This window comes from Lissotriton vulgaris, chromosome 1_2 (assembly GCF_964263255.1).
Source record: "Lissotriton vulgaris chromosome 1_2, aLisVul1.2, whole genome shotgun sequence".
Classification (NCBI taxonomy): Eukaryota; Metazoa; Chordata; class Amphibia; order Caudata; family Salamandridae; genus Lissotriton; species Lissotriton vulgaris.
Genome location: NC_141686.1, coordinates 253,883,800 through 253,955,888, shown reverse-complemented (window position 1 = coordinate 253,955,888; position 72,089 = coordinate 253,883,800).

Here is a 72,089-nt window from a genome sequence, read left to right as displayed (position 1 = left end):
TTAATTAAATTAATTAAATAATATTAACGTTGTAATAGCATCTGCTATGTAATGTTATGCATTGTAAAGGCATGCGATGTAATGGATCCAGCGTTGTCAAAGTTGCGTTGTAATAGAAGTGCGTTGTAAAAGTTGCGATGTAACGGTGCAATACCGTATTTGTGAGCCACACTGACAATGCAAGTGACACTACATGACGATTAGCATGGCTGCAGTCCAATCATGAAAACATTTTGCACACCACGGGCCTGATTCACAGAATGAATTTAAGACTCAATCCTAACTTACTTTGATCGAGTCTTAAATTCATTCTGTGAATCGGGCCCCAGGACACTAGAGCTGTCTGAGTGTGGACCACATCCAGAAAGGAGCAGGCCACACACTGACACATCCACGTGCACAAACAACCCCTAACGTCAACAACACATCTGCAGACAAACCATGCCCTAGAGTCACAACACAACCAAGAGCCCAATTTACCCAAGTCTACAACATCGCATCACTATAGAAGCACAGAAGTCAAAGGCACACCGGCTGAGAGGGATATGGGGCAGCCAAATCAGAGCTGCAGGGGCGACTCACACACAAGGCAGCATACACACTTAAGAATAAGAGCACCTCAACAACGACAACAATGAATTAATTTATTAGCACATGCTGTGCCAGTGGTCATTTTGTCCTGTCCCATGGTTGCTAAGGACTGTCACAATGTGACGTGTTCATGTGAAGAAATTGTCAATTAGGTTGTTCATATGGACCATTCCTGCTGCAGCTGCAGTGGTGGGTGGTCCACCTGCCTCATCTTCCTCATCATCATCCGGTGCATCAGGCAGTTGTAGCCATGGGGTATTGGTGCATAGACAAATGTTGTGCAACACACAACATGCAACGATCACCTTGCACATGATGTCTGGGCTGTACAGGAGCCTTCCACCTGTGATGTGTCCAGGCACCTGGAACATGACACCATGGTGCGTTTGTGAGCCTAATTGTACTGCCTCTCGGCCAGTGTGTTCGGGGCTCGGAGGGGTGTCATCATCCAAGTGCAGAGTGCATATCCTTGATCACCTGTGACAATGCAGAGAGACATGAGTCAATTGTTGGTTCTACATGATGTATTGGCAGCCTCACTAGATCATTGGTTTGTGAGATGTGTGTATGACTCAGTGATTCCTGTATAACATGTACTGCTTTTAGCAAATGAGCACCATCAATGTGTATCTCTTAGCATCACTGCTGCTCCTACCTCCTACCTCCCCCGAGCCTATTTTCTAGTGGGCGCAGCGCTGTTGCTTCACTTGCACTACTGCGCCACAACATTGTCATGCCTATTTGCGCATGTCCGCAAGCCTGTCAACGATACTGTGATGTTGTGCGTTGAAGGTGGCTGGCAACATGTGTGTAGGTCTATGGTAAGGATAGGGTGGACACAGAGGTAAAGTTCATGTCTGTCTGAACCCACCAATGCAGTTGAGGGTGAACCTTTGGCTTATGCTGCAGTAATAGCGACTCACACAACTGTTGACATGTATCTCCTGATAGATTGTAATTTTCCTGTTACAGAATGTCATAATGATGTTGTGAATATGTTAGCCTAATGTGTCTAACCAATATGCAGTTACAGCTTATTATTCATGTGCTGCAACCCACTGAGCTATTTTTGTAATATGCAAGCTTCAGATGGATAGAATTGTTTCTGTAATGTGTAAGCTTTTGTCTTATTTTTGTCTTCTAAGTTAGGAGACCTGCTGTAGTACATTGCTTTCCCTTGGTTAGGTTCCCATTATTGATATTTCTGTATACTTTCCTGTAAGAGAGAGAAGCTTGTCAATGGCAGAGAGACTTCTGATGCTGACATTTGCTCTGCAGTTCCTATGTCTCATGGTACGGTTTTCCCCCCTCCTTTATGAGCAGAAATGTTTCCATGCTCTGGAGAAGCAGAGTCTCGGCTCTGTGGCCTTGGAGTAAAGATAATAATGTTGCCCTTGCATGTGCAGATGCCTGGTGTGTGAGGTCATTGTTCACCCTCTGCTGAGCCCAGTACTTTTCCAGTCTGGAAGTGGTTTTACTCTGCATTGCTATGTTATAATGTATTGTCGTGATGGGATGGGGCAGTCCTCTCGGTGCACTCCCTGGGGTGTAGACCTGACAGGGCCCATCTGCAGATGAATAATATGGCCAAATAAATATATTACTAATTCTTCTCCACTGTCCGGCTGGCTTATCGGATGGTAATGGTATATGAGTGAGGTAAGTCGCTCAGGTGGATTTGAGCCACGCTTATCATCTCCTGTACCCCAAGCGACCTTGCGTTCATTCATTTATCCCTTTGGCTGAGGGCGCATTCCGGGGGCATGCTACATTGCAATTTTGTCGATTGCGGGACGGTTGGTGCCAACACTACAACAGAAACACACAGGTTAGTGATCAGACATTCAGAAGTCCAAAATTCAAACAGCAAGGGTCCATGACTTGAGCTGCACAAAGTTAGTGGCCCCGGAGCAGAAAGGGGGTGCAGTCTGCGATGAGACTTGTTCAATGGTACGTACTCTGCCTTTACTAAATCAAGACTCCAAGTTCCAAATGTGTGACCTACTTGACCGCAGTGTAGGCCGGAGGCAGCGATGGAGTACATCAATGAGAAAGGAGTGCTTCGGTCGTGTGTCCCGGAGGCCGTGATGGTCTGAGGAGGCTGCCAAGGTCTCTGGCCTCAGGCTTGGAGCTTGCACCGGCACATCGTGGGCCTTCTTTGACACACACCAGTGTCTGCAGGGCAGCAGAGAGGCCTGGGTCGGCAGGGGAAGCCTAGACAAGTCTGAGGACCAGCGGCCTGGTTTGCAAAAGGCGCACAGGATTGTAGGCACCACCGCTCACGACGTCGGCCTCATGGCAGGGTGAGAGGAGCCGCCCTGGCAGACACGTCTGCAATTCCGGATGAGAAACACGCCCAGGGCAACAGGATTTTTATTCACACCGCTACGCTGGCTTGGCATACTAATGGCTAAGGTCACATGGTTGCGTCCACTTTCCACTACACTCTAAACCCCAGCAGAGTATGTCGACATGGTAATGTATGTGGTCTGCATACTGAATTCTGTACCAACACATCCTCACTGCACTTGCCTTGTGAACATTCTCTTTCATGGGTCACTTGCCCCCTTTGCACATGCATGGTTCCTACATTTCCCCATTATTCTGCTATTGTGAGGCTGAGGTGCCATGGCGTGGATGGCTTGTGTACATGGCTTGCCCAGGTTACCACAGTAAGTTGTGTTGTTGTGTCTGATAGGTGGACATGTTGTTTGGCATGTTGTATGTGAGTTTGTAATATGTGCATTCCCAGAGTTGTGATTTGCATGATTGTGGAGTTGAGGTGTGTGGTATGTTCATTTGGTACTTACCAACGAGCAGTGCATTCCCATAGGTGCCAGCCTCAAAGCTCTGGTTAATGATGGACTGTCGGAAGATGAAGGCATCATGCACCCTGCCTGGGTAGTTGGCGATGACATTAATGAAGAGTCCCCGGTGGTCGACTATTGCCTGCACATTGATAGAATGTGTGTGCTTCCTGTTGCAGTAATTGTGTGCAGTGGCGGCCGGGGGCCCGAGGAGTACATGTGTGCAGTTGATTGCCCCAACACGTGCGGGAAGCCAGGTATGGCATAGTAGTCTTGCTTGGTCTCCAACTGTTCCTGCTTAGTGTGTGGGAAGTAAAGGTGATGGGGTACCAAGCTGATGATGGCATCCAAGACAGGTGTGTGAATAGGGCTGGCTGTGAGACTCCTCCGACTTTAGCCATTGTTGGTTGGAAAGTCCCAGAGGCCAACAGGTGCAGCAGAGCCAGCAGTTTTTTCTGGGGAGGGATGTTGACTGTCCGCTGTGTTGGTACTGTCAGCTGGTGGGCAATGCGGAGGATGGTTGTCCTTTTGAGCCTGTAGTAGGTAATGACTTCCTCTGGCTTTAAGTCTGTGAAGCTGGTGCATTTTCTGAAGGTCTGCTGTCTTCGTCTGCGCTGCCTCTGTGATAGTCCGGGGGATTGCGGGGGTTGGTAGGGGAGGTATCCTGGGGTGGTGGGGGGTGGTGGTTGTGGTCCTCTTGGGACTCCCAGTTGCAAGATCAGTAGCTTCACGGCATCTCTTGTTCTTCAGGAGTGGCTGTGGGCTGGGCTCCCTTTTGTGGTGCAGGTTATCGTTCGACTTAACACCAGGTAAGAGCAGGTGTTAAATCGCTGCTGCTAACGCGCCTTATCGCATGTTTTGTGATCTTATCGCCGATCTGGCTGGTCATTTTGAATGTTGCGAAGTGGAGTTGTCGCAGCTGCTTGCACGGGAACACATACTCTGCATCTCATTAGCGTTAGCTGCCGGGGTCATCTTTGGTGATGTTTTTTGCGGCTGCTATCAAAGGATAACTGGCGATATCAGCTGTTATCACCAGCTTGTGAATGGTGCGATAAATCTATCTCCACTTTGGCTGCGATAAAGTGCCCTTAACTCGGCGATAAGTCCTTGAGAACATACATCTAAATTTTAAAGCATTACCGATTGTCACTGCTTTTATGACATAAATTTACAGAACAGGTGTTTTAATGCATCTAATTTAAAAGCAACATTTTAGTTTTGCAAGCACTCTGTGTGTGTTTTCAGGCCGTCTACCATATCCCGTCCATTTTGCTTCCTTTCACTCCCGCCCCTGTCTGTGTTAATCTCCCTCCTCTCTCTCAAATTTCTGTTTGTTCTTCCCCCCAATCACCCGTCCTTTTTATTCTCCCCTACCAAGCCCATGCCCCTTATGTTTATGGGCGTAGGAAGTGTTGGCGACGCGGGGATATATCCCCCCAGATTTTCAAGTGGGGGGAACACGGGGGACAAGGGTCGGGGGGACGAGGGGACATAAGAATTTCCCCTCCCCCTTCTGGTATTTGCAGGGCCATTTGTGCGTGAAAGCGCCACCTAATGGCCCTGCACTAGACCTGCCTGGAGTCAGAGACTACCCGCCCTCTGCCCTTTGCTATGCTGTAGGAAGGCTCTACGTTCTGGGAAGGGCAGGGAAGGAAAAAATCTCTGTTTCTTTTCCTTCATGCCCAGAGAAAGCCTCTGGCAGCTGCCCACCTCCCCTTTCTCTCTCTTTATTCCTCCATCTCTTTCTGTCTCTGTCTCACTCCTCCTTACGTCCTGATTTCAAGAGACGGCTCTTGTACTCTCTCTTATCTCTCCTTTTCTTCATTTGTTCCCCTGTGAAAGGGATCCAAAAAAGTTGGAACACTTTGACTAGAAATGTCATCGTTTTCTGACCGTTTTCTATTCAAAAGATAATTAAATACCTAAATAAAGCAATAGAGAGTGGTCAGCACAGAGAGAAAAAATAATTAAATACCTAAATAAGGCAATAAAGAGTGATCAGCAGACAGGCCAGATTGTTCGTTACACCCACTCACATTAGCGCCACTTTACAGAGTTTGCCAGTGAAAGCGCTACTTTCTTTTTATCTTCTTTCTTTGAACAACATTGTTTTCCCAGGGTGATGAAGAGCACCATTCCTAAATGGACGGCGATACCTGGTTGATGGGTGGAGTGGAAACGACTAATCTGATCGTTTTCAACAGTTTTAATTATTTTAGCTTATACAATGCGGCTCTGTGTTCGGGGATGTGGTCTTTTTAAAACCAAACTGCCTATTTTTTTAAAGTTTATAAGCAATGGGCATTCAAACGGGTCCCTTCCTGGTCCTGTAGCCATGTCCTGAACTTTCCATTCAAAATAACTTACTGATTTTGCTTTTTCCAGGGTGTTATTCATTTTTTTCAGGCAGCATATTACTGTTGTCTAGTGCATAATTTGAATTTAGTCCCATCACAATTGAGTTGTAGCCGAAGGTAATGCAAGTTTCTCTCAGTGGGGCAGTATGGTGATCAGTGGGGGACAGGATGTGGCACTCTGGCCAGAGATGCTGAATTTGGAACTGGAGAACCATGTTCAGCCTTCATGACCAGTCCACCAGATCACACTCCTGGCAGAGCTCATGCCGATGCTACACCTTAGAAGGCCCAACAGACCTTGGAAGCCCTAATGTCTTAGCACCCGCAGGTGGACCCTAATGGTGGCAAGTGTGAGTTAACCCTGAAGGCCTGTCCGCCACAATCCATACTGCAGTTCACCTCCAGTCTTGCGAGCAGGCATACGAAGAAGCACACGCTAGATTGAGAGTTACTCTGTCACGTCACAAGACCCTTGAGGCCAGTACACCTCACCCATTGGTACCTCCATTGGCCTTTTTCAGCAGAAGTAGTGCAACTCACCAGGCTTTGCCAATGTAGGATTTGCATGCACACCAAACTTAGAGGGTGATTATAATGGCGGTGAGACCGCCTTGTCGCCCCATCGGTGGCGGTCCCACCTCCATCGGTGGCTGCATCAGCGCCCGCCATATTACAATGGCGGGTGGTTCACTGGCGGTCGGAAAGACCAACTGCCACACACCCGATGGGCTCCTTGAGCCCACCAGTGCAGCCGAGGGGCTCGTTGTTCCTGCAATGCTGGTGGTGCCTACCAGGCACCGCACTAGGGATTATGATGTCCCTTACTCGCCATCCCAGCCATGGCGGTTCACCCGCCATGGAAAAGCTGGTGGAAAGGGACATTGGGGGCACATTGCAGGCCCCTTTCCCCCCAGACATGGGACCTGGGGGGCATCTATGATGCCTCCCTACAAATCACTGCACCAAGTGGCAGGCACCTCATTGGGCCTGCCACGTAGTGCAGTGATATGTGTAACATGTCCCTTTTTAGTTCTTGCCTGAGCCAGCGCATGCGCTGCCCTGGTGAGACTTTTAGTAAGGGCTTTAGAAAATAATATCACACGCATTTGGTGGTGACCTAGAGCTTGCGGTTACCCTTACGACCGCAATTACTTTCACTTTCGCGGCGCCGCCATCTGCCTTACATAGGCACCTACATGAAGCACGAGAGCTGCACGAAGCTATATACGAGCTTCTGAAGAATATACTCTGATTCCCATCTCCTTTACAGAAGTAGATACACACCCTTTGAGGGTGCGTTGCCGCACTTTAAACATTTATCATGATGAGAAATAAGTTACATTCTGTAAAACATTATATAGTTAAAACACTGTACCAGAAACCCTGCATGCACTTCATTCATTACATACTTTTGAATTGCCAAATATAGCCTCACTGAATGGCAAAAAACATAATTCCAACCCTAAAACGCCCATTATGTTCACATACTCGGCTGCCACTTAGAAAACCTAACCCTTTGCATGTTTGCACGTTCCAAAGAAAATAAATATTAACTTGTTGCGAAATTGCTTTGCCACCCAAAAAGAAAACAGCAGCTCCGCTAAATTCCATCATCTTTCTCAGCACATAAATCAGACATACGATGTTCGCTCTTGTATACCACATTCTTCCCTGCTCCATAACAGTGAGGTCAGTGCACGATGTGTTGAAAGGTGAACTCCAAACACAGCGCCTACTTCTCCAAGGACAGAAGTGAAATACGAAGGGATCGATAGACGTAGAGTATTTTCTGTTGTCTCCCATACTGTCCACAACCCAATACCAGGTCGTCTCCGAGGACTTTGGTTGTCTTGCAAATGTTTAAAAGATTGATTTTGAAAAACCGAATGAGTTGGACAGGGAGATGAGGGGTAATAACATCCTAATGAGTATCTTATAGGTGTGTCATTTTTTTGCCACACCTCCCACACCACAGAACGCGTCCCCATGATCGCGTTCACGGCCACACAGCCCCGTTTCTTTCATGGCTGTGTGGCCAATGCTTGTTTTATTACAGAGCGGTGGCCAGCAAATGAAATGCTGCTGGGACGCTTTTTAAAAAACGCATTAAAAGTATTATTTTTTTTGTTTCAGCTCCTTTCACAGGGAGAAGTGTGGCTCAATCGTTAGAGCGGCAGATGCTGATGCAGAGGTCTGGCCCAGGACCACGGTTCAATTCCCCCCTTGGCGGGTCTTGGGCTCAATTTCCTCAGACCTGATAATCCTCGCCTCAGTGCCTATTGTAATCATGGGTCCCACTCTGCAACTCTGGGCCATAGCTTGCTTAATCTCCACAACGGCCCCAACAGCGCTAGGATGCCTGGCTTCACCTTGGGGGTGCCCAGGAGTGGACATTTCACAGGGAAAAGCCAGGAAGGGTTCCACAGCGGTATGCGTACTGCGCCTTGAAACCCGGTTGGGGTGTAAGTGCGCGTTACAAGTACAAAATCATTTCAAATTCATTTAATTTCATAATTGAAAGATGAAATAACGTTGAGGAACTACCATTAACATGCTGATGATGTTCCCGTGGTTTTCAGTGTGAAGCGCATTATAAAACAAAACATTCCAACAGGCAGTGCGCATTGCCCTGATGGTGCTCTATGCTTTAAAACCTCTTTGCTGCACGTGACGTTGTATTGAAAATGCATTAAAGAACCCTCGTGAAGTGAGGCTCGAGCTCTCATAACGGTATTGATCATCGGCTGCTGTCTTTTTAAAAACAAAAGCGCCAGGTTATAAAGCCAGCCTTCCAAGCACATTCTTGGCTCAAGCTGGTTCTGTGTTACATGAACAACAGCGCCCCCTGCTTTTGGACTTCGAGTGAAACAAAGAGCAGCACCATGTGAAACGAAGAAGGATGGGCCCGATTCACAGAACCGCCTTCAGTTGGTGCTCTAGCATGCGCATCAATGGGATAGCTTTGCCCAAAGTACAGTCCTCCCTGCTGACTTCACGTGTGAAGACCTCAAACGGACGAAGCATGTCTGTCAGGCTTTTAACAAGGTCCCATTCCTCAACCTTTAGCCTCATGTCTTTCATAGAAGCACCCCGTGCGTTAAAGACATACTCATTGATTACCAAGTACTGCTCAAACAGAGGCTCAAGCATGTAGAAGGTTGAGTTCCAATGTGCTGCCACCTCCTGGATGAGTCCTCTGACTAGCACTCTAGGGACACGTTGAATGATCCTCAGCTGCTTCCAGGCCTTAAAAGAATGGCTGAAATGTGTGCAGATTCTTCGGCAGGTGGTCAGTAACTTGCTGACTTTGTTTTCTTTTTTCAAGAAATCTTGAACAACAGTGTTAATACTGTGCGCAAAACACGGCACTCTGAAATAGCCACCATCAGCCATGGCCCTAACTATATTACTGCCATTATCCGTGGAAACATAACCAATCATGCGCTTTCTTGGATGCAGCCATTTAAAGACCTTACTGTTAAACTCCTCCAAAATGTTTACTGCTGTATGAGATTTCTCCATGGCAAACATGGCTACTGTTGCATGTTTCCAAGTAGCTTGAAAAATTGTGGCACTGTCAACACCTGCAGCTATCTTGTCTCTAACCCCTGCAAAAGAGACCCAGTGTGCAGTGCTGCACATGTAATCAAAGGCTTGGCAACTGGTCCACATGTCTGTTGTCAGGTGGATAGTGTGAACAGCACTCTTCTGCAAAGCTGCCCCAATCACCTCCAGCACATCTTGATGTAGTGCTGGAACCGCAACTCTGGCAAAATAGGACCGGATAGGAACCTTCCATTTAAGGCCGACTGTTGCCACAATTCTAGAAAACTCACCCCTTCCAAGAAAGAAAAAGGGAGAAGGTCCGCGCTAACATTTTAGCCAGCATTACATTACATTGGGTGGTTGCGTTCAAATTGCGCCTCTGACCAAAATATACTTTTAATGGTGGTCTGGACCGTTTTCATATGTGATGAGGATCCAGACCTCTTCAACTCAGTTAGGCTCATTGATGTACTTTTTTGCATTACTTTCTTTACCAGACTACTGTGCCTCCTTGATGTTGCTGGGTTAGAGGAGGGTGTGGGCGCTACCAGTGCAGTGCTGCTGCCAGGGGTACTGTGTGTCCCAGAAAAAATATCTCTCGGTTCTTCACCTCCCCCCTGCACAATCAGCTCCTTCTCGTCATCAGATGCAATATCAATGTCTACATTTGGATTTCTACTTTTGGCTTTCCGGATGTTACTTTGGTGCGCCTCCCAACGGATAATGTGGTGTTTTTTGAGATGACCTCTCTGGCCTCCGGTACCACAGTTGGTACCAAGCTTTCCCCGACTAACTACTTGTTTACAAATCGAACAAATGACTAGGTTTTCCGCCTTTTTGCTAATACTAAAGAAGTCCCAAACTGGAGAGTTGAGATTTCTGGTGGTGGTGGAGGTGCTACTTTCAATGCCAGATGTAGTGGAGGATAGGCGTGGCGGAATTTGACTCTTTTGTGCACTTACAGCACCACTTACTTGAGGTAATGGAGGTCGAGCTGGATGGAGGTCTCTGCCGGCCCTTCTGATGAGAAAATATTGAAGCTGTAGGTCGTGTTGGTGTAGTAGTTACCTGTGTTGGTGGTGGTACCACCAGTGGTGCCACGCCACACACATCCTGCACAGCAGCATTTTTGGATAGGGTAAAAATGTCTGTCTGCTGCATGCCCGCTGGGGCTGGAGTGACGACTGTGATGACTGGGTCGTCAACGTCAGACTGTTCATCAGCAGCAGAATACACCACTTCTACTTCTTGTTCGTCATCACCCATAAGTGAAAGCCTTGCTGCAACCTTCCTTTTACCTAGCTTTGTTGGCTCATGGCCTGCCTCCCTCTCAGACTGCATTGGTGGGTGCCAATCAAGATCTAGATCATCAGAAGGAAGGGGGCTTGAAGAAGAACTTGTACTAGCCCTCCTTGACCTTTTCCTTGCTGGGGATCTGGAAGACAATGGATCATCAGGAGGAGTGGCTTGCTTGGATGATACCTCCGCTTGAATCTCGATTTCCTGATGTGCCCCTACTTCTGAAGGAACAAGCATTGTGGGCAGTTGTGCCTCTCCATGTGCCTGTAGAGGCGCCTCTACTTGTGCCTCTACTTGCGCCTCTACTTGTGCCTCTACTTGCGCCTCTACTTGTGCCACTCCTTGTGCCACTCCTTGTGCCACTCCTTGCACCACTCCTTGCACCACTCCTTGCGCCACTCCTTGCGCCTCTCCTTGCGCCTCTCCTTGCGCCTCTCCTTGCACCTCTCCTTGTTGCACCTGTGGTTGTCGTTGCGGCTGTGGTTGAACACTCATCAGATGAGTAACGCACCCTGCATTGATTGGATGCTACTTTGAGATGAGTCAACTCCAACATCACTGGTCGATGGTGAAAAAGCAATTAAAGTGGCTGCCTCTGCGACACTCATGGGCTTGGGCCTAACTTGGCGTTGTGGCACTAAGACCAATGAAGCGTAGCAGTCCGGTCCCCTTGGAATAGCCGCGAGCAGGGACCGGACTGCACGTTTCTCCAGCCTTCTGCACCTTGAGAAAGCCCCGGCGCAATTCGCCAATAGGGGGCGAAACACGTGTCGGCTGTCCATGTTTCACAATAAAGATGTCACACTGCAACCTGAAGTAGTCATGTCCTCTATATGAAATTTTGAAAGAACGGGCATTCATCCCAACAAGTACAATATTGACTCCTTATGGAACACACACTCTCCTTTCCCTAACCATGGTGCAAGGGTGCCTGCACCAGCACATGGCAGCAGTTTGTGCGCCAGTGCATGGGGAAGCACATAGATGCAACATATTCTTGTAAATATGTTGCATTCCTGTGCTATGAAAGTGACTCAGTGAGGCGCAGCCAAATGGCTTGCGGAAGGCACGGAGTCATTTTCTCTCAAATCTGCCCCAACAATTCTAAACCAGAAGCTGAGGCAATCGTAAAAGTAGTGCGCCGAAAGGCACATGAAGGAACCAATCACAAGCCGTGGGCGTGCTGCTACTCCATTCAGTAGAATCACCATGTCGAGAGACAGCGCATGCGCTGCCTAGGCTCCACCTAAAAAGACATTTGAAAGGGTGCTGTTCCACGGGTCATCACTAGGGGTCCCTTATCAAGCCTACCAGGCATGGCGCTGTGTATATACCAAGGACGACACTAGGAGCCAGCGGAATCATGTACAGAGTACTCTGGTCACTACAACCCATTTATATTTGTTTGTTATGATTATAAATCGCCGATGAGGCTGCTTGTGAGACCTAGTGAAATCGGACTTCCAGCGATACGAGAAAAGATTCCAACATTAGCTTCTTCCACGAGATGCATTTCACAACCAAACTAGGTTAGAAGTTAAACCTGTAGCGTCTGGCTCTAGTTGTCGCGCACCACGCAATGACCTGGCACGAGACGGCCACTTTTGGGTGGCACTAGAGAAAATTACACGGAGAGGTCCGTGCGCACCCAGCGCTCTCCTAAGATATATAGTATTGTACAAGTACTACATCACCAGCAGTGCGTCCATGGGTAACATAGAGAGACCGACTCAGTGGTCCCGTATAATAATGAACCTATTTAATCTTTCCTTTGGACGACAATTTGGATCTCGGGTACCTTTAAGATCCTACAAAAATTGTACGCGAATGTCACATCATTGCCACCCACAGTGCAAATGACCTTAGACAATTCGAATGCAAAGTATAACAAAGGATTGGTGATTTTCCGTCAACCTATTACAAGTATTACTTAGGAAAATTACGGGGACTTTAGAAACATAACTAATAGCAACAAAAACATAACGCGAACACGTGCACATATAGAGTACATCATGATTTTCAATGTTACAAAAAACTGTTTTGTCCATGACAATGAAATGGAAGTGTTTGTGGCTTTGCAGTGGCTTCTGGGTATGTAAATTTCCTCTAAACAGCAGGTTGTTGTCAGCCAGACTGCCCTCTAGGGACAGCTGATGACACTGCAGCTGCTGCTTAGTGAACGAGTTAAATGTTTCCCTCCTCACTCACTCTTTTACTCTCACATACACACACACATCACACACATTCTCTAGCTGCGCTCTCACACACACACACTGGGGCATATTATCAAGACAGGAAATAAAATTATCGCCGCTTTATCGGCAGAAAACTGCAGATGAAGCGGCGATAATCTACGCTGATCTGCTTGATATTATGCTCTATGGAATTCCAATCGAAGCCCATGTTAAATGTGAAGGACATCTAACATGGGCTTCGATTGGAATTCCATAGAGCATATTATCAAGCCCATTATCGCCGCTTTAGCGGCAGTTTCCTGCCGATAAAGCGGCGATAATTGTATCTCTTGTCTTGATAATAGGCCCCACTCTCTCTTTCAGACACTCACCCACACACTCTCTCTCTCTCTAAAAACAAACATTTGCAATGCGACAGGTCTCGCATTTACGCGAGTTTGAGCTCTTGGCATTGTAAATGACAATGCTTTTTATTTATGTTTTCATTTTTGAAACATAAATAAAACGCATCGGGGCATATTATCAAGGGATTTATCTCCGCATTTTTGGCTTTAAAAGCCAAGAAAGCGGAGATAAAATTATCTCCCTATCAGCAACAGGGTGCTAACACGCAAATTTGCATGTTAGCACCCTTTTTCTCTACGCTTCCCCTTGTATCTCTAATGAGAAACAAAGGGGGCGTTCCAGAGAAAAATAATAGGAGAAATTTTGTTAAGCGACATTTCTCCTATTAACAAGGATTTCGCTATCCCTGTTAGTGATAAAAAAAAGCAGCGCTAACCGGGGTTAGCACTGCCTCATTTATGAAAAGTGACGCATCGCTGCGTGAAAACAGCGATGCATCACTTTTCACTGCGCACTCCTTGCGACATTTCTGATGCGTCATATTTAATGTATGACGCATCATGTCGCAAGGAGTTACAGATACGTCAGTATTTCTGACGTATCTGTAAGCGCAAAAGTGACGCATTGCTGGAGTGTGTCACAAAACTGACGCAACTCCAGCAATGCGTCCTTTCACATGGGGAAAGCCCCATGTGAAAGGGCTAGCGTCAGTCTTACGCCTGCTGTGAGGCAGGCGCAAGATTTTGACGCAACAGCGTTCTAAAAGTGACGCAGTGAAATCTCATAGATTTCACTGCGTCACTATTACGAGACTTTTTGCGGGGGAACGCCCCCTCTGCATACATTATACCTGACGCAGGTATAATGTGGCGCAGGGGTTTAAAAAGTGACGCATCTACCTAGATGCGTCACTTTTTAAATATGGCGCATTTTTCACACCGCTGGTGCGTCACAAAAAGTGACGCACCAGCTTGCCAAAACTGACGCAAGGCCTTCATAAATAAGGCCCCTGGTATTTTCCTGACTTAGCCATGATATCCAATGGAAGGTGGATATCATGGCTAAGTTTGAGAGCCCCTATCATCAAGCTAACGCCAAACTTCGAGAGATTATCGTTGGTTTTTCAGTGATAATCCAGTATAAGATGTCTTAGACAAGGGGTTTCACAGGGCTCGATTCTGCGCCCCACGTTATTCAATCTGTACATGGAACCCCTTGCCAAACTGGTGGAGTCATATGGTGTTGCCATAGTCTCTTATGCAGACGATACACAACTGGTGATCAACTTGTCCCGTGATCCAGTTGTGGATGCTGAGAAATTCTCGGCCTGCTTGGTGGCACTTGATGGGTGGATGAAGCAGAACTATCTCCGCCTCAATGGTAATAAGACGGAAGTTCTTATCGTTGGTCCCTGTCCTTCCATCTGGACATCTGCAGGGCGGCCCATAGAACTGGGCTCTGTCCCTGCCCCGGCGGACACAGTCAAAAACCTTGGCATACTTCTTGATTCCAATCTAGCCTACACTAATCATGTTGGTAATGTTGCCGGTAAATGCTATGGCATTTTGAAGGTCCTGAGGAAAATCCTAGACCTACTGCCTCCCAGCACCAGAAAAACAATGGTACATGCCTTGGTCACCTCCCATTTAGATTATGGGAACTCCCTCCTATGTGGACTTAGTAAAAAAGGCCTAATGCAGTTGCAACGCGTCCAGAACGCAGCTGCCAGGCTTGTCCTGAACCTCCCTAGGAGGGCCTCTGGGAAACATGCATTGCGTTGCCTGCATTGGCTTCCAATAAAGGAACGAATTGAATTTAAAACTATGTGCATTACCCATCGCATAGCTCACAAAAAAGCACCTTCATATCTCCAGGATTTGCGTCCTATCTATCGTCCTTCACGCCTTCTTAGGTCGATGGGCAGCATGCTATTAGTGGTTCCACGGATCCACAGAGCAAGGATGGGAGGACGGTCCTTTAGACACCTGGCCAGTAAAGACTGGAATGACCTGCCCATCGAATTGAGGATGGAACCGTCTGAAGCAAGGTTCAGACAGAGGTTGAAAACCCATCTTTTCCCCAAGACATAATCAGTTTAGTTTCCCCTGGCCCTAGTACTCCTCCTCCGTGACCTAAGCTGAAGAGATGATTAGTGGGATTTTCAGCGCGTGGACGCACTGTTCCTTGTGCAACCATGCGCTTAACAAATGTCATTAATAATAAAAAATAATAATAATCTCTCAATTGGCAGTTAGCGTGAGGATTTTTATCACTTCTGAGATAAACCTTGCTAATAGCAAGTTATCTCTGCGATAATTTTCGGCGATGCTTAGCGTTAAAAAATTTGTTGCTAAGCATCGTTTGCGATAAATATCGCTTAACGTTGGTAATATGCCCCATTGTTATTTACAATGCCAGTAGCTTAAACTCACATAAATGCGAGGTCTATTGCATTGCAAATGCTTGTCTTTAGAGTGAGAGAGTGTCTGTGTGAGTGTGTGAAAGAGAGAGTGTGTGTGTGTGTGAGTGCGCACTGAGTGCTTGTTTAGTCTGTATGTATGTTCACGTGTTTCACTTGTTCTATTATGGCTTTTAGCAGAAATAAAGATTATGATGATGATGAATATTAAGGAAAACTGAATAAAAAGTTTAATAAAAGAGGGTTATTGTTGATGTGTGCACTCTTCCGGATAGATGACCTTCCTGGAAGTCTCAGTGCATCCATTTTTACTGCTGCTCCATTGCGCCAGGCATAAAAGCCTTGGGCCTTATTTATGAAGGCCTTGCGTCAGTTTTGCGCCGCCGGTGCGTCACTTTTTGTGACGCACCGGCGGTGCAAAAAATGCACCTTGTTGCGCCATATTTAAAAAGTGACGCATCTAGGTAGATGCGTCACTTTTTAAACCCCTGCGCCACATTATACCTGCGTCATGTATAATGTATGCAGAGGGGGCGTTCCCCCGCAAAAAGCCTCGTAATTGTGACGCAGTGAAATCTATGAGATTTCACTGCGTCACTTTTAGGACACTGTTGCGTCAAAATCTTGCGCCTGCCTCACACCAGGCGTAAGATTGACGCAAGCCCTTTCACATGGGGCTTTCCCCATGTGAAAGGACGCATTGCTGGAGTTGCATCACTTTTGTGACACACTCCAGCAATGCGTCACTTTTGCGCTTACAGATACGTCAGAAATACTGACGTATCTGTAACTCCTTGCGACATGATGCGTCATACATTAAATATGACGCATCAGGAATGTCGCAAGGAGTGCGCAGTGAAAAGTGACGCATCGCTGTTTTCACGCAGCGATGCGTCATTTTTCATAAATGAGGCCCCTTGCATTCAATCAATCAATCATTTGTGAAGCGCACTACATACCAGCGAGGGTCTCAAGGCGCTGGGGGGGGGAGGCTACTGATCGAACAGCCAGGTCTTGAGTATCCTCCTGAAGGTCAGAGGTCTTGGGTCTGTCGTAGGCTCAGTGGGAGGGTGTTCCATGTCTTGGCGGCGAGGTGGGAGAAGGATCTCTCACCTGTGGTTGTTCTTCGGATGCACGGGACGGTGGCAAGTGAGAGGTCGGCAGAGCGAAGCTGGCGGTTGGGGATGTAGAAGGAGAGCTGTCTGTTGAGGTAGGCTGGGCCGGTCTTGTGGAGTGCCTTGTGTGCGTTGATGATGAGCTTGAAGGATATCCCCTTGTTGACGAGGAGCCAGTGCAGGTTTCTCAGGTGGGGGGTGATGTGGCTGTGGCGTGGTACGTCGAGGATCAGTCGTGCAGAGGCAATTTGGATGTGTTGTAGTCGTTTGATGAGCTTGGTCGGGGGTCCTGCGAAGAGGGCATTTCCGTAGTCAAGTCTGCTGCTGACGAGGGCCTGGGTGACTGTCTTTTTTGTATTTGTCGGGATCCATCTGTAGAACTTGCGGAGCATGAGGAGGGTGTTGAAGCAGGAGAAGGAGATTGCGTTTACTTCCTTGGTCATTGAGAGCGTTGCATCGAGGATGATTCCCAGGTTGCGTGCTTGGTCGGTGGGTGTCGGACTGCCCCCAGTGTCGTCGTCCACCAGGAGTCGTCCCAGGCTGAAGGGTTGGAGCCGAGGATGAAGACCTCCGTCTTGTCCGAGTTCAGCTTCAGACAGCTGGTCTTCATCCAGTTGGCGACAGCCTTCATTCCTTCTTGGAGGTTGGTTTTGTGGTGATGGGGTCCTTGGTGAGGGAGATGATCAGCTGAGTGTCGTCGGCGTAGGAGATAATGTTGAGGTCGTGCTGTCGGGCTACGTGTGCGAGCGGGGCCATGTAAATGTTTGACAGCGTCGGGCTGAGGGAGGATCCCTGGGGTACGCCGCAGATGATCTTGGAGGCTTTGGAATGGAATTGGGGGAGGCGGACGCTCTGGGTTCTGCCGGAGAGGAAGGAGGTGGTCCAATCCAGAGCCTTGTCTCGGATCCCTGCGGTGGGAAGGCGTGCACATAGTGTGCGGTGGAAGACTGTCGAAGGCGGCAGAGAGGTCTAGGAGGATGAGTGCTGTGGTCTCGCTGTTGTCCAGCGGGGTCCTGATGTCGTCGGTGGCAGCGATGAGGGCAGTCTCGGTGCTGTGGTTGCTGTGGAACCCTGACTGGGAAGGGTCCGGGATTCTGTTTTCTTCGAGGTATCGGGTTAGCTGTCTGTTGACGGTTTTCTCGATGACCTTGGAAGGGAAGGGGAGCAGAGAGATGGGCCGGAAGTTCTTGAGGTTTCTTGGGTCTGCCTTAGGTTTTTTGAGTAGGGCGTTGATCTTGGCGTGTTTCCAGATCTCTGGGAAGGTCGCGGTCTCGAGGGAGAGATTATTGACGTTGCGCAGGTGGGGTGCGATGGAGCTGCTTGCTCTGTTGAAGACGTGGTGAAGGAATGGGTCTGACGGAGAGCCGGAGTGGATTGTGGAGTGCATTAAGCAGCAAGCGACTGCTGGGGCAGAGATCACTTACTTTGGTGGTTTGCTGACATTTGCAATAATACATGGGAAATAAGATCTGCTGCAAACAGCCACTCTGCACCATTAAAACACTGCTCTACAAAACGAAAGCTACTAGCAGGATTTACTTACACCATTTACAGTTACATTCAGGTATAATGCAGATGGTTTGGGACCCAGAACACATTCAGGTTTTAAGTCTTTATAGTATAACTAGCAGCCCGTCCCGACGTTGTCCGGGTATGAGTTGCTGCCGGCCAGTAGTATATTGTTTTGTAGGATTTCGTTTTGATAGCATTTCTTTTCTGTGACAGGCCTGTGAAACGCTCCGATTCACAGTGCACTGCTGATGCACTTAAGAGTGCGCGTTCAGTAGTGTGTGAACTCGAGTTTCCCTACTTTATTTTCCTTGCAATATTATATAGCGCGAACTCGACAACATGGTATGAGCACAATTTACGTTACAGAAGAACACATTAATTTGTGGTAGGCACGGGGAGACAAAGCAATTTGCCTGGAATCACAGGATGTTGACCTGATGCCGAGATTCGAACGTAGCTCTCCAGCTCTAAAGTTCACAATTCTAGAACTTGTGGCGGGAGGTGTGTCTAAAAGTGTATGTCGGTGCTGGCCATCAATGAGAGAGACCTGTGCATTTTTCAAATCGGTGGTGAAAAAATATGAGTATGTTGCTGGAGATGTGGGCCGCCGTGCCACCAATGTACTTACCGGGGGAGGGTAAACACCTATTATTCCGCAACTTTCTTTCCGCAGACCATCACTCCGCATACTTTCATTATGAAAGTACCATGACTCCGCAATGCCATTATAACGCATGGCATTACATTTTATATGCTTTTACCACGCATACATTTACAACGAAATTCGTTGTAAATGCATGAATGGTAAAAGCATATTTTTTTTTAATGTTCGGATAAGGTAAGTATAGGTATAGGGGTATATGTTTTGGGGTACTGAGGTATATGTTTTGGGGTGTTTGGGTATTTTAAGGGTTCAGATATAGTTTTGGGTTATGGGGTACAGGGGTAGTTTTAGCGTTTAGGGATAGGTATGGGTTTTGGGGTACAGGTGTATTTTTAGGGTTCAGGGCTAGGTTTGGGTTTTGGGGTATAGGGGTATTTTTAGGGTTCAGGGTTAGTTTTGAGTTTTGGGGTACAGGGGTATTTTAGGGTTCAGGGGTAGGTTTGGGTTTTGGGGTATAGGGGTATTTTAGGGTTCAGGGTTAGTTTTGAGTTTTGGGGTACAGGGGTATTTTAGGGTTCAGGGCTAGGTTTGGGTTTTGGGGTATAGGGGTATTTTTAGGGTTCAGGGCTAGGTTTGGGTTTTGGGGTACAGGGGTATTTTTAGGGTTCAGGGCTAGGTTTGGGTTTTGGGGTACAGGGGTATTTTAGGGTTCAGGGGTAGGTTTGGGTTTTGGGGTACAGGGTTATTTTCATGGTTATTTTTATGGTTCACCAGTGCTGCCTCTCTTGACAGGTGTATGGTTTGAACTCCGGTGACCGCTAGGTGGCGATCGCGTGCGTGTCCCCAGAGCAGCAGAGCAGAAGCTGCATCGGAGGCTGAAGGCTGAGGGCTGAAGGAGGTCGGAGGTGAAGAGTGAGGCGAGCCCTTAGGACGGGGGGAGTCCTGCTTGCCCGCCCGTCAGCCGGTCGCAGCCACATCTCGAAATCAGTTAAGCCAAGGTGCCGGGTGGCTTTCCACCTTTCACGTCCAGCCAGATGCCGTGCTGAGCGGAGCAGAGGAGAGGAGGCTACGGGTGTGGTTGGGCGTGAGCGCTGGTCAAAGCGCTGTGAGAACAACGCCGCCCCCACCGCCCTCCAAGCACCGTGTCCCAGCACCTTGTCAGAGAAAGCCGCCAGAGAAGCCAGGCCTCGACTTTGTAGCCGAGCGAGCCGGAACTGAGAGGCAAAACTGCGCTGGCACAGGTGAGCTCCAGGCACATCGAGTGACGGGGGCGGGTGACCCCTGACGAAGTTGGAGCTTTCTCAGCAGGAGCGGCTGAGTGCTCCCCTCCGCGAACAGCGGGTCCCCACAGGAGCCGTCTCTCTTTTTGTCACCCTAGCCCTAGCCTTTGTAAAAGTCCCATCTCGTCGGCCCCATGGGGGCTTGACTAACCCCAAGGAGAGGTGCCACGACACATAAGGATCCTTTCAGCCCCTTGCCTTCTCCCCCGTGCGGATGAGACATTGAGCAGCTGGGCGTCTGCTCACCCGGGTTCCTGCACGGAGGGCGGAGCGGGCCAATTTGAGGTCAAGTTGAGGTCTTGACCCCGGATGCAGCAGGGGGGTGTAAAGCCTATCACAATAACTGCGAATAACAGGGAGAGCACACAGGGTTATTTAGCGCTCATCCATCGAGGAGTCACTGAGGCCATCCCGTGGTCTACCATCAAGGTAATGCTTGAGTGACTCGTGCTCCTGGCATTCAAGCTGAACAGCAGAGACAGCAGAGACAGGTGACGAGGAGCGGAGGGAGAAGAAATGTCCTCCCGTGAGCTGCATGACACGGCGCAGCAAGCAAGCAGCAAGTGTCGCCCGACCAGCCAGAGTCACAAGAGCCACCCTGTACGGCAGGGATTCACGACCCGTTTTCCCAGAGAGGAGAGAGCTGGGAGCAGGGGGTGGGTAGTCAGAGACCTCCTTACCACTTGGTCTTCAGTTCAAGGAACCCTCCCGCAGCCTTGCTGTCCCCCGGCCTGAAGATCAGAGCTGCAACAAAAAGCCACAACACAACAAAGATGAGGTCTGGGAAAGTAAGGAAGGAGGTATCGGTTCCAAAAGGAAAAAGGACCAGGCAACCGATATCGGCGATGGCCCCTCATCCAGCCAGTGAAAGCCAACCGGTAGACGGAACCCAACCTGAAGGGTGCCGCGGCTCTTTCCAAAAGGCCACGACCAAGACCAAACTACATGAAGGAAAGCAGTCTGATCTTTTAAATTATTTTTTAACTACACCCAAAAGTCCCCAACAGTCTCAACCCCAGGAGGCAACCAGGAGTAGGAATCCACCCTGGGAGAGGCTTTGCACATCATGTAAGGCCTGCAAAAAAGAATCATGTAGGTAGGCCATCAGGCGGCCTGATGACCCTTGTGTCAACAAGGATAGCAAAAGACATACAATCACTCCAACTTAAATGTAATTGGGCATTAGGCAGCAGGGTATTGATATCAAACAGTTTTGCAGGTGGGGAGGGCTATGCATAATCAATGTGTACATACAGAAAGGGAAATTAAAAGAGTATAACGTGGAGCTGGATTGCCTAAAGAAGGATTTGGAAGGATTATATGACATATATCCTAAAGATGTGCTCGTAATATTGGGCGATTTCAATCATAGATTAAACCCCCATAAAATTGACTCATGGCAGAGTGACGTGCTAAGAGCCTATAACATAGAATTTGCAAATTTCTCTTACAGTGATAGCTCTACCCAAGATGTAAAGCTTGGGCAGCTGTTGGGAGCTATGGGCCTGATCTGTGCTAACGGAAGGAAAGAAACGGATCGACCCGCTAAACGTACTTTTAAGATAGGGCAGCAGTTGTGCCCCATAGATTATGTATTTATTCAGGCTTGGTGCTTCTACATAATAAACCACTTTGAAGTACTTGGGGTGGAGGGTAGTGACCATTTCCCACTGCTGATGGAATTACGGATAAATAGGGACCCGCCGAGACAGAGGGTGCTACAAATCGACGTGGATTACCCAAAGCGGCTTACAACCCGGATTAGTGAGGAATTTCGAAAGAAACTGAGAGCTCTCCAATTATTAGTTGGGTTAGAAAACCCCCTACCAGGGGAGGCTTTATCCTGGTATGAGGATACAATAAGTCAAATGGTGGAATGCCTTAGGATAAAAATCAAACAGGGAAAGTATGAGAAAAAAAGCAGAGTTAGGGCTCCCCAACTAATAACCCTTGGTTTGATGATGAATGTCGGTATTTAAAGGCTGTTATCAAGAAACACGAAAGAGGCCTTAGGGGTAATAATAATGATATTTCATCATCAGAACTAAAAAACCTAAGATTAAAATATGAGACGACCATCAGAGATAAAAAAAGGTTATTTAAGGAAAAATGTTGGATGAGCTTACTCGAGACTATTGAAGAAAAAAATGTTAAAGGATTCTGGAAGCTGATTAAGGAATGCACGGGTGAGGTGGCGGGATCCATGCTGTGCTCCGTCCCAGAGGCCAAGTGGGTAGCCTATCTAGGGGAAATATATGGTAAGTGGCCGAGCAAAGGGGAAATAATCTCATCAAGCTGGCCAGAAGTGAGGGATGACATACTAGTGCATTTCACCTCAGGAAATATTAGGAACGTAATAGCTGGCTTAAACCTAACCCGAGCGGCCGGACCAGACAATTTACCAGCAATTATCATAAAAACTAACTCAGAATGGTGGGCTGAGTTTTTTTCAAATATGTTTCAGGGGATATTAAAGACTGGTATCATGCCAGAAAGTTGGAAAGGGGCAATCATTAGACCTGTTCATAAAAAAGGTGATGTAAATTCCCCAAAAAATTACCGCCTAATAAATCTCCTCGATATTGGGGAAAAGGTATTCTCCAAGGTAATCCTAGGCCTGCTAAAGGATTGGGCAGAGGATAACCGGTTAGTACCCCCAGAACAGGGTGGGTTCAAAGAAGGGCATTCGACGGTGGACCACTGCTTTGCTCTCTGGGCCATCGCGCGGAAGTCGATAGAACAGAGGGGTAATTTATTCTGCTGTTTTGTGGACTTCCGCGCGGCTTTCGATCTTGTGGGTAGGGAGCAGTTATGGGCAACCTTGGAAGGATATAATCTACACGGAGACCTTTTGGCCATTATAAAAGCCTTACACACAGAAAACTGGGCCCAGATAATCTTGGACGAGGAGGGGGGATTGTCTGGGAAGATCCAGATTGGAAATGGCTTGAGGCAGGGTTGCGTACTCGCCCCACTGCTTTTTTCTCTGTTTTTGGCCGACCTACCAGCAAAACTAAGTGAGGTTAAAGGGGCGAGTCCAAAACTGGGAGGAAATCATGTTTCGTGCCTACTATATGCGGACGATTTAGTGATTATGGACCTGACACAGATAGGCCTCCAGAGGAAATTAAACATGTTCAATAAATACTGCCGGAATAAAAAGTTAACAGTGAACATGGATAAAACTAAAATGTTATGCTTCGGTAGGAGTAAAACTAGCTTCCTGTGGTATCTGGATACAAAGCCACTCGAAAGGGTGAACGAATACAGATACCTGGAAATCTGGTTTAAGAGTGACCTTAAATGGTATACCCATCTGGAGGCTCTCAAAATGAGGGCATCTGCCTCTGTGAAGGGGCTAAAAAGATTTAATAGTGTGTACGGGGAAAATTCAGATAGGCCGGTCATAAAAGCCTACCTAGCAATGGTCCCCCCCCAATTCCTGTATGGGGCAGAAGTGCTCTATTTAAGTGGGAAAAAAGGGTGGGATAAAGAGGAGGGAAATATTTTAAAAAACCTGTTCTCTTTGCCTAAATCTTCTATGGTACATGCTGCAAGACTGGAGCTGGGAATTACCTCCTGGGCAGTAACTGCCTGTATGGCACTAATCCGCTTTTGGCAGCGCCAAGGGTCTGGAGAGCACTTAAAAATTTCACAGTGGTGTAAAAGTGAAATTGTCGCTAGCGAACTGACCTGGGCGAAAGAAACAAGAGCCGCACTAAGTGAAGCCTATGGTGTGTTGGGTTTAAAACTATGCCCGGAACTGAGTCATCCACATATAGCTAGGAAGGAACTGAGGTCACTGGGAGCCGAGACGTCCCGCACATATGATAGAGAGTATCTCTCGCAGAAAGTTTCGGTGTCATATATGACCCTGGCCTGGGAACTTAACCAACAGTACCCATATTTAGACAGATTGCCCAGCTACCGCCTAAGACGTGAGGTCCTAAAAGTGCGAATGGGGATAAACCCCTGCTATGGGAACAAGGAAGCCAAAAATTTTATGTTGAATAATAATGGAACCTGTACTTGCGGGTTGGGTACCCACTGCGATATTGTACACATTTTACTAGATTGTATGATGTTTTTAGATTTACGAAAAGAAATTTTATGTCCGATTTTTAAAAAATACAGGATCAGAAATAGGATGCAAGCTGCTAGCTTTATAGCTGAAATGAGGTATCTAGATATTGCTTGTGCTATGGGGACATTTTTGTGTAAAGTCAAGTTGTTTCTAAAGTGTTCAGAGTAAATATCTTAGGCGGCGCTCATGGGGGGAGGATGAGCCTGTACATGTAAAGGTTAACGTTGTGATTTGGAACCTTTGGAATTGATTTGATGCTGATGGAAATTACCTGACTTAATTACCCCTAGGGGTATTTTTGTATTTAGTACGAAGGAATGTACTATTTTACGGGAAGTACAAATGCCATGTTTTTAATATGATCTTGTTCAAGTTTTAACAGTAATTTTATGTATAGGGTATACTTTTAAGGTTGTAATTAACCAAATAAAGTTTTCTTACTGACTGACTTCACGAGGGGTTTTCTTCACTGCAATGTAAACCCACAGCCCAGTGGACACTATCTTCAAGAGGCTCGAGTGTAAGGGGACTTAAGGAAGCACTTTGTGATTTTAAACGGCAACCAGGAATACTTTCAATCTGTCACCTGTGTTTCCCCTGCAGTGCACCAGTAGAGAAGGGAGGAATGAGGTTTGATCCGGCTCCGCGCAACCTCCACCCAGGCAAGAGGAACTCTGGGAGATGTAGTGTGTAATGCATTACACTGTGAGGGGCGAGCACATGACCAGGAGCACTGTGCGCTTCCACCAATCGGAGGGATGCAGGACTATTTAAAACACAGGTGGGGCAGCATCCTGGCATTACAGAGGCACCCGAGGAAGGCTAACCAGCCGAAATGTATCGTGCCAGACATCTGTTTAAATAAAAGGCTTCCAAGTGAAATTTCCCCGTGTGGCCTCTCTCTTTCGGTAATGGAGGGGTTTGTCTGTATATATATATATTCAATGAAAAAACCATAGGTTATAGGCCATATATAGTTAGGAATTAGCATTTACAAAACCTTATTTTACTCGCATAAAACCATTGAAATTCCATATATAGTTAGCTAACTATAAGCGCTAACTATATATCGCGCACCCGCAATCCACTGCTGATGATGTCACATATTACATCATTCATGACATGGTCAGTGACATCACTGATGACATCACTGATGACATCTCAAATGACATGACTGATGACATCACTGATCAAAACAACCAGTGATTGTATGTGTCTGTAAAGTTTAAATATGTTTCACATATTGAAGAATGAGTGGATGTATAAGTGTCTGGATGAAGAATTTAGTAGGTGCATGACTGACTGTATGAGTGAGTGATTAAATGTGTCTCACTGAGTACATGGGTTAGTGACTAAACTGTCTTAATTCGTGCATCAGTATGTTTGTTGTTGTGTAAGCTGCTGCATGTGTTGATCAGTAGCTATAAGAGTGGCCATATGGGTTATTGATTGGTTGCCCAAATATTTGAATGGGAGGCTGAGTGTGTGTGTGGGTGGCTGGGAGGTGCGTGACTCTGTGCATAGATGTGTAAGCAGTTGATTCACTAGGAGTATGAGTTCAAGAGTGCATGTGGAAACAGCTATATGGGCGGTTGACTGTGCATGGGTGTGTTGGTGAGTGAATGGATTTCTCATTGCTACATGTGCAAGTAAGTACGTATGTAAAACACAATACATGTGAGAGTTGAGATATATAAATAACTGAACATAAGACCCAGTGAATGTGTGAGTGGCTGTATCGATCACTGTGAGCTTGTATCAGGGATTATATAAGAGAGTAAATATGTGTTATTATATGTTTGAATAAGTAAGATGTGTATAACTGTATAGTTGAGGAAATGGAGGTGTGATTGATTTTTTGCATGACTGACTAGGTGTGTGAGTAACTCCATGGATGAGTGACAGTCTGTGAGTGTCTGTTTATACTGAGTGTATGTAAGGTTATATTAGAGTCTGAAGAGGTTCATTGTATTATCACATGAGTGATGTGATCAGTGATGACAAATGAGATGTCATCAGTGATGTCATTTGAGTTGTCATCAGTGATGTCATCAGTGATGTCATTTGAGATGTCATCATTGATATCATTTGAGTTGTCATCAGTGATGTCATTTGAGATGTCATCAGTGATGTCATCAGTGATGTCACTGACCATGTCATGAATGATGTAATATGTGACATCATCAGCAGTGGATTGCGGGTGCGCGATATATAGTTAGCGCTTATAGTTAGCTAACTATATATGGAATTTCAATGGTTTTATGCGAGTAAAATAAGGTTTTGTAAATGCTAATTCCTAACTATATATGGCCTATAACCTATGGTTTTTTCATTGAATTTTCAAGGTTTTGTAAATGCAAATTCCTAACTATATATCCACTATAACCTATGGTTTTTTCTGTGAATTTCATTGGTTTTTTAATAGCAAATATGAAAAGCTTTAAAATGTCAAGTGCGTGATAGATAAAAACATTTTCGTATTTATGCACGCTGATGTGCTTTGAACGCTGCCCCCCCCCCTCCCCTCTTTTGCCTTAGTAGTACTCTCTCTTTGCAGATACAGAAGGGTAGTTAACGCAGGCCTTTACCCCCGTTGTAATCCGTCGTACCTCCTTGTCTCTCCATTTGATTGATTGTTGTCCAAGCATTTACTGTTTTAGAATTGGTTCTCTTTGGATCATTCTCTATTTACAAACAAGCACAAAGTCGCAATACTCTGTTTAGTCTTTGCAGATAGTGAAAAATCGTGTAAAAAAATAAAAGTAATCGAGCAAAATCAGTAGGCCACTAATTGGATCTCTTTTTGACCTCGCTAAAATAGAAATATTAGGAACAACCCTTCTTGAGAAATACGAAAATAGTGAGATGAACTGAGCTCCACACCATGAGGGCTGCAAGACAGCTCGGCTCCATCACCCATCCCGCACAAAATAATGACAAACCCTATGCAAATATTAAAAATATAGACAACACACCAGCAAAGAAACAGGGTAAAACATTTTATTAAAAAACTATTTACATAACGTTGGTTTATAAGATGATGTCAGTAGTGGACCGATGTGTGAATAGATCGAAAACAGCACAAGGCTCCAAGATCCGGATAGCAAGCTCCTGGATGTTGGGTGCCATAGTTTAGAGTTCTGAATTTCAGCCTTTTTCAATGCCTGTGCTTTGTTGAATCAAAATGGCGGCTTGACACAAAGCTGACTCAAGCGTTGTTACTGATGCTATGCAGACCAAAACTGGTTTTCAGTTTGTACATTTTTCTAGATTTTTCAATCCAACTTTGGTTGACTTTGTAGAACGATGGCTTCAGATTTTCAACATACGGTGTGGTGGCGCTGACTGGGAGGGGGCGCTTCGCTCCTGCCCCCTCCCCAAGTAAGATTTTCATACGTGAAAGTACGTTAATGGTTTTGGTCCCTGAGATGCTTCGATGTCACTACCATTCTCAAATAGCATAAGTTCTAGATGTTGGGTGCCATAGTTAAGAGTTCTGAGCAGCGCTTGTAACACTGTCTGAAGCTTATTTCCACCTACTGCAGCTTCACTATTCTCAAAGTAAGTGAGTGTCGTTTGTGGACCTGACTGCATTAGAAAACAATGTGATATGTTACCTTCCTAAACAGCTTGACGGAGGCCCCTGAGGGGCGCTGTGATGGCCATGGACTCGGAGAAGACGCTTGGCTCCGACACCCTCCCCAAGTCTTATAGCACTGGTGTAGCCTGAGATCGCCCCCGACATAGGCGGCCGGCTCCCGGGGTCCGGCGGTACTTTTTGCCTTTTGATGACTCTTCAATTCTGGACCTTGTCCCACAATCCGTTTGACCTGAAGACAAGCTGTAGTGAGGCGCCCCTTTATCGTTTTAGTTGCCATTCCGCCCGCTTTTGCTACACTGTGCCTCTTCCGCCATTCAGCTGTTTTCCGCCCGCTCTTGCGACTACAGCGTCTCGCTCACCATGTAGTTGAGATGCGCCCGCTCTTGCGGTGCAGCGATAGGCGGCTGCCACAGGACTCTCAAAATGGCGGCCGGCTCTTCGGTTTTGGGCCTGGTCCACTAAAATGGCCCTGGGACACCTTGGAACTCGGACGCTTGTCTGCTAGGGCTTGGGTCCCATTCTCGAAAAGCGTCCCCTCAGCCGTGAAGATTCTACAAAAGTCTTGGGGGCCTCCGACTCCCGCAGGCTTCTGGTGGGGAGCGGCTGCCATGATTGCTCGTGGAATGGCCACGACGGAGCTACGAGATGGTAGTGGTCTCATGCTGACGCCAGCTTTAGTCTGAAACATCCAGAAACACTGTAGACTACCAATTCGATCAGTTCCGGTAGCGCCCCAACATGACCCGGAAGAGAAGAACTTGCCCTCCCCTCTTTGACTGATGGTTCTTATTGCCTGTCCCCTCTGTTGTCATTTAACAGAACTTTTTGGACTGCTGAAAGGGGTTGTGTTCTGAACGCTGGTTGGTGGAGACATTTAGACTATATTCTTGACCTACGTTGTCGCGTAATGCGTTTTATGACACGCCGCGTTAGCGCACCCGGAAGTGATCCGAGGCGCGGCGCGCAGCGCGTAACGTAAGCATAACAGGTCATGTGACTTGTTAATAAAACTTTTCATTGGTTCATTTTACTTTTGTTAATTTAATGATGAAAAGCTTGGTCATATGACCTAAAAATTACGCTTTTTATTATTTTCGAACAATATTTTTTTTTCAAACATATGTTATAATATTCCAGGCTAATGTACTTTCCCTGAAAATTTACAACTGTCTTGCAAGTAAAATATATTCCTTTTTCGAGAAAAAGGGCGTTTCTTCCTTCCATGACGGAGCCGTTGAGTAAAAGAGATTCGGCCTGCTGTCTTAGTCGCCGATACGCCTGATTATCAGATTCTTATCGATCACTTTATGTTGCAGACATGAAAAACACAACTGCCCTTGACCATTTATCTTTACTGCGTTCCTACATATTATACCTTTTATCCGTCATGTAATTGGACTGCTTTATTTCACTTGCCTTTTACTGATTCGAAAACAGTCACTAAAAGTAAAAACTTTACAAATGAAAATACTACTACCGTGTTTTGTTTTAAAAACCTTTATTGTGAAAATGTCAGTATACAAATACGGGCCTATAACCACGTGGGCCGGCCACGGAGCAAACTCAAATCGTATATGATGAGGAGACATTTACACTGTAGAAGAACGTAACGAGCGGGCCATTAGGTGACAAGAACAAAGGTGTCTAACAGTTGCGGAATCGGTGGACGTACATTTTGTAATTAAAATACGACAGGGCCACTTACAATAACATTTTCTAGATATACATTTGCGGGCAAAGAGTTACGAGTCCCATTTATACCGGCGCCATTTTGGGCGAGGCCGGGCAGGTCCAAGATATAGTCAAAATGTCTCCACCAACCATCGGCCAGACCAGAACCCCTTTCGGCCCTTTATGTTACAAGATGGTGTCTTCCATTCAGAAAATATTGGTGGCAGCATTTTGAAAGGAAACAGAAACAGCCGTTCTCCTAGTGAGTTTCACATTGTTACATTTAGGAAGAATGTTGAAGAGTAGTATGTGGAAAATCTGAAGCCATTTTTCTACAAACTCTCAATCAGACTTGGATGGAAAAAAAAACCTGAAGAATGTACAAACTGAAAACCAATTTTTGTCTGTATAGCACCAACAGTAACGCTTGAGTCAGCTTTGTGTCAAGCCGCCATTTTCATTCAATCAATAGCGTCCCCCTGCACACATTCAGGGACCTGGTCGTGTCTTCAGATGAAACGCATTGTAGGGAAAGAAGCAGAAAGGAAAAGGAAAAAAGTTCCGCCGGACCTAGTGAAGCTGCAGCAGGTGCAAATAAGCTTCAGACAGTCTTACAAGCACTGCTCAGAACTCTCAACTGAGGCACTCAACATCCAGGACTTGCCATTCGGATCTTGGCGCCTTGTATTTTTGTTTTGTTTTTGATGGAGGGGAAAGAACAAAAAACAGACATTGAAAAAGGCTCAACAGTGCAGGGCGCCTTGTGCTGGTTCCGACCTATTCACACATCGGTCCGCTACTGAAATCACCTCATAAACCAACGGGGCACCCCACGCCGACTTTCGGCGCAGCATTGTAGGATGGCCACACCAGTGCAGCCACTTGCTGGACACCACCTCGGTGCCATCCGGATCTCAGCGCGTTCGAGTCACTGTGCCGGAAGAGTGACCGGAACTCAGCTGAACACGCCGTCTTTCGGCGCAGCATTGTAGGATAGCCACACCAGTGCGGCAATTTGCTGGACACCACCTCGGTGCCATCCAGATCTCGGCGCGTTCATTCATTCAATAGCGTCCCCCTGCACACATTCAGGGACCTGGTCGTGTCTTCAGAAGAAACGCATTGTAGGAAAAGAAGCAGAAAGGGAAAGGCAACAAGTTCCGCCGGACCTAGTGAAGCTGCAGCAGGTGCAAATAAGCTTCAGACAGTTCTACAAGCACTGCTCAGAAATCTCAACTGAGGCACTCAACATCCAGGACTTGCCATTCGGATCTTGGCGCCTTGTGCTGGTTCCGACCTATTCACACATCAGTCCACTACTGACATCACCTCATAAGCCAACGGGGCACCCCACGCCGACTTCCGGCGCAGCATTGTAGGATGGCCACACCAGTGCAGCCACTTGCTGGACACCACCTCGGTGCCATCCGGATCTCAGCGCGTTCGAGTCACTGTGCCGGAAGAGTGACCGGAACTCAGCTGAACACGCCGTCTTTCGGCGCAGCATTGTAGGATGGCCACACCAGTACGGCAATTTGCTGGACACCACCTCGGCGCCATCCGGATCTCGGCGCGTTCGAGTCACTGTACCGCAACAGTGACCGCAATTCAGCTGGACACGCCGTCTTTCGGCGCAGCATTGTAGGATGGCCACACCAGTGCGGCAATTTGCTGGACACCACCTCGGTGCCATCCGGATCTCGGCGCGTTGTGCTGCCTTCGGCCTATTCGCACATCGGTCCGCTACTGACGCCGCCTCACGTGCCAACGGATTTTCTACGCTTTTTGTAGCCCTATGTCGCATAACAGGTCATGTGACTTGTTTATAAAACTTTTCATTGGTTCATTTTACTTTTGGTTTCCTAAAGATGGAAGGCTTGGTCATATGACCTAAAAATAACACTTTTCATTGGTTTAGAACATTTTTTTTTCCCAAACGATGAAAGCCCCACCTTGTTTCTGGATCATTCAGACTGAAGCTGGCGTCAGCATGAGAGCACCACCATCTCTTGGCTCCGTCGTGGTCATTCCGCGAGCAATCATGTCAGCCGCTCCCCACCGGAAGCCTGCGGGAGTCGGGGGCCCCCAAGACTTTTATACAATCTTCACGGCTGAGGGGACGCTTTTCGAGAATGGAGCCCAAGCCCTAGCAGGCAAGCGTCCGACTTCCAAGGTGTCCCAGGGCCATTTCAGTGGACCAGGCCCAAAACCGAAGAGCCGTCCGCCATTTTGACAGCCATGTGGCAGCCGCCTATCGCTGCACTGCAAGAGTGGGAGCAACTCCACAACATGGTGAGCGAGACGCTGTGGCCGCAAGAGCGAGCGCAACTCAGCTAGATGGCCGCCACCTGGGGAGGCCCGTTCACGCCGCCTCCCCCCCCCCCCCCCCCGGGCCGCCGCACGCCAATTTTCGGAGCAGCATTGTAGGATACCAAAACCAGTGCGGCAGTTTACTGGACATCACCTGGGTGCCTGTCGTACATGTTGTGTCAGCCATGTGACACTGGACACAGACCGCTACTGACGAGGCCTCCCCCCGCACCACCCGGGACGCCCCACGCTGTTTTTCTGTGCTGCATTGTAGGATCCCTAAACCAGTGCGGCACCCAGGCGACATCACCTGGGTGCCGTCCAGAACTCTGCACGTTGTGCTGCCTTGGGACTATTCGCACAACAGACCGCTACTGACGAGGCCTCCCCCCGCCCCACCCGGGACGCCCCACGCCAATTTTCGGAGCAGCATTGTAGGATCCCTAAACCAGTGCGGCACCCAGGCGACATCACCTGGGTGCCGTCCAGAACTCTGCACGTTGTGCTGCCTTGGGACTATTCGCACAAAAGACAGCTTCTAACCATTGTTGCTTTTTGTGTTAATAAATGTTTAAATGTTTTTAGTTTTTGTTCTGTTCATTATCGTTAAAAGTTAATAAAGTTTTATAACCTTAATTTGTTGGAGTGTTATCTATTTTTTGAAAAACGGGTGAATGGGGCCTTGAATCGGGTTATTGTCATGTGTGGGCTTTGGAAGTGTGCTGCTGCAGGATCGGACATTTCAAACTCAAATGCACGTTCTTTTTCTTACCTTTCCGAAGCATGGAGCGCAATAGCAGGCAGAGAAAGGGTGATGCACGTGTTGAACACTACCTGACCTGGCAAGTTGCTGGCAGTGCCCCCCCCCCCGCCCGCTCCTGAAAGAGGGCACACACACACCGCCGCCCCGAGTACTTCACAAATCTTTAAAAGACCATGCGCTTGTTCATGAGGCTTAAATGGTTTATCACCTCTTCTAGAACCCCTACATCGACCCTCTGACGTTTCATGGAAAAATTACCATGTAACACAATACCAAGCCCTGTCAGCTGAAACCCCCAAGGAATCGTGGGGCATATTATCAAGGGGGTTTATCTCCGCTTTTTTGGCTTTAAAAACCATGAAAGCGGAGATAAAATTATTTCCCTATTATCAAGCTGTCGCTAACACCAGTTAGTGACACCTAAAAGGAGATAGCGACCATCTTGGGCCCGGCTTTGCATGTCAGTGATACTTATCACTAATGACATGCAAAGTGGCGTGCCAAGATGTTAGCGACTGGAAACAGTCCCTAACATCGCTACCTTCTATTACCAACTTTTGGAGATATTCGCGCTAAGCGCGAATATCTCCAAAATCTAACACCTGCCCTGAGCAGTTCTTAGCCATGTTATCCAATGGGAGGTGGATAACATGGCTAAGAGCATTAGGTCGATAATACATGAATATCGCTGACTTTTCTGAGATAATAGCAAGGTTTATCTGCGATAAAAATCGCCGATGTGCGGCGATAATTTTTGTCTCTAAACAAGTTATAGACAAAAATTATCGCTAGTTGTTCGTAATATGCCCCCGGATTTTTGCTTGCAGAAATCGGGAGGCGGGAGACTAGCACTGAAATCAGTACTCACACGCCTGAATCAGGAGGATTGGCATGTCTGAATTCTCTACAGCTGGGGCCATAAACTACATCCGCAGGGGTAGGTGATAGCCTGGGACCAGCCTGGCATCTAAAATGGCTGCCGTGCACGACAAAATTGTGGCATTCGAAAAAAGGCAAGATGGCGCAGCCGCTGGAAGAGATATATCAACATATATCAGCCTCCTCAGCCACCCTCAGGAAACATAGGGGATTAGGATATGTCTCCCGCACCCCCTTATACCTAGTACTTTAATTAACGAAGCACAAAATGGCGAATTCCCGTTTCGCTACCAGTTTGCGGCCCAGTTCGCGGCCCGTGAAGCGCTTCTACCGTGAAAAATCATTTTTTTTTATTTTCCCCACGGGACCCTTTAATAACCCCAACAACATTCCTAGGGGGTCAAGAGGGGGATACCTTGCCCCCTTTCATTAAATTCCCCCTTAGTTTTTCACCTTTTCTTCTCTCTCGATCCTACCGAGAGACAAGATGGCGGCCGCTCCGGACTGTCACGCAGCAAAAAAAAAAAAAAAGCTCACGCACAGCCGCTGGAAGAGATGTATCAACATATATCAGCCTCCTCACCCACCCTCAGGAAACATAGGGGATTAGGATACGTCTCCCGCACCCACTTATAACTAGTAATTTAATTTACGAAGCACAAAATGGCGAATTCCCGTTTCGCTACCAGTTCGCGGCCGCGCTTCTACCGTGAAAAATCATTTTTTTTTTATTTTCCCCACGGGACCCTTTAATAACCCCAACAACATTCCTAGGGGGTCAAGAGGGGGATACCTTGCCCCCTTTCATTAAATTCCCCCTTCGTTTTCCACCTCTTCTTCTCTCTCGATCCTACCGAGAGACAAGATGGCGTCCGCTCCGGACTGTTTAGAATGTTGACAGACACCGGAGAGCCAATCAGCTTTCTGCGCGCAAAGTTCCGATAAGCGAAAAGTAAGCGGACCGGATCGCTGCCCAGAGCGCTGTTACAGATATATATCTTGGTTTGAACGTTAATTTCTCAAAAACTACTGGAGCACATATATTGAGACCTAGCAAAGGCACATCGGGCTAACAGTCCCTACAATTTTGCCAAGTTTCGTGCAAATCCATTCAGCCGTTCGAGCTAAAAGTGAGTCCAACCGCCCTATGGAAAAATGAATGGGAAAAACGCGTTTTGGGACCCCCCTTTTTTCTCAGCCCCCCCTTGACGAAACCCCACCAAATTTTCAGGGGCTGCTCAGAAACAAAATGTGCCATTTTCCTGAAAATTTCAGCCGATTCCGTCCACAAACGCCAAAGTTATTAGACATAGAATTTTCAAAAGTCCCATAGGGAAAAAATTCTAACTATATATACCTACTGGCGATAGCCAGTAGGTAATATATATATATATATATATATATATATATATATATATATATATATATATATATATATATATATATATATATATATATATATATATATATATATATATAATTACAGGCCATGCATACTATACAATGACATGCCATATCATATTGCGCAATGACAGGCCATACCATGACATAGCATACCATAGAACAACGGGCATACCTTACTATACATTCACAGGCCATACCATACTATACTATACAATGAGAGTCCATACCATATCATTCCATACCATATTACTCAATGAAAGGCCATACCATACTATATAATACAGGTTTTTCCCATAGCATGCAATAAACTGATGGGCCATACCATACTATACAATGACAAGCCATACAATATTATACCACACAATGAAATAACAGACCGTACCGTACTATACCATACCCTACTACAAAATGACAAGTCGTAACACACTATACTATATAATCAAAGGCCATACAATACAACACTATGCAATGATAGGCCATTGCATACCACACCACAAAACAGCACAGCACTAAACGATCTTTGACAAGGCCAATAGACCCTGCAAAGCTGAGACCGATTGGCTTTGCTAAGGCTTGTTTTAATTTGACTTTCCTGAAAACAGTTGTAAAGCTCCAATCCCCCACTGAATTATGGGGTTGCCTTATAGAGTCATAAGCAGATTTATTCAGTGAACAAAAAACCACCAAAGAATTATTAGGCACTATGACATCTAAAAATGACCCATGTCCTCCAAAAAGCCTTCAGTCGGTCCCAGAAACAATATCTGATCACCTAGTTGACATCTTTAATGGAATGCTCAACTCGGGCTATTTTCCTAAGGGTTGGAAAAAAGCCTCAATCCTACTCTCAATAAAAAAGGCAAGTCTCTCTTCTGCACAGCATAGCAACTATCGTCCTATATCTTGTCAGCCTTTACCAGGCAAGATTGTAATTGCATTTTTATAGCGCTTACTACCCCTGACGAGGCATCAAAGTTCTTTATTGGGGAGCAGCACACTACTCCGGAACCCAAAAACGATTCTTGGTGAATTAGTATGGAGAGATATGAAATTAAATTGAGCAGTGGACATATGAGTTTGTAATTTGGATTGAAAAGGATAGCAGAGGGATAGAAGAGGGCAGGGTTTGCATTTATGTAGCGCTTGCTTCCCCTGATGAGGGGTTGAAGTGCTTTTCGGCAGGTAGCATCCTTCTCCAGAACCCAAAGAGGATTAGTGGGGAATTAGTATAGTGAAATATGAAATTAGTTCTAGTGGTGGACATGTTAGTGGGTTAGTTGTATTGAAAAGGATAGCGGAGGGATAGAAGAGGGAAGGTCTAGGAAGAGATTTTTTTCATAGCAGTAGGAGGAGGGTTGGGGTGAGTGAAGGGGAGATAGAGGGGGGACGAGTTAGTGGATAGAGTTTAGAAAGGCTTATTTGGGAGACCTGAATAGTAAAAGAGGTATGAGATGATGCAAGGAGGGGTAGAGGAGGGAAGAGTCTAGTGAGGGTTATTTTGGAGATCACAGTAGTAGAATGAGGCTTGAGATGAGTATGAGAGTGGAGGTAGCGTATATATTGAGCGAGAAGAATAGGTTGAAATAAAGTTTAGTGCATTGGTGATGCTGAATTATAAGTAAAGTAATAAATATAAAGATACATAAGTACAGAAGAGGTATCTATATCTATACTACTATTATAAAGAGAGAACTTGCACCTTTTGGCTAGGTAAACTCGGGAACCACAGCACCAATCACAACACCCAATACAGCGTTGGAAAGGGCAGTTGCAGCAGAAGGACATTGGCTATGCAGACGTCCACCATATACATTTAAAATGTAAAAGAACCGTGCCAGCAAAGTAGTCCCTTGTGGGCGTGTCTGCATTGTGCTGTGGGTGTGTGCTGGGGGCGTGACAATCGCTGGGGGCATTCCGTCACAAGTGTTTTTTTTTCTTCCCAGGTTCTATACATTCCTGCTCCCTTTAAATAGTAATTCAGTGGAGGTCCCATTCTCTTAGAACCCCCAAGCACAGTTATGGGCAAAAATACAACTAAAAGGCCCTGCAAAGCATTATGGGATAAGCTTAGCATAATTTTTAGCATTCATGAAAGGGTTTCAATGTTTTTGAATTTTACTCATCAGGGACATCTTGGGACGACGAGGTGAACTGCAGCTTGATGTATAATATTTGAAATGCTATTGCATTTGCCTCATCAGGGACATCTAGGGACGGCGAGGTGAACTGCAGCTTGATATATAATATTTTAAATGCTATTGCATTTGCATCATCAGGGACATCTAGGGACATGAGGTGAACTGCAGCTTGATGTGTAATATTTTAAATGGTATTGCATTTGCCTTATTAGGGACATCTAGGGGCCATAATGTGAACTGCAGCTTGATGTATAATATTTTAAATGCTATTGCATTTGCCTCTTGGGGACAACTGGGGAGAACAAGGTGAACTGCAGCTCTTTGTAGAATTATTTGGATACTATAATATTCACTTCCCACTGCTAATCTCGTCACATAATGGTTTGCAGGGGCTTGATCTCAAAATCATCACCTCTCTCACTGCTTGCTGGAAGCTAATTTCACTTTTGTGAAATGACTATATGCATTTTAGCATGTAGAAATACTTGTTATTTTACCTTGAATATATGAGGTTTCTGTTTTAATAATTGGAAATCTGACGGAACGAAATATTGCGGATTTATTGTACCAAGTTCACGCCAATTACGCCCACCCCTACTTTAAATACCCCTGCACCCCATAATCATAACCCACTCTTACCCTATAAAATACCCCAACACCCTTAAACACTAACCCATCTTAACCCTATAAATCTACCCTGTACCCCAAAACCCAAACCTATCCCTAAACCCTAAAAATACCCCTGTACCCCAAAACCAAAACCTAGCCCTGAACCCTATAAATACCCCTGCACCCAAAAACCCAAACCTACCCCTGAACCCTAAAATACCCCTGTACCCCAAAACCCAAACCTAGCCCATAACCCTTAAAATACCCCTGTACCCCAAAACCCAAACCTACCCCTGAACCCTAAAAATACCCCTGTATCCCAAAACCCAAACCTAGCCCTGAACCCTAAAAATACCCCTGTACCCCAAAACCCAAACCTAGCCCTGAACCCTTAAAATACCCCTGTACCCCAAAACCCAAACCTACCCCTGAACCCTAAAAATACCCCTGTACCCCAAAACCCAAACCTAGCCCTGAACCCTAAAAATACCCCATAACCCAAAACTGTATCTGAACCATTAAAATACCCAAACACCCCAAAACATATACTTCAGTACCCCAAAACATATACCCCTATACCCATACTTGCCTTATCCAAACATTTTTAAAAAACATGCTTTTACCATTCATGCATTTACAATGAATTTCGTTGTAAATGTATGCGTGGTAAAAGCATATAAAATGTAATGCCATGCGTTATAATGGCACTGCGGAGTCATGGTACTTTCGTAATGAAAGTATGCAGAGTGATGGTATGCGGAAAGAAATTTGCGGAATAATGGGTGTTTACCCTCCCCCGTAAGTACATTGGTGGCACGGCGGCCCACATCGCCAGCAACATACTCATATTTTTTCACCACCAATTGGAAAAATGCACAGGTCTCTCTCATTGATGCCCAGCACCGACATATACTTTTAGACACACCTCCCACCACAAGTTCTAGAATTGCGAACTTTAGAGATGGGCAGCTACGTTAGAATCCCGGCATCAGCTCAACATCCTGTGATTCCAGGCAAATCGCTTTGTCTCCCCATGCCTACCACAAATCAGTGTGTTCTTCTGTAATGTAAATTGTGCTCATGCCATGTTGTCGAGTTTGCGCTATATAATATTGCAAGGAAAATAAAGTAGGGAAACTCGAGTTCACACACTACTGAACGCGCACTCTTAAGTGCATCAGCAGTGCACTGTGAATCGGAGCGTTTCACAGGCCTGTCACAGATAAGAAATGCTATCAAAACGAAATCCTACAAAACAATATACTACTGGCCGGTAGCAATTCATACCCGGACAACGTCCGGACGGGCTGCTAGTAGATGTATAAGAAAGGTGATATATATAGATTTAAGATGGATTTAATAAACTCAGACTTTCAAGTGGTCCTGTACTTTAAGTTATTAGTTTTTGTAATTCAATAGTAAAGCATTTGTAGATAAATGGTTATGATAAAATACTTATTTATGCAGTCACTTATATATATGTTAAATCTAGAATAATGTAACTATAAGTAATGTGTACATTTGGTGATCAGATTTAACAAATATCTATATATTTAAAACATACTTATTACACACATTTATACAAAGCAATACACATATGTGAGTATCCATGGATAGTCCAAATAGATGCTATGTACAGAGGGATATGCTGTATATTTATGTTTGAGTATGGTGGTTATGTGGTGAAGAGCCAACTCTTGAGTAGTCTTCTGAAGATAGGGGTACTATCCGTGGATCTTATGTTTGGGGGTAAAGAGTTCTATAGTTTGGCTACTTGTACAGAGAAGGATGTGCCACCTTTATTTTTTCTTGAATGGTGGGATTTTGATCCAAGGTGCCAATCGTGAGTGGAGGTTCCTTTGTTAAATGTATTTGGTGGTTTTATTCTTGATGCAGAGCAGTCGTGTTCTCTGTTTCGCTTTGTGGGTGATGCAAAGCAGCTTGAATATGAATCTTCTGACAACTGGTAAACAATGGAGGGCCTTCAAGGCAGGGGGGAATTAGGTTTGTGGCTTTCTATGTAAGAGTGGTCTGGCAGCAGAGTTTATAATCCCTTGAAGTCTTTTCATGGCTGTGGTTAAAGATGATCCTTGGTAGAGGCTATTGGTGTAATCAAGTTTAGACAGAACAAGAGAGATAATAGCCTGGACCTTGTGTGGATATCCAAGGGGGGGAAGATGCGTCCCAGAGTTTTTATAGTAATGAAGCTTGATCGTGCTCGTTTGTCCACTTGGACATTCATTGAGAGCTTGGAGTCCATGGTCATTCCAAGCTTTCTTGCCTCCTTTGATACTTTGGGTGTCCCCGATCGTCAGGCCGGGTGGCAAGTGGGTCATTATCTTTCCAATCACCACACGTGAGTATTTCCGTTTTGTAAGCATTCAATTTGAGATGGCTTCATGTCATCCACTGAGCCACGGCTCTGAGGCAACTGAAAATGTGTGAGTTTCCAATGTCTTTGAGGCTTTCCAGTTGAAGGAGTATTTGTGTGTCATCTGCATAGTTGTAGCACATGAGGTGAAATTGATTGATCAGTGCTGGTAATGACTTCATGTAAATGTTGAAAAGCATGGATGAGATGATAGAGCCTTGAGGGGCACCTGCTTTTGTGAAGTACAGTTTGGACAAGAAAGGGACGATATGGATGACATCAGTTTAGTTTTAAAAGTAGGATCTGATTCAGTCAAGAGCAGTCCCCTCAATGCTGGCTTCATAGAGTCATTGTATTAGAGAGTCATGGTCAACCGTGTCAAAGGCAGCTGAGAGGTCCAAGAGAAGTAGTGCAGCAACCCCATTCCAATTATCTGTGTTCTTAAGGTCATCCCAGATGGTACTGAGGGCAGATTGTGTGAATCTTTCTGGATGGAATCCAGTGTGGAAGTCTGAAAGTATGGGATTGTTTTAAATGAATTGTGACAGCTGGACGAATGCTGCTCTTCTATCAGCGTATCTAGGTTTGTTTTCTTTAGTAATAGGTGTATGTATGACTTTTTAGATCTTCTGGAAATATTCCCATAGTAAAGGAATTGTTGATGATTCTTTTGGTGTGGCAGCAGATGTAGTTAGAAGAATTTTCTCAAAGATTTGTTGTGGACACGGCCCAGAAGGGCTGCCGGCAGGCCTGCTTCCTTTGCCCAGATCCATAAATTCATTGTGTGATATTTCTTAGAAGGAATGGAGAAGCTGAGTTAGCATACCCTTGTAGTGTTTTCTTTGGAAAAGAGTCGGTGCTGGTAGTTTTTCTTTATTTTAAATAGGAGTCCAACATAACTGTTTTGGTTTTGTAATGATTTACCAATTTGTCTGTGAATTCCTGGATAATGGGATTAGCTCTTTCTAGGCAATTTGGTTTATGAAATTCAGTGAGAATTTTATAGAAATCTTTATCCATACTAATCCATACTAATATAATAAAGAGAGAGCCAAAAACCTTTGAGGCGGGTAATCTCAGGAACCACAGCACCAATCACAACACCCAATACAGCGTTGGAAAGGGCAGTTGCAGCAGAAGGACATAGGCTATGCAGACGCCCACCATATACATTTAAAAGATAAAGGAACCGTGCCAGCAAAGTAGTCCCTTGTGGGCGTGTCTGCGTTGTGCTGTGGGCTTGTGCTGGGGGGGGCGTGACAAATGCTGGGGGCGTGTGGTACGTTCCGCCCTTCGGGCTGGACTGTTCCCATGAGGCACAGGGTCAAGGCTGATTTGCATATGGCCATGTCTGAACTGGGGTAGTGTGGATGGATTTAGGCCCAGATCTCTGTACTGGGGTGAATGTATGACATTGTTCGGCATTCTGTCCATCAACTGTTGTTTTTGCATTTGTCACCCCAAATGTGAGTCCCATGCTCTCCACACCCCTGGAGTCTAGCTATCCTGGCTGAAAATGGCTGATAGCCAGAAGTTGGTCCTAGGATGCTTGAGTCCGGTCCAGGCAAGACATGGCTTGGCAGTTCAGCCTGGAATGTTCCTATGAGGCAAGGCTGTGGTGGTGTGGAGTGCAAAAAAAATGATGGGTTTAGGCTCAGAGCTCTGTATTGGGCTGAATGTATGACATTGTTCTGTATTCTGACCATCAACTGTTGTTTTTACATTCTGACCTTCATGCCATGTTTCATATCGTGTGCTGGGGGTGTGGGTGGGTGCGGGGCGCGCGTTGTGTCAAATATTTCATTGTTTTTTCTTCCCAGGTTCTGTACATTCCAGCTCTGGTTGTTCACCCTGCTCCCTTTAAATACCCCTGCACCCCATAATCAAAAGCAACCTTACTCCTTATAATACCCCAACACCCTTAAACACTAACCCATCTTAACCCTATAAATATACCCTGTACCCCAAAACACAAACCTATACCTAAATCCTAAAAATACCCCTGTACCCCAAAAACCAAACCTACCCCTGAACCCTAAGATATCCCTGTACCCCAAAACCCAAACCTAGCCCTGAACCCTTAAAATACCCCTGTACCCCAAAACCCAAACCTACCCCTGAACCCTAAAAATACCCCAATACCCCAACACCCAACGCTAGCCCTGATCCATAAAAATAACCCTGTACCCCAAAACCCAAACCTACCCCTGAACCTTAAAATACCCCTGTACCCCAAACCTAGCCCTGAACCCTAAAAATACCCCTGTACCCCAAAACCCAAACCTAGCCCTGAACCCTTAAAATACCCCTGTACTCCAAAACCCAAACCTACCCCTGAACACTAAAAATACCCCTATACCTCAAAACCCAAACCTAGCCCTGAACCCTAAAAATATGCCTGTACCCCAAAACCCATACCTATCCCTAAACGCTAAAACTACCCCTTTACCCCATAACCCAAAACTATATCTGAACCCTTAAAATACCCAAACACCCCAAAACAAATACCCCTATACCTATACTTACCTTATCTGAACATTAAAAAAACATGCTTTTACCATTCATGCATTTACAACGAATTTCGTTGTAAATAAATGTGTGGTAAAAGCATATAAAATGTAATGCCATGCGTTGTAATGGCATTGCGGAGTCATGGTACTTTCAAAATGAAAGTGATGGTCTGCGGAAAGAAAGTTGCGGAATAATGAGTGTTTACCCTCCCCCGGTAAGTACATTGGTGGCACGGCGGCCCACATCTCCAGCAACATACTCATATTTTTTCACCACCGATTTGAAAAATGCACAGGTCTCTCTCATTGATGGCCAGCACCGACATACACTTTTAGACACACCTCCCGCCACAAGTTCTAGAATTGCAAACTTTAGAGCTGGGGAGCTACGTTCGAATCTCGGCATCAGGTCAACATCCTGTGATTCCAGGCAAATTGCTTTGTCTCTCCGTGCCTACCACAAATGAATGCGTTCTTCTGTAATGTAAATTGTGCTCATGCCATGTTGTCGAGTATGCGCTATATAATATTGCAAGGAAAAATAAACTAAGGAAACTCGAGTTCACACACTACTGAACGCGCACTCTTAAGTGCATCAGCAGTGCACTGTGAATCGGAGCGTTTCACAGGCCTGTCACAGATAAGAAATGCTATCAAAACGAAATCCTACAAAACAATATACTACTGGCCGGTAGCGATTCATACCCGGACAACGTCGGGACGGGCTGCTAGTCTATACTACTATTATAAAGAGAGAACTTGCACCTTTTGGCCAGGTAAACTCGGGAACCACAGCACCAATCACAACACCCAATACAGCGTTGGACAGGGCAGTTGCAGCAGAAGGACATAGGCTATGCAGACGCCCACCATATACATTTAAAATGTAAAAGAACCGTGCCAGCAAAGTAGTCCCTTGTGGGCGTGTCTGCATTGTGCTGTGGGTGTGTGCTAGGGGCGTGACAATCGCTGGGGGCATTCCGTCACGAGTGTTGTTTTTTCTTCCCAGGTTCTATACATTCCTGCTCCCTTTAAATAGTATTTCAGTGGAGGTCCCATTCTCTTAGAACCACCCCAACCACAGTTATGGGCAAAAATACAACTAAAAGGCCCTGCAAAGCATTATGGGATAAGCTTAGCATAATTTTTAGCATTCATGAAAGGGTTTCAATGTTTTTTAATTTTACTCATCAGAGACATCTTGGGACGACGAGGTGAACTGCAGCTTGATGTATAATATTTTAAATGCTATTGCATTTGCCTCATCAGGGACATCTAGGGACGGCGAGGTGAACTGCAGCTTGATATATAATATTTTAAATGCTATTGCATTTGCATCATCAGGGACATCTAGGGACATGAGGTGAACTGCAGCTTGATGTGTAATATTTTAAATGCTAATACCCCAACACCCTTAAACACTAACCCATCTTAACCCTATAAATATACCCAGGGCCCCAAAACCCAAACCTATCCCTGAACCCTAAAAATACCCCTGTACCCCAAAACTAGCCCAGAACCCTAAAATACCCCTGTATCCCAAAACTCAAACCTAGCCCTGAACCCTAAAAATACCCCTTTACCCCAAAACCCAAACCTAGCCCTGAACTCTTAAAATACCCCTGTACCCCAAAACCCAAACCTACCCCTGAACCCTAAAAATACCCCTATACCTCAAAACCCAAAACCTAGCCCTGAACCCTAAAAACACCCCTGTACCCCATAACCCAAAACTATATCTGAACCATTAAAATACCCAAACACCCCAAAACATATACCTCAGTACCCCAAAACATATACCCCTATTCCCATACTTGCCTTATCCAAACATTTTTAAAAAACATGCTTTTACCATTCATGCATTTACAACGAATTTCGTTGTAAATGTATGCATGGTAAAAGCATATAAAATGTAATGCAATTCGTTATAATGGCATTGGGGAGTCATGGTACTATCGTAATGAAAGTATGCAGAGTGATGGTATGCGGAAAGAAATTTGCGGAATAATGGGTGTTTACCCTCCCCCGTAAGTACATTGGTAGCACGGCGGCCCACATCTCCAGCAACATACTCATATTTTTTCACCACCAATTGGAAAAATGCACAGGTCTCTCTCATTGATGCCCCGCACCGACATGAACTTTTAGACTCACCTCCCACCACAAGTTCTAGAATTGCAAACTTTAGAGATGGGGAGCTATGTTAGAATCTCGGCATCAGCTCAACATCCTGTGATTCCAGGCAAATCGCGTTGTCTCCCCGTGCCTACCACAAATCAATGGTTTCTTCTGTAATGTAAATTGTGCTCATGCAATGTTGTCAAAATCGCGCTATATAATATTGCAAGGAAAATAAAGTAGGGAAACTCGAGTTGACACACTACTGAACGCGCACTCTTAAGTGCATCAGCAGTGCACTGTGAATCGGAGCGTTTCACAATCCTGTCACAGATAAGAAATGCTATCAAAATGAAATTCTACGAAACAATATACTATTGGCCGGCAGCAATTCATACCCGGACAACGTCGGGACGGGCTGCTAGTCCATACTAATATAATAAAGAGAGAGCCAAAAACCTTTGAGGCGGGTAATCTCAGGAACCACAGCACCAATCACGACACCCAATACTGCGTTGGAAAGGGCAGTTGCAGCAGAAGGACATAGGCTATGCAGACGCCCACCATATACATTTAAAAAGTAAAAGAACGGTGCCAGCAAAGTAGTCCCTTGTGGGTGTGTCTGAGTTGTGCTGTGGTCTTGAGCTGGGGGGGCGTGACAAATGCTGGGGGCGTGTGGTACGTTCCGCCCTTCGGGCTAGACTGTTCCCATGAGGCACAGGGTCAAGGCTGATTTGCATATGGCCATGTCTGAACTGGGGTGGTGTGGAGTGCAAAAAAACAATGGATTTAGGCCCAGATCTCTGTACTGGGGTGAATGTATTACATTGTTCTGCATTCTGTCCATCAACTGTTGTTTTTGCATTTGTCACCCCGAGTGAGATGGGTATGCTCAGACGTGAGTCCCATGCTCTCCACACCACTGGAGTCAAGCTATCCTGGCTTAAGATGGCTGATAGCAAGAAATTGTCCTAGGATGTTTGAGTCCAGTCCAGGAAAGACATATCTTGGCAGTTTGGACTGGTGTGTTCCCATGCGGCACAGGGTCAAGGCTGAGGTGGTGTGGAGTGAAAAGAAAACTATGGTTTTAGGCCCAGATCTCTGTATTGGGCTGAATTTATGACATTGTTCTCCATTCTGTGTTACCTACCGCTTTGCCTTCAACAATTTGTATAGTTTCATGTTTACTGATTATGTATTATTTTTAATTTGATTTTAATTGAATGTTGTCATATCAAAAACTAATCATAAGAAAAGAAAACAAAACAGAAGAGAAAAGAAAAAAAGAAAAATATTTGCACCTTTAAAGAAATAATGAAGATATCTATACTAATATATTAGAGAGCCCAAACCTTTGAGACGGGTAATCTCAGGAACCACAGCAGTGTTAGAAAGGGCAGTTGCAGCAGAAGGACATAGGCTATGCAGACATCCACCATATACATTTAAAAGGTAAAAGAACCGTGCCAGCTAAGTAGTCCCTTGTGGGCGTGTCTGCATTGTGCTGTGGATGTGTGCTGGGGGACGTGACAATGTCACGAGTGTTGTTTTTTCTTCCCAGGTTCTATACATTCCTGCTCCCTTTAAATAGTAATTCAGTGGAGGTCCCATTCTCTTAGAACCACCCCAAGCACAGTTATGGTCAAAAATACACCTAAAAGGCCCTGCAAAGCATTATGGGATAAGATTAGCATCATTTTTAGCATTCATGAAAGGGTTTCAATGTTTTTGAATTTTACTCATCAGGGACATCTTGGGACGACGAGGTGAACTGCAGCTTGATGTATAATATTTTAAATGCTATTGCATTTGCCTCATCAGGGACATACATGGATGGCGAGGTGAACTGCAGCTTGATGTATAACATTTTAAATGCTATTGTATGTGCCTCATGCAATGAGATATACTGCAGGTTGATGTGTAATATTTTAAATGCTGTTGCATTTGCCTCATCAGGGACATCTAGGGACCACGAGGTGAACTGTAGTTTGATGTATAATATTTTAAATGCTATTGCATTTGCCTCATCGGGGACAACTGGGGACGATGAGGTGAACTGCAGCTCTTGTAGAATTATTTGGATACTATAATATTCACTTCCCACTGCTAATCTCGTCCCATAATGCTTTGCAGAGGCTTGATCTCAAAATCATCACCTCTCTCACTGCTTGCTGGAAGCTAATTGCAATTTTGTGAAATGACTATATGCATTTTAGCATGTAGAAATACTTGTTATTTTACCTTGAATATATGAGGTTTCTGCTTTAATAATTGGAAATCTGACGGAACGGAATATTGCGGATTTATTGTACTAAGTTCGCGCCAATTCCGCCCACCCCTACTTTAAATACCCCTGCACCCCATAATCATAACCCACCCTTACTTTATAAAATACCCCAACACCCTTAAACACTAACCCATCTTAACCCTATAAATATACCCTGTACCCCAAAACCCAAACCTATCCCTAAACCCTAAAAATACCCCTGTACCCCAAAACCAAAACCTAGCCCTGAACCCTATATATACCCCTGTACCTCAAAACCCAAACCTACCCCTGAACCCTAAAATACCCCTGTACCCCAAAACCCAAACCTAGCCTATAACCCTTAAAATACCCCTGTACCCCAAAACCCAAACCTACCCATGAACCCTAAAAATACCCCTGTACCCCAAAACCCAAAACTACCCCCGAACCCTAAAAATACCCCTATACCCCAAAACCCAATCCTAGCCCTGAACCCTAAAAATACGCCTATACCGCAAAACCCAAACCTAGCCCTGAACCCTAAAAATACCCCTGTACCCCATAACCCAAAACTATATCTGAACCATTAAAATACCCAAACACCCCAAAACAAATACCTCAGTAACCCAAAACATATACCCCTATACCCATACTTGCCTTATCCAAACATTGAAAAAAAAACATGCTTTAACCATTCATGCATTTACAACGAATTTCGTTGTAAATGTATGCGTGGTAAAAGCATATAAAATGTAATGCCATGCGTCATAATGGCATTGCGGAGTCATGGTACTTTCGTAATGAAAGTATGCGGAGTGATGGTATGCGGAAAGAAAGTTGCGGAATAATGGGTGTTTACCCTCCCCCGTAAGTACATTGGTGACACGGCGGCCCACATCTCCAGAACATACTCATATTTTTTTTACCACCGATTGGAAAAATGCACAGGTCTCTCTTATTGATGGCCACCACCGACATACACGTTTAGACACACCTCCCACCACAAGTTCTAGAAATGCAAACTTTAGAGATGGGGAGCTACGTTCGAATCTCGGCATCAGGTCAACATCCTGTGATTCCAAGCAAATCGCTTTGTCTCCCCTTGCCTACCACAAATAATGTGTTCTTCTGTATTGTAAATTGTGCTCATGCCATGTTGTCGAGTTCGCGCTATATAATATTGCAAGGAAAAATAAAGTAAGGAAACTCGAGTTCACACACTACTTAACGCGCACTCTTAAGTGCATCAGCAGTGCACTGTGAATCGGAGCGTTTCACAGGCCTGTCACAGATAAGAAATGCTATCAAAATTAAATCCTACGAAACAATATTCTACTGGCCTGCAGCAATTCATACCCGGACAACGTCGGGACGGGCTGCAAGTCTATACTACTAATATAAAGAGAGAACAGACACCTTTTGGCAAGGTAAACTCGGGAACTACAGCGCCAATCCAAACACCCAATACAACGTTGGAAAGGGCAGTTGCAGCAGAAGGACATAGGCTATGCAGACGCCCACCATATACATTTAAAATGTAAAAGAACCGTGCCAGCAAAGTAGTCCCTTGTGGGCGTGTCTGCATTGTGCTGTGGGTGTGTGCTGGGGGCGTGACAATCGCTGGGGGCATTCCGTCACGAGTGTTGTTTTTTCTTCCCAGGTTCTATACATTCCTGCTCCCTTTAAATAGTATTTCAGTGGAGGTCCCATTCTCTTAGAACCACCCCAAGCACAGTTATGGGCAAATATACAACTAAAAGGCCCTGCAAAGCATTATGGGATAAGATTAGCATAATTTTTAGCATTCATGAAAGGGTTTCAATGTTTTTGAATTTTACTCATCAGGGACATCTTGGGACGATGAGGTGAACTGCAGCTTGATGTATAATATTTTAAATGCTATTGCATTTGCCTCATCAGGGACATCTAGGGACGGCGAGGTGAACTGCTGCTTGATGTATAATATTTTAAATGCTTATTGCATTTGCCTCATCAGGGACATCTAGGGACAACGAGGTGAACTGCAGCTTGATGTGTAATATTTTAAATGCTATTGCATTTGCCTCATCAGGGACAACTAGGGACGATGATGTGAACTGCAGCTCTTTGTAGAATTATTTGGATACTATAATATTCACTTCCCACTGCTAATCTCGTCCTATAATGCTTTGCAGGGGCTTGATCTCAAAATCATCACCTCTCTCACTGCTTGCTGGAAGCTAATTTCACTTTTGTGAAATAACTATATGCATTTTAGCATGTAGAAATACTTGGTATTTTAACTTGAATATATGAGGTTTCGGTTTTAATAATTGGAAATCTGATGGAACAAAATATTGCGGATTTATTGTACCAAGTTCGCGCCTATTCCGCCCACCCCTACTTTAAATACCCCTGCACCCCATAATCATAACCCACCCTTACTCTATAAAATACCCCAACACCCTTAAACACTAACCCATCTTAACCCTATAAATATACCCTGTACCCCAAAATCCACACCTACCCCTGAACCCTAAATATACCCCTGTACCCCAAAACCCAAACCTAGCCCAGAACCCTAAAATACCCCTGTATCCCAAAACCCAAACCTAGCCCTGAACCCTAAAAAACCCCTGTACCCCAAAACCCAAACCTAGCCCTGGACCCTTAAAATACCCCTGTACCCCAAAACCCAAACCTACCCCTGAACACTAAAAATACCCCTATACCCCAAAACCCAAACTTAGCCCTGAACCCTAAAAATACCCCTGTACCCCAGAACCCAAAACTATATCTGAACCCTTAAAATACCCAAACACCCCAAAACATATACCTCAATACCCCAAAACATATACCCCTATACACATACTTGCCTTATCCAAACATTTAAAAAAAAACATGCTTTTATCATTCATGCATTTACAACGAATTTCGTTGTAAATGTATGCGTGGTACAAGCATATAAAATGTAATGCCACGCGTTATAATGGCGTTGCGGAGTCATGGTACTTTCGTAATGAAAGTATGCGGAGTGATGGTATGTGGAAAGAAAGATGTGGAATAATGGGTGTTTACCCTCCCCCGTAAGTACATTGGTGGCACGGCGGCCCACATCTCCAGCAATATACTCATATTTTTTCACCACCAATTGGAAAAATGCACAGGTCTCTCTCATTGATGCCCAGCACCAGCATGCACTTTTAGACACACCTCCCACCACAAGTTCTAGAATTACGAACTTTAGAGATGGGGAGCTACATTCGAATCTCGGCATCAGCTCAACATCCTGTGATTCCAGACAAATCGCTTTGTCTCCCCGTGCCTACCACAAATGAATGTGTTCTTCTGTAATGTAAATTGTGCTCATGCCATGTTGTCGAGTTCGCGCTATAATATTGCAAGGAAAATAAAGTAGGGAAACTCGAGTTCACACACTACTGAACGCGCACTCCTAAGTGCATCGGCAGTGCACTGTGAATCGGAGCATTTTACAGGCCTGTCACAGATAAGAAATGCTATCAAAACGAATTCCTACGAAACAATATACTACTGGCCGGCAGAAATTCATACCCGGACAACGTTGGGACGGGCTGCTAGTAATATAATAAAGAGAGAGCCCAAACCTTTGAGGCAGGTAATCTCAGGAACCACAGCACCAATCACAACACCCAATACAGCGTTGGAAAGGGCAGTTGCAGCAGAAGGACATAGGCTATGCAGACGCCCACCATATACATTTAAAAAGTAAAAGAACCATGCCAGCAAAGTAGTCCCTTGTGGGCATGTCTGCATTGTGCCGTGGGCTTGTGCTGGGGTGCGTGACAAATGCTGGGGGCGTGTGGTCCGTTCCGCCCTTCGGGCTGGCCTGTTCCCATGAGGCACAGGGTCAAGGCTGATTTGCATATGGCCATGTCTGAACTGGGGTGGTGTGGAGTGCAAAAAAACGATGGATTTAGGCCCAGATCTCTGTACTGGGGTGAATGTATGACATTGTTCTGCATTCTGTCCATCAACTGTTGTTTTTCCATTTGTCACCCCGAGTGGGTTGGGTATGCTCAGACGTGAGTCCCATGCTCTCCATACCACTGGAGTCAAGCTTTCATGGCTGGAGAAGGCTTATATCCAGATATTGGTCCTGGGGTGCTTGAGTTTGGTCCAGGAAAGAAATGGTTTGGCAGTTCGGCCTGGAATATTCCCATGAGGCACAGGGTCAGGGTTGAGGTGGTGTGGAGTGCAAAGAAATGATGGATTTTGGCCCAGATCTCTGTAGTGGGGTGAATGTATGACATTGTTCTGCATTTTGTCCATCAACTGTTGTTTTTACATTCCGCCCTTCATGTCATGTCTCATATCGTGTGCTGGGGGTGTGGGCGGGTGCGGGGCGCTAGTTGTGTCAAATATTTCATTGTTTTTTCTTCCCAGGTTCTGTTCATTCTAGCTCCGGGTGTTCACCCTGCTCCCTTTAAATACCCCTGCACCCCATAATCAAAACCCACCCTTACTCCTTAAAATACCCCAACACCCTTAAACACTAACCCATCTTAACCCTATAAATATACCCTGTACCCCAAAACCCAAACCTATACCTAAATCCTAAAAATACCCCTGTACCCCAAAAGTCAAACCTACCCCTGAACCCTAAAATACCCCTGTACCCCAAAACCCAAACCTAGCCTGGAACCCTAAAAATACGCCTGTGCCCCAAAACCCATACCTATCCCTAAACGCTAAAACGACCCCTGTACCCCATAACCCAAACCTAACCCTGAACCCTGAAAATACCCCTGCACCCCAAAACTCAAACCTAGCCCTGAACCATAAAAATAACCCTGCACCCCAAAACCCAAACCTACCCCTGAACCCTAAAATACCCCTGTACCCCAAAACCCAAACCTAGCCCTGAACCCTAAAAATACCCCTGTACCCCAAAACCAAACCTAGCTCTGAACCCTTAAAATACCCCTGTACCCCAAAACCCACAACTACCCCTGAACCCTAAAAATACCCCTATACCCCAAAACCCAAACCTAGCCCAGAACCCTAAAAATACGCCTGTGCCCCAAAACCCATACCTATCCCTAAACGCTAAAACGACCCCTGTACCCCATAACCCAAAACTATATCGGAACCCTTTTAAAATACCTAAACACCCCAAAACATATACCTCAGTATCCCAAAACATATACCTCTATACCTATACTTACCTTATCCAAACATTTTTAAAAAACATGCTTTTACCATTCATGCATTTATAACGAATTTCATTGTAAATGTATGCGTGGTAAAAGCATATAAAATGTAATGCCATGCGTTATAATGGCATTGTGGAGTCATGGTACTTTCATAATGAGAGTATGCAGAGTGATGGTATGCGGAAGGAAAGTTGCGGAATAATGGGTGTTTACCCTCCCCCGTAAGTACATTGGTGGCACGGCGGCCCACATCTCCAGCAACATACTCATATTTTTTCACCACCAATTTTAAAAATGCACATTTCTCTCTCATTGATGGCCAGCACCGACATACACTTTTAGACACACCTCCCGCCACAAGTTCTAAAATTGCGAACTTTAGAGATGGGGAGCTACGTTTGAATCTCGGCATCAGGTCAACACCCTGTGATTCCAGGCAAATCGCTTTGTCTCCCCGTGCCTACCACAAATTAATGTGTTCTTCTGTAATGTAAATTGTGCTCATGCCATGTTGTCGAGTGCGCGCTATGTAATATTGCAAGGAAAATAAAGTAAGGAAACTCGAGTTCACACACTACTGAACGCGCACTCTTAAGTGCAATTCATACCCGGACAACGTCGGGATGGGCTGCTAGTGTTCAATGAATTGTGAAATGAGCGAATGCTGCTCTTTGAATACATGATTAAACAACTACTGCCTTAACCACGAGGGCTAAACAACTATCAATTGCAAACAACTACATTTTTTACAAAGAGTTCCTAAACCATGAAACAACCCACCTCGAGCCTGGCCAATAGATGGCACTATTGTAATAACAATACTTCTATGTGTTAAGCAAAATGACCAACAGAGAAGAACTAATGAGAAGAAGGCAGCTGATGATAATCTTCCGGGAAGGACATGCAAGTCTTCATGGATGAAGGAGAAAAAAGAGAAGAATGTGAAGTCTGCCTGTAAGAACGTGTTAAAACGGATCCTGCATCAATAAAAACGTATCCTGCATCAATTACGTATTCTGCATCCATCACATTGTTTAATAACTTTTTTAAATCCTGGACTATCCACTCATCACGCACGTTTGCACTGTTTTTTAATACTAATGGCATATCTCAATTTTGATCTGACCTTGCGATTCCTCTTAATCGTTTTATGTTTTAAAAAGTGCAAAATGTAATCAGCTACATGTGCCCCAACTCAAACACCTTTGCAAACTATGGGGCATATTATCAAGGGGGTTTATCTCCGCTTTTTTGGCTTTAAAAGCCAAGAAAGCGGAGATAAAATTATCTCCCTATTACCAATCTGTCGCTAACACCAGTTAGCGACAGCTAGTAGGAGATAGCGACCATCTTGGGCCCCACTTTGCATGTCAGTGATATTTATCACTAATGAGATGCAAAGTGGGCGTGCCAAGATGTTAGAGACTGAAAACAGTCGCTAACATCGCTATCTCCTATTACCAACTTTTGGAGATATTCGCGCTAAGCGGGAATATCTCCAAAAGCTAACACCTGCCCTGAGCAGTTCTTAGCCATGTTATCCAATGGGAGGTGGATAACATGGCTAAGAGCATTTGCTCGATAATGCATGAATATCGCTGACTTTTCAGCGATATTCATGCATTTCGGCCGTTTTTTATCGCATTTGCGATAAACCTTGTTAATAGCAAGGTTTATCTGCGATAAAAATCGCCGATGTGCGGCGATAATTTTTGTCTCTAAACAAGTTAGAGACAAAAATTATCGCTAGTTGTTGGTAATATGCCCCTATCACTCCAAATGCATGGTAACCGCCTACCTGAAAGCCTGTTCCCTTTGACTACTCCCAAACCAACCTGAACAATCTACTCTACCGACTCACAGAAACTCCTCTTTCCAGCCGATTAATTGCATCATACGAACGGCGTCTCGCTAGTGTAAACAAATAAAATGCACTTTTAAAACCACAAAATCTTCTCAATACATCCTACAGCCATCTTGAGATATTGTAATTACAATTCATGCAGAGCTTATTTCTCGAAGCCAGTGATGGAATGATTCATGGGAAATGTCTTGGCAGATACGTGCCGCGCATTACCTAGCTGGCAGGATGAAGGGGCGAAATCGAGTCAGGTTAGAACGAGGGGAGGGGAGAGACTCGTGGTTAAGGAAAGTCATGGTTATGGAAAGTCGTGGTTATGGAAAGTCGTGGTTCAGGATTCGTTGTTCAGGTACGTCGTTATTAAAAATTCGTTTTTAAGGATGCTTCCCCTGCTCTTTCTATCAGTGTGCCCAGGATAGGTCAATTTTTTATTCAGTCTGTAGTTGTCGGGGTTAAGCGGATCCAGGTTTGTTTTCTTTAGTAATAGGCGTATGTATGACTTTTTAGATCTTCTGAAAATATTCCCATAGTAAAGGAATTGTTGATGATTCTTTTGGTGTGGCAGCAGATGTAGTTAGAAGAATTTTATCAAAGATTTGTTGTGGTCACCGCTCAGAAGGGCTGCCAGCAGGCCTGCTTCCTTTGACTAGATCTATAAATTCATTGTGTGATATTCATTAGAAGGAATGGAGAAGCTGAGTTAGTGTACCCTTGAAATGTATTTTTTGGAACAGAGTCGGTTCTGGTAGTCCAACGTACCTGCTATGGTTGTGTAATAATTTACCACTTTCCCCATCCACCTACGACAGACCCAGGACCTGCTGGCCTTCGGGAGACTCCTCAAGACCTGACTGTTCGAGCAGTAGCAGCACCCCTGCCCGTTCCCCCTCCCTCCCCCCCAGCGCCCTGAGACCCTCACAGATCAGTAGTGCGCTCTACAAATGTACTGATTGATTGATTTCTTGAATTCCTGGGTAATGGGATTAGCTCTTTCTAGGCAATTTGGTTTACAAAATTCTGTGAGAATTTTATAGAAATCTTTAATTGCACATCTTGCATTTTTGAATTCTGTCTGAATAGTATTTTTCTTACCTTTTTTATTGCTGACTTGTAAAATCTGCTAAGTTTCTGTAGGCAAAGTTTGTCTTGATTGGTGGTTGTCGTTATTCAGGTACAATAAAGGTTTCTAAATTGCTGTTTTATCTCCTTTAGCTCTGCATTTCTCCAAGGTGTCAGTTTACTTTTGTTCTGTTGTGATCCTTCCTGTAGCAACTCATCTTTTTAACAGACGTTATTGTGTCTAGATTTGTACTGGATGTTAGTTGTGTTTCTAAGTGTTCCAAATTTAGGGGCATGTCTACAAGCCACTAGTGCCACCACAACGTCACTTTTTCCGACGTTGTTATGGCGATAGGGGCTTAGCCTTTTTTACAATGCAGCGTTAAGCCACTTACAGAGGCTTAACCCTGCCTTGTAAATAAGGCCCCCTTGGCTAGCGTGAAAGGGGTTGTTCCACTGCAACACCCATTGATTTTGATGACCCCCCACTATGTACAATGGCAGCGTACATAGGAGGCAGTGCCCAAATAATGCCAGGAAAAACCGGGTCTTAACTTGGCAAAACGAGGAGAAATGCATTATTTCTCCTCATGTTTCTTTTTTCATGTGTGCTGCCTTATGCAGCATACATGGAAAAAGCAAACTGTTATGGATTGGTCACCCTTCCTGTACATAAACAATCTGTTAACAAAATGGCACTTTGTGACTTTCATGTGTGCTGCATGAAGCAGCACACATAAAAGTGACAAAATGGCATTTTAGGATTGTTTATGTGCAGGAAGAGACACCTTCCTAAACATAAACAACTCTCCCCTGCATCAGACACCTTAGCTCCATAGTGGAAGGGTGACTGCGTTAGCACTACACTGCTAAGTGTAGCGCCAGCACAGGGGGAAACGCAAGGCTGCACCATATCCTTGCAAATATGGTGCAGCCTTGCGTTTCTGAAGTGGCAGAGTGAGGCGTTAAGCCATGACATCTAACGCCTCACTCTGCCACTTCCTCGTACATATGCCCCTGAGTTTGTTCAGCGGTCACTAGGTGGATGCATTTAAGTGGTTTTAGGTGTGTTGCTTTGTGTGGTTATAAGTTGGGATGCAAACAAATGGTGGTCTGACCATGTGACTAGAGTCATTGTTTGAAAGGTAACTAGTTCTGTATTTACAAAAATCCCATCTAGGATGTGTCCAGCGATGTGTGTGGGTTTACGGGCGATTTTAAGTAGTTTCAGTGCGTCTAGGCAAGTGATGATTGTTTGTGGATGGGTCATATTGAGTTTGTTAAACTAAATATTTAGGTCACTGTAGAAAAGTAGGATCTGCTTCTAATGGTTACCCCCACTTTTGGCTGACATTGCACTGTTTTCTGACTAGTCTGACTGGGATCCAGCTGATTAGGAGCCCAATCTATATGCATTCTCACTAAATTGGCTATGTTGTGTACTAGGTACACTCCAGTTTGGATACTGAGGTAACCTTATCAGTCCCTAGTATATGGTACACATGTACCCAGGGCATAGGTACCCCAGAGGCCTCCCACGGGCTGAAGCCTGTATTATGGCACCCGTGAGAGGCCATGCAAAATGGAACCCCAGGTTTGCCACTGTAACCTTTGTAAGATGGTGCTTGCACCACTTACCTTAGATATAGGTTTACTATATCTGTATGTCACTACACTGAAAATGTATAAGTCACTCCTGTAGCAGGCCTTAACAATCCTGAAGGCAGGGAGCTGGGCTTTACATGAGAGGGTGGTGATGCATGAGCAGGGCCCCTCTGCAGCCATCGGAGACCATTATCCCAGGTTGTCTATGACTCAGCCAGCCCTATAGGTAGATGTGCATTATAACCTCGTGGTAAATGCTATTTTGAAAACTGCTGAGACAAAGCATATTGTGTTTGGTATCAAACACCTTGGAATCATACTTCTACACCAGTAACTGGTGCAGGAGGAATGATTCCACCCTTCTGAAGCAAGCTTTGTGGGGTCGCTGGTCTACCTGGTGCCAACCTTCTCAACCCGTACAGCACAAAATGGATGCTGCCGACCTTAGACGCATTTCTGCCCTCCTGATGCTGAACCAAGCTCAAGCAGGGGAAGGCAGCACAATAGGCATCCTGTCATAGGGAGGTGTGACCACCTCCCAGACAAGATTTAGTGTATTGGGGCTGGGTGGGGGCACTTCCAAGCGCCTGAAAATCTACACCAGGGGCACACTTGTGCATAATCCAGCTCAAACCAGTTCTGGGAGCCATTGGATCCTGCTCTGCCATGAAAATGGACAAAAGACAGAGGAGTATCCTTCCCATTGTCCAGAACATCCACTGGGTGGGCCCCCTGAATTTGTCCAACCCTCTCCCGTGGGAACAAAAGGGTTACCTGGCTGTAGGTCTTTTGATTTTCCATGGACACGATTCTATCAAGAAGAAACCACTGACTTTGACCTTCAGGACACTTTGGACTTCGCTGGACCCTGACTGGGTCGACTTTGTCTCCCTCTTCGTCCAAAGGTTTGTCCGTTGCTTTGCTCCATACAAGCTCTGTGCAGGACCTGTGGGGCACTAAAGACAACCAAATGATCTCCCTTGGGGTGAAGGAGTCACTCACCCTGCAACTGCAGGCACCGAAACCCCAACTGACTGGCTTGCTGCTCCTGAGGACTCTGAAGACTCCAGCAACACAGGAGGTAGGTTCCAATGTTCTGTGAGGTTGAGCTGCCCTCTCAACAAGTTTGAGGCCAGTTTTCCTGGTGGGGACTGCATGACTAGAGGGCTCCTAGATATAGGAGATTGGATGGCGACAAACTGCTTAAAGCTAAACTCAGAAAAAACTGAGGTACTCATTTTCGGTCCATTATCCCCAGCCTGGTCCACCAGTTGGTGGCCAGAGACCTTCGGTACCCCTCCCACACCGACCTCGAAGGTCAGGAACTTGGGGGTTATCTTCGATGATGGACTGAACTTCATGGATCACGCCAACAAGACAGCATCCACAGCGCACCTAAAACTAAAAATGATTCGCAAAATACGTCCTTTTCTTCCCGAATCTGCGATTAAGACACTGGTTTCTGCTCTTGTCCTCTCATCCTTGGATTATTGTAATGGTTTATTTCTCAATGCGCAAACCCGAGTTACTACAAAACTTCAAACTATACAAAATGCAGCAGCCCGTCTCATTACCGGCAAAACAAAGTTCGAACCCATTGCCAAAAACATAAAAGACCTCCATTGGCTGACTGTACAAAAAAGAGTCCACTTTAAGGCCCTCTGTATAGTCTTCAAATCAGTCAATAATCAAGGACCACATTTTTTACGAGACAAACTTCAATTCTACAAGCCTACAAGAGCTTTACGCTCAGCCACCCTTAACCAACTGCTTGTCCCACGCACCAAAACAGTGTCCTGGGGTGACCGTCGCTTTTTGGTGGCGGCCCCCAGACTCTGGAACACCTTGCCTCTTAACATCAGACGAAGTGCTACGCTGTTCCAGTTTCGTAAACTCCTGAAAACCTGGCTTTTCTCTCAGTAACCCATTCTAATCCGTCAACCTGTTTATTCTTTCATTCCTCACTCTCTTCAATAATGGTTTTTAGCGCCTTGACGCCCAGGGGTATAAGCAGCGCTTTATAAGTGTTAAAAATAAATAAATAAATAAATAAATGACCCGAACCCCGGTGCACCAAATCCATTTGCAAGTGCATATGCTTGTTGGCATTCCCCAACTTAATGCACTGGGCTGTCAATAGCCTTCACCTCTGCACACATTTCCACCAATGGACTTTGGCCTCCTTGCACTTTGTGCCCTGCAAGCTGTTGTTCTTTTGATACTGCCTGAGGTACCCTTGCAACTCCTGTGCCTCTGGCCTGTGAGTCCCTGTGAGGGTCAACTTTGCTTTTCTGGGCTTCCCTGGTTGCTCCATGCTTGCCCTGACTCCTCTGCAATTGGTGAGTCCCTCTGTCCTTGCTGGGCTGAACTCTCACCTTACGTGCCCTTCTTCGCGGGTTACCGCTGCCAAGGCTTGTTGCTGTTCCAGCCAAAACCTGACCCCTCATCACTTGACATCCTTCTCCGGACAGCTCGTGCCTGGCTCCTGGTTGTCGTCGACGCCTCCTGGTCCTCGTGGCTGAAGAGTCAATTCTTCATCCCCTCACCTAAAGCACCCAACATCGGTGGCACACGTCTTCCGAGACCCTGCTCACTCCCAATGACCCAGACTCTGTCCCCTCTGCTTTCAGGTTCCTGCAATCAAGAATCCATCCTTGGGTTCCACCAGACACTTTTCTTCTTCCCTGCAGTGGCTATTGTTTGAAAACTCCCTTTGAGATTGACGTTGGTTTCTGACGCCACTTCAGGCCTATGCACCCGGCTTTCCTGGGATAGGTAACCCGGGAACTTGGGTATCCATGTGTGGAGTGTCTCTTCAACCTCCTAACTTCCATGGGGTTTTTTCCTAGTCCTTTGGGAAGGGTCCTTAAACCGTAAAACTGCAACAGTGACTCTCCCATTGAATTGTACAGCGCACGCAGTCGTGTAGTCACATTGCACCCATCCTCCGTGGAGTCCCTACGTACTCACCTTGGGTGGTAAATTGTGGTCCCAGCAGTTCTACACCTGCTCGACTTTGTCTTGACTCGAGTCGTGGTTCTTATACCACTATTTTAGTACATGGTTTGGTCCCCCTCTGGGCCCACTGTGTATTATTGCTACGTACTATTATGTATCCTCTTGTAAAGGATACTAGAGAGTATTATACTAAGAAATACATATTTTTATAACTACTGTGTGGTTCTCCTTTCATTTAATTAATGCTAAAGGTGATATTCTGGTAAAACATTATGCTTTACATTCCTTCAAGATTAAGCCTGAAGGCTGCTCTCCACAGCTACCACTAGGATAGCTTTCTAAAGGTTATCTTTGACGTTATACATCATAAGAGCCATTTGGACAGGTGAAAGGTGCCCACTTTAATTAGTGGACAGCATATACCAGGCCATCTTCTCACAGTCACCCAGAATGCATAGGTTTGAGTGTAGTGTTAAATGGTTTGAAACTCTGTCCAGAATTGTGTCTGGGAATGTTGCTTTGCTTGGGGGAGGCCTTTAGGAGCAGGAAGTTACAGGAGGGAGATGGTTTAGGGTTGCATCTGGTGAAGAGGGTCTCACAAACTAAAATCACTCCAGTTCTCTCCTATCCTCCCCAGGTCTGTCGCCTCCCATATGTTAAGTAAACATAACTTGGCCGACGGATGGCACCGCCAATCCGTATAAACTGCTTAAGCAACAGATTATGGTAGTCCAGGAGGACTGGATTTTGGGACACTCCCTTATTATGTGAAATAATTTTCATTCTTGAAAGCATCCCTTTCGGCAAAGTGGATCTGATCGCCTAGCTGTACATGAGATATAGGCTCTGTGGAGCACTTTAAGTTGTATGAGGCGAAATCAGGACTTAATAGCTACTTCTTTAGGGGATGATAGGGCGTTGGGCAATCAGTCCTCTTGCGTGTCTGCAATGTCTTTTCCCCATTTTTCCCACAGTTTTACTAACGGGTGAGGGGCATTGTTTACCAGCTTTTTGTATGTTAACGAGATTGCCTTTTGAGTTATGTAGACTTCAAGTACCCTGTTCTCTAGGGGTGGATTGTGTGTGATAATTTGATAACCTAGAAGAACAGATTCATGGAACCCTGGAGCCATTTCATCTCCCAACAATGATTCGGTTATGAAGAGTCGGTCACGTTGTTTATGTTTATGTTTTGTAAAGCGCATGGCTACCCGATGGCTTCCCCAAGCTTGTGAGTTCTGTGCTAAGAGTAGGGCCTCTGGAACAATGACAGGGAAACAGCCATGTCTTAAGGTTCTTCCCGAAGGAAAGTTCATTTTCCAGTGCTCTGAGACTGAGTGGAAGATCGTTCCACAACTTCGGTACTACGTGTGCAAACAATCTCCCTCCACATTTCAAACTTTTTACCCTGGTTGTGATGAGTAAATGAAGATGCGAGGATCTCAGGTGTCTAGTTGGAACATAAATGGTTACCAACTCTATGAGCTTTAGTTGGCCCTTGGTATTTATGGCCCTATGAGCAATAAAGAAGGATTTAAACTTAATCCGGAGCCAATGCAGCTGTTTGATGGGTTCTCTTCTTGAGACACAGCTTGGAACTTTTAGAAGGAGCCTTGCTGCCGCATTTTGCACAGTCTGAAGTCTCTTTATTACGTACTAGCAGCCCGTCCCGACGTTGTCCGGGTATGAATTGCTGCCGGCCAGTAGTATATTGTTTTGTAGGATTTCGTTTTGATAGCATTTCTTATCTGTGACAGGCCTGTGAAACGCTCCGATTCACAGTGCACTGCTAATGCACTTAAGAGTGCGCGCTCAGTAGTGTGTGAACTCGAGTTTCCCTACTTTATTTTTCCTTTCAATATTATATAACGCAAAGTCGACAACATGGCATGAGCACAATTTACATTACAGAAGAACACATTCATTTGTGGTAGGCACGGGGAGACAAAGCGATTTGCCTGGAATCACAGGATGTTGAGCTGATGCCGAGATTCGAACGTAGCTCCCCAGCTGTAAAGTTCGCAATTCTAGAACTTGCGGCGGGAGGTGTTTCTAAAAGTGTATGTCGGTGCTGGCCATCAATAAGAGAGACCTGTGCATTTTTCAAATGGGTGGTGAACAAATATGAGTATGTTGCTGGAGATGTGGGCTGCCGTGCCACCAGTGTACTTACCGGTGGAGGGTAAACACCCATTATTCCGCAACTTTCTTTCCGCATACCATCACTCCGCATACTTTCATTACGAAAGTACCATGACTCCGCAATGCCATTATAACGTAATGGGAAAAAGAGGCGTACAGGGAGAGCAAGGGGCTTGTAAATAAGCCCCATAGTTTTAATTCCAAATTCCAAACCATTTGTCTTTGCTGCTGTTTCATTTTGAGAGAGAGAGAAAGAAAGAGAAAGAGAAAGAGAGAGAGAGAGAGAGAGAGAGAGAGAGAGAGAGTGAGAGGGGGGGAGAGAGGTGTGTGTGAGTGAGAGTGAGAGAGAGAGAGAGAGAGAGAGAGAGAGAGAGAGAGGTGTGTGTGTGAGTGAGAGTGAGTGAGAGAGAGAAAGAGAGGTGTGTGTCAGAGAGAGAGAGAGAGAGAGAGACGGAGAGGGAGGTGTGTGTGTGAGAGAGAGAGAGAGAGAGAGAGAGAGAGAGACAGAGACAGAGAGAGAGGTGTGTGTGTGTGTGAGAGAGAGAGAGAGAGAGAGCGCGAGAGAGAGTGAGTTAGGAGGGGATGGAGTGATAAACTGAACTATCTACCAAGCAGCAGGTGCAGTACCATCTGCTGTTACCAGAGGGCAGTCTGCCTGACAACAACCAGCTGCTTTGAGGACATTTGCATACCCAGAATCCACTGCAAAGTTGTTTCATTGACATGTGTAAAAGAGTAATTTTTAACATCAAGACTGAGAAATGTTTCACCTGCGCGCGTGTTTTGGTGAGACAGCTGTACATTTTCTTCTAGTTGTCATGATGGAAATTCGCCGCAATTTTTGCAAGTTTGCTTCATGATACAGAGAAAGGGGAACTAGTTCTTTCATATTCATTCTATTGAAGCATGTCTGTATTCATCAAAAAAGAGCCATCAGATATAAGTGCATGTGAAGATTTTCTAGGGTCTTTGCAGAGCTCTTTATCCCAAGAGGAACAACAATTTCTAACCACCCCCATTTCAGGAGAAGAATTCTTCCAAATCATTCAGGAAGCCCCAAAAGGATCAGCCCCTGGGCAAGACGGCCTTCCATGGGAGTTTTACAAAGCTTTCTGGGGGCTTATTGCAAAGGATTTTTGGAGTCTGTTGAAAGAATGCTTGGAAAAAAATGTTTTACCCCCTCCTTTCCACAGGGCATCATCAAACTGCTGGAGAAAAAGGGGGACAAGCTGGACATCAACAATTGGAGGCCAATCACCCTCTTGAATGTGGACAGTAAGATCCTAAGTAAAGTCCTGGCAGGAAGATGCAGAAATGTGCTGGCCTCCATCGTGCACCCAGACCAAACATGTGCGGTCCCAGGAAGGAAAATCTGGGACAGCTTGACCATCATTAGAGACACCTTGTGGTTAGCGAAAGACAGGGGGAATCCACTAGCTATCTTGGCCCTTGATTTCCAAAAAGCCTTTGACTCCCTAAGTCATGAATACCTTTTCAAAGTGCTCAGGAAAATGGGATTCCCAGAAGGTTTCATCAAAACTATTGGCTTAATATACACTGGATGTGAAAGCCAGGTCCTTATAAATGGTACACTATCTGAGGGGTTCCACATTGCATCGGGGGTCAGACAAGGATGCCCCTTATCACCGGCACTCTTTGTATGTGCAATTGAACCTCTCCTATGTGCCATCAGAAAGGACAAGTGCATAACTGGCCCTCTGGTACCGGGCAGCCAAGGCAAACAGGTCAAATGTGTAGCATACATGGACAATGTCTCCATTGCTTGCACTGACGCTAGATCCATGAAAAGAACTTTCCTTATAACCCAACTCTTTTCCCTAGCAGCTGGGCTACAGGTGAATGTGGATAAAACACACTGCATGACGGTGGGACAATGGGACAAACTGTCTCAGCTGCCAGTGAAACCTTCCAAAGACCCAGTTAAAATACTGGGGATTCTTTTTTCACAGGACATGAAGGGAGAAATAAACTGGGAGAAGATCCAGACAAAGCTCAAGCAGAAAATGGCGCTCTGGACCACAAGAAAACTTTCCCTGGAAGGTAAAGTCTTGGTGCTGAAAGCAATATGTCTACCAATCCTGATGTTTATTGCCATGATTTTCCCTCCATCATACAGGTGGACAAAAGTGACACAAAGACTTTTTGCAAACTTCTTTTGGGGGTCAAAAATTGAAAAACTAAAAAGAGACACAGTTTTCAAACTACCCACAAAAGGAGGGAAAGACCTGCCAAACCTCCATGACTTCCTGATGTCACATTTTGTTAAAAACATACTGGGGAATGCAAAGAAAGACTCACATGTGGCTGCCTACACTCTGTTTGCTACAAGCTTCATCTTATCAAGAGAGGGCATATGTAAACTGGACAATACAAAGCCTTTTTTACTAGAACCACCCCCTGCGTACAAAGGCATCAAGCCTTTCTTCAAGAAGCTGAAAGAGAGACAAATTCAAGTGAAGGACATCACACCCCAGATGGCCTTAAGCAAAGAACTGAAAGAAACAGACTCAGTGACAATGGTAAACAACTTATCAGAGAAGCAATCAGGGAAGGTTTGGGAGATGGTGAACCACAAAGACTTGACAAACTCCCAGAAAGACTTGGCATGGATGATGGTATCCAAATGCCTACCCGTGAAACAATTCCAACATGCAAGGAAACTGGCAAAAACAGCAAGATGCCCAACACCAGGCTGTGCAGCAGATGAATCCCTGATGCACTTCATTTGGAACTGCGGCGGAGCACAAAGCATGTGGAAGGCAATGGGACAGCTCATTAAAGAATTAACAGGACAGGCATCCCTGTCCTATGAACTGGTTCTATATGGGTTGGGCATGAATTGCAATGCAAATAAAGAAAGGACACTATGGAGAATAATAAACTGCGTGAAAGAGGCGATGTGGGAAAACAGGAACCTTTCCTTGTACAAACACCAAGCAATCACGGAAAAAGAATGCCAAAAACTTGTTTTCACTAAAATGTTCTCTTACATGTGCATAGATACCCATAGATTTGGACAAGAGTGGGCAAAGGAAACCTGGAAAATCAGGAGTTGGTCTGGATGGGTAAAATGAGAAATCTTGATGGAAAACCACCAAAGATAGCCTGATGCGCCTCTTTGAGAATGGTTAAATGTACAGCACCCAAATATAAGGGACTGCTTAAAATGTAAACCTGACAAATATTTTAAATAAAGTATATTTTTTTTTTTTAAAAAAACCTTGTGTGGCGATGAGTACGACAATCAACTTAATTTTTGGAGGTCTTAAGCTATAGTCTAAGACCCGCAATGAGTTCGAAGAAGATTGTGTTTCTGCTCCTGCTTCAAGCTATGGTATGGTATCTGATACGGAACAAAGGAGGGGTAAATTAAATTAAGATAATATGAGATAAATCAATAAGCAATTCAAAACAAATCGTAAGGAAAAGAAAGATATCACAGGCAGTGCATCAGTACATTTTCAAGGTTACAGTCATGTTCTGCCAGAATTGCTGGTCTGTATGTATTTATAGTCCTATTCGTTTTCCCTTAAGAAGTTAAGGATGCTAAGAAATTTATGACCACAGTCACATGTGCTGAAAATAGATATGTACCCCTGTCCCAGCATCTGCAGTGCCAGACCATCCAAGAGGATGTTTAAAGTTTGGTGGTTCCTGGGCAATAAGATCGGTGACTGAACTGAGAGGCCTCTGTTGAAATTTCTTAGTTTCAGCAGGCTGACATGAAACTATCCATGCCACCAATACCAGGGAGGGATTGGGAGTCATTGTGTGATGTTGACCATGAGAGTTCAGAAGCAAACTGGATAAAGACAAAATCAGAATGGGGAGATTTCCTGACAACTCCAGGCGGTAGAGAACCATGGTTGGCTCTGCCACAGGAGAGGTGTCAACTGCTTCTTGATGATGTACCTCTGGAAAAACTTGTACTATCGTGACAAATAGAGGAAAAGTTTAAGGGGCATATTAGCAAGGGGAAGTATCGCCGCTTTTTTGGCGAATTGTGCCGAGAAAGCGGCGATACTTCCAGCGCCCTATTAACAAGGGCATTTCAACGCCTGGCTCAAGCCCATGACGGCGACAAACATCGCAAATGACATGCAAAGTGGGCGTTCCCACGTCCAATCACATGTAAAATGTGGTTGGAGGTAGGAACACCCTATTACCAAGGCAGGAGTTGAGAGAGGCAGACCTGCGATAAACTCGTTTATCACAGGTCTCCCAACACCTGCCCTGACCGGTGCACAGACAAAATATCGACTCCAAAATATCGACTGGACATAATATCGAGTTTTAAATATAGACTGGACAAAATATCGACTGGACATAATATCGACTACAAAAATATCGTTTTTCAGGTAAGTGAAGTAATATCGACTGTATAAAATATAGATAGCAAAAATATCGAATTTTTAATAATATATAATATTTTATAGTGTATTTTTATGTAATAATATGTGTGAAAAGTGTGTATTAATGTTATAAAATATTTTATTAAATGAATTTTGTTTTTTTAATAATTGCGTAATGTAATTCTGTAGCGGGTTGTGGGTTTATAGGGGAATAGGGTGGGAAGTAATTTAATAATAATTAATTAATTAATATATGTTTGTAAATATTTATAATTAATAATTAATTGATAATTAATTAATAATAATTAGTTAATTATTTAATATAATTTTGTACATATTTTGTATTAGTAATTAATTGGTAATTAATTAATTGTAATTAGTTAATTACATTAATTAGAGTACATTTTAATATATATAATTTTGTGTTATTGTTAAGTAATTAATTGGGAAAAAATAATATTAATTATTAAAATAATTACAGCTAATGTGCTAATATATTTACTTTATTGTTATTGTTAATTAATAATTATTTGGTAATTAAATAATATTGATACATTTTGGGTAAAGGAGTATTTTTAGGGTTCAGGGTCAGTTTTCAGTTTTTGGGTAAAGGGGCATTTTTAGGGTTCAGGGTCAGTTTTTAGTTTTTGGGTAAAGGGGCATTTTTAGGGTTCAGGGTCAGTTTTCAGTTTTTGGGTAAAGGGGTATTTTTAGGGTTCAGGGTCAGTTTTCAGTTTTTGGGTAAAGGGGCATTTTTAGGGTTCAGGGTCAGTTTTTAGTTTTTGGGTAAAGGGGCATTTTTAGGGTTCAGGGTCAGTTTTCAGTTTTTGGGTAAAGGGGCATTTTTAGGGTTCAGGGTCAGTTTTAAGTTTTTGGGTAAAGGGGTATTTTTAGGGTTCAGGGTCAGTTTTGGGTTTTTGGGTAAAGGGGTATATTTTAGGGTTCAGGGTCAACAAATAAGATTGTAAAAAATTATTTTTATTATTTTCATTTATTATTTAATTATTATAATTTAAGTATTTTTAAGTATATTTTAGTAATTAAAATTTAATATTAATTTAATTTAACACTGTTTTTAATAAAGTCGATATTTTTTACATCTATATTATTGTTAACGATATTTTGTACTCGATATTTTTGTACTTACCTGTTTGTAGATACAAACTCGATATTTTGACTGTCGATATTTTGTCCACGATATTTTGGCAAGTCGATATTTTGTCCCTCGATATTATTTCAGTGATACGCCCTGACCAGGTGTTAGGCATTGTTAACAAGGGGGTGTGGATCATAAAGCTGAATACACCCCCCATATTATCAATGCACAATGTGCCATATCGCCGGATTTCATTTCGCCTACGTCATGCGCATTGATAATTGCGCACTATCACGGCGCAAAAATTAGGCGATCGCCGGTGATATGAAGATGTGCGATGTGCGTTTATTACTGCACTTCTAGGTAATATGCCCCTAAGTTAGGTGAAGAGACCAACACTGAGGAAAAGCGTGTGTTGTCAAAGCTTGAGTATCCAGTTGCAACTGTAAAATTAGGGAAGTTGAGGGATGAGGGAAGTTGGATGTTTAATCAGGAAGAAAAGCATTTGATTGCAAAGAGTCCAAATTTGGTAAAAAGCTTTTTGAAAATTGTAGGGTGAATACGCCATTCACTTGCATATTTAAAATGCAGGGAGCACCAATCTGCTATTGTAGTTAAATTGGCTCGAACGTACCCTGCTTATATCTCTATTTTCTTTGAAGAGAAAACTCAAAAAGGTTTCTGGCAACCTATGCGGTGGGTCTCAACTTTGTTCCCCGAAATGGTTGATATACCGTACAGACGAGAGATTGTCCATCCCAAAGAGGGTGGAGCAAGAGCCAGAGTGAGCGTCATTAAAATGTGATGAATCTATTTCATAATCAGAATTGTTTTCTCCCTGATCAATAAGAAAACTCAAAGTCTCTGAGTCAATAAGGAAACACAAAAACCTCATATGTTTCAAAGGAATTAAAGTAGATTTGCCTCTGTTTATTAGAAAACCAAGATTTCACAAGATCTGTCGGGGTTCAGACCGTTATACTGGCCGATGAGGAAGTTCAATTAGCGTCCGGTATTGATTCCAAGTCAGAGTCACTTTGAATCTATTGACTTTTGATGTCTGTAAGAAGAGCCCTGTTCCTTCCTGACCTTCCTGTGCTACTTCTGCCGCTTTGCTGCTTGGGTTTAAGCTATGACAGAGGTAATTGCTTGACGAGCTGGGTGCCAATTGCTCTGCCAGTAGCTTTGTCTCCTTATTGTCATGTTGCCTTATGTCTTGGTGAGTGCCAGGCAGCCCTTTTCCCTGAGCCTGGAACCTGGAGAATGGGAGCTCCCCCTATGACAGAGGTCTTCAAACTGTGGGGCGCACCTACCCTAGGGTTGCATGGATGGGTTCCCAGGTGGGGGGAAAAGCCTCCACAAATAAATGAAGATGGCCTGGAGGTACGGCGTGTATTTGCTGCATTTCCCGGCTGTCTTCATTTATTCCGAGCCTTCAAAGTGAAAGTGAAAACTGAGGTGGGGCGGGGGTTAGTGAGTGCGCTGGCCGGGTCAATATAGAAATTACGATAATACTTCCAGATCAAAGAATATAAAGTTCTCTGCACAGAAAATCACTTTCTGATGTACTAGGTAGCAAATCGGAACCTTTCTGCTTTCCTACTTGAGGTGGTGTGCATTTTTCAGTCTAGCAAACTAACTGAGGAGAAAATACATAGCGTAGAAACATTCTGTTCAATGTAGATACTCTGGGAAAGCTGTACGTTTCTTTCAACTAGAGGCAGCCAGGGCCGAGGGTCTGGCTCGCATCTTTGAGCCTGTGCAGGTGCCAAGCAATGAAAATATTTGCTAAGTAAATCATACAACAAACATCAAGTAAAATACGATGAGGCCTCCTCAACATTCCTAAAAGTGTACTTCTTTAACCTGTCGAAGCTTTGACATTAATAAGGCACACTATATTCCACAGAGAAAAATACTTAATAGGTGATAGTTTTGTAAAACTGGTCGTCTGAACTCACATTTATAGGTGCTTTCCTACGCGATAATGAAGAAAACAGGTTTGGTGAAATAAAATATTTCCCTAAAACCACACAATTTGATATGCGAGGAGTCCACGATTTATCCAGGTTTCCTGGTTACATTTTTTGCAAATCAGCAGAAAATGTGTATCTATTTGCCTTTCCGTATGTAAAGGGTTTGTTTCTTCCGCTTACTTAGGGGCATATTATCAAGCACAGAGTTAAAATTATCGCCGCTGTAGCGGCAGAAAACTGCTGCTAAAGCGGCAATTATTTTAACTCTGTTTCTTGATAATATTCCCCAAACTTTTTCTGCAGGTTTTAAATACAGCGTGAACTCAACCAGAGATGGCCAAGCTCTTTAAATGTGCACCAGTTACATTACACAAGGTTACATGATTGTTTATAGGCAAGGGGAGATTAAGTGATTTTCCCAGAATCTCAGGGTGCTGAGCCGACGCCAAGATTCGCACCTGGATCCCCTTTTCCGCATTATGCAGCTCTGTCACTAATGCCAGATCCTGGGTAAAGGGAGGGAGGCAGGTAGAAGCCGCATGAAAGCTCTGCTCCTATTGGGCTTGAGGTTCCAATAGGACCTCGAGCTGAACCAGAGATGTGGGAGGCACACGTTGTAAAGCCCAGCGCCAGAAGTAGGCGTTTCTGTGCCGGGTGGGGGGGGCATTCCGGCACCGGAACGCCTCCCAAAAATAACTGAGTGAAATCTCCAAGATTTCACTCTGTCACTTTTGGGTCCTTGCTGCGTCAAAACCCTGCGCCTGCTTGAAGCAGGCTTAAGGATTGACGCAGCATTGTGGAGATAGAGCCCCCCAGAGTATTGCTGGAGCTGCGTCGCGCTTGTGACGCAACTCCCGCAATGCGCTGCCTTTATGGCACAGATGCGTCACGCATCTGTGCCGTTTTTGCCCCATGGTGCGCCGCATTGTAAATCCCGTGCATCCATGCTGGCGGAGCCGTGGCGCACAATAACTGGAGCATCCCTGCTGCTATGCAGGGATGCGGCAGTTATTGTAAATATGCCCCTACATGTTTGTCATTGATTCCTTTGCTGTTTTATAAGTCTCATATTTAGTGTGGTTCATGAAATATAGAAAAAGTACTCTGGAAATCATCTCATAAGTCCCACCTCCTGCACCCAGCCATGTCTCTCCCGCTCTCCCAATCCTTGCCATAAAGTATTGGAGGGGGGGGACAGACTGAAAATCATTGTTCGCTCATGATTATCACTTTTGCCTCTTGTAACTTAGCGTTTGCTTTTGTAATTTGTTCACTTGTAATGTTCGCGTGTATCAGTTCTGTTCCTATTGGACAGTGCTCTGACACCTTCGGGTAAAGTCCGCGCTATATAAAACGCATAAATAAATAAAAAGAGCAAAAAAGTTTGAAGACCTCTGCTCCAAAGAGACCTCACGCTGCAGGCTGCACATTTTGCCGCTGATTACAGGGACATCTTGTGACGATATGAGGTACTGCACTGTCAAGGCTGCAGCCTGTTCTGCTCATTTCATTTTCCAAACAAAAGGAATAGATGACGAAATCATTGGTGCGGGGGAAGAGGAAACGCTGTTATGTTTTCAGTTCCACATTCATGGCGATTTTAATCATGATGAGAATATATTATTATACTGTAGTTTGGAAACGAGGTTCGTGGTAGGGTCGCACCACCCGGGAAGCCAGGAAGCACAAATAAATGGACATATTTGTCAACAGGTGAGAGAGATTGTGCTTAAAACGCACTGGACACGCGGAACAGACAAGAATACAAAATGTTCTAGCTATCGCAACAAGAATTTTAGATTCTATTAAGGACACGGAGGCGAGGATTATGCTTTCTCATTTCTTTACTGCACAAACAGCAGCCAATGAAAAGTAAACTACAATAAGTAAAAAACAACATTTCCCATGAGGCTTTGAACCACGCCTCCAATAACAGTAACCAATCACAGTGGTAACAAGCATATAAAGTATAGAGACACTAATCTGGCCTCCTCTTTCTTTGTGCGAACAGTCTAGTCACAGTGAACAAGTCTTTAACTCTCAACGGAGAGAACAGTTCCTTAGGACTTCTCAACGGAGAAAAATATCCATAACATAAAGGATCATCTTCCACCAGGAAGGGGCAGCAGCACAATCCACAGAAGGCAATTAACTCTTGTTGGAGTTGTTTCCTGAAACAGAAAAAGAAGTTTGAGAAAAGAAGCCCACAAACCATGGGCCATATTATCGAGGAAGCTGCGGTAGTTTATCGCCGCTTTACCGGCAGGAAACTGCCGATAAAGCGGCGATAATGGCCTTGATAAAATGCAATACGAATTTCAATCGAAGCCCAGGTTAGATGGTCACACATCTAACCTGGGCTGCGATTGAAATTCGAATCGCATATTATCAAGCCCATTATCGCAGCTTTATCGGCAGTTTCCTGCCGGTAAAGCGGCGATAAACTACCGCAGCTTCCTTGATAATATGGCCTTTAATGTCTCAGAGGGCGGGTACAAAGTTGTTAAACAACATCATTTCAAACAACTTTACAGTTATATAACTGTCCCTACGGGTGGGATAATCCTCGCCTGCGTGTCCTTAATAGAATCTGAAATTCTTGTCGCGATAGCTAGAAAATTTTGTATTCTATGGCAGGACCGGAGGCTTCTGATTATGCTGGTTCAAAGCTCATCAATCAAAGCATCAGAAACATGAGGAATAGGTTTATAATAAAACACTTTAAACATTGAATCCCAAGACCAGTCAGCCGCTTTCAAGATATCCTCCAAACGGGAACCTAATACATAGGCTTTAGAAGCCATTGCACCGCTAGCTGAATGAGCACCATAAGCAGATGTATCAATGCCAGCCTTCGACATGATCCATCTAACCCATCTGGCTAAAGTAGCCGCAGCAACCGGTTTGAAGGGTTTTTGAACACAGATCAGCAACTGGCCTAAAGGATCAACCCTGTGTGCAATAGTACGCTCTTCATAACACTTGAGGCATTGCAACACACATAGCTTGCTGTTATGTAGAAAGGCGGGATACTCCACTGAGCGTGACATGGTCTTAGTACGTTGT